The 70076-nt window shown below is 35.8% G+C and overlaps 7 protein-coding genes and 1 non-coding gene across 14 annotated transcripts; 6 read left to right on the top strand and 2 right to left on the bottom strand.

The window, feature by feature from the left end:
- Positions 1-13977: 13977 nt before the first annotated feature.
- Positions 13978-18382, top strand: LOC106405663 (protein NRT1/ PTR FAMILY 4.6). The gene is made up of 5 exons (XM_013846185.3): positions 13978-14173; positions 14333-14438; positions 14541-14758; positions 16346-16774; positions 17157-18382. Exons 1-5 carry the CDS (start codon positions 14171-14173, stop codon positions 18144-18146), a joined length of 1746 nt encoding a protein of 581 aa, XP_013701639.1. The 5' UTR covers positions 13978-14170; the 3' UTR covers positions 18147-18382.
- Positions 18383-18678: 296 nt separating this feature from the next.
- On the top strand, positions 18679-20783 carry LOC106405664 (hypersensitive-induced response protein 2). Of its 5 annotated transcripts, none has more exons than XM_013846186.3 (6): positions 18679-18787; positions 19337-19536; positions 19624-19744; positions 19829-19920; positions 19992-20088; positions 20154-20783. In XM_013846186.3, exons 2-6 carry the CDS (start codon positions 19348-19350, stop codon positions 20513-20515), a joined length of 861 nt encoding a protein of 286 aa, XP_013701640.1. In that variant the 5' UTR covers positions 18679-18787; positions 19337-19347; the 3' UTR covers positions 20516-20783. The 5 variants fall into 5 exon arrangements, with proteins under 5 accessions (XP_013701640.1, XP_022561002.1, XP_022561001.1 ...); XM_022705281.2 differs by having other exon boundaries at positions 18760-18858; XM_022705280.2 differs by having other exon boundaries at positions 18773-18952.
- Positions 20784-22105: 1322 nt separating this feature from the next.
- LOC106405641 (alpha-amylase 3, chloroplastic) lies at positions 22106-26837 on the top strand. The gene is made up of 13 exons (XM_013846160.3): positions 22106-22465; positions 22642-22769; positions 22840-22894; positions 22960-23073; positions 23159-23267; positions 23476-23801; positions 24214-24857; positions 25094-25283; positions 25472-25578; positions 25668-25917; positions 26007-26129; positions 26206-26373; positions 26457-26837. Exons 1-13 carry the CDS (start codon positions 22181-22183, stop codon positions 26613-26615), a joined length of 2658 nt encoding a protein of 885 aa, XP_013701614.2. The 5' UTR covers positions 22106-22180; the 3' UTR covers positions 26616-26837.
- A 10395-nt stretch (positions 26838-37232) lies between these two features.
- LOC106404953 (probable WRKY transcription factor 36) lies at positions 37233-39698 on the top strand. 2 transcript variants are annotated; one of them, XM_013845586.3, is made up of 4 exons: positions 37233-37525; positions 38047-38598; positions 38699-38812; positions 39141-39698. In XM_013845586.3, exons 1-4 carry the CDS (start codon positions 37463-37465, stop codon positions 39561-39563), a joined length of 1152 nt encoding a protein of 383 aa, XP_013701040.2. In that variant the 5' UTR covers positions 37233-37462; the 3' UTR covers positions 39564-39698.
- A 110-nt stretch (positions 39699-39808) lies between these two features.
- On the top strand, positions 39809-41820 carry LOC106406697 (SNF1-related protein kinase regulatory subunit gamma-1-like). Its single transcript, XM_048761285.1, has 5 exons — positions 39809-40304; positions 40385-40737; positions 40814-41080; positions 41144-41316; positions 41389-41820. The coding sequence occupies exons 1-5, from the start codon at positions 40124-40126 to the stop codon at positions 41669-41671; spliced, it is 1257 nt and encodes a 418-aa protein (XP_048617242.1). The 5' UTR covers positions 39809-40123; the 3' UTR covers positions 41672-41820.
- A 3833-nt stretch (positions 41821-45653) lies between these two features.
- On the top strand, positions 45654-47127 carry LOC106402452 (ubiquitin-conjugating enzyme E2 2). 2 transcript variants are annotated; one of them, XM_013843190.3, is made up of 6 exons: positions 45654-45824; positions 46065-46196; positions 46292-46317; positions 46410-46499; positions 46588-46676; positions 46765-47127. In XM_013843190.3, exons 2-6 carry the CDS (start codon positions 46072-46074, stop codon positions 46891-46893), a joined length of 459 nt encoding a protein of 152 aa, XP_013698644.1. In that variant the 5' UTR covers positions 45654-45824; positions 46065-46071; the 3' UTR covers positions 46894-47127. The 2 variants fall into 2 exon arrangements, with proteins under 2 accessions (XP_013698644.1, XP_048617240.1); XM_048761283.1 differs by lacking the exon at positions 45654-45824 and adding an exon at positions 45828-45901.
- Positions 47128-58581: 11454 nt separating this feature from the next.
- LOC106403065 (probable serine/threonine-protein kinase PBL18) lies at positions 58582-62597 on the bottom strand. Its single transcript, XM_013843912.3, has 5 exons — positions 62149-62597; positions 61542-61888; positions 61300-61435; positions 61058-61188; positions 58582-60927 (listed from the first exon to the last, which is right to left on the bottom strand). The coding sequence occupies exons 1-5, from the start codon at positions 62204-62206 to the stop codon at positions 60415-60417; spliced, it is 1185 nt and encodes a 394-aa protein (XP_013699366.2). The 5' UTR covers positions 62207-62597; the 3' UTR covers positions 58582-60414.
- On the bottom strand, positions 58584-58703 carry LOC125589497. The gene has a single exon (XR_007325682.1). It is a non-coding gene; the product is annotated as a U5 spliceosomal RNA (small nuclear RNA).
- Positions 62598-70076: the final 7479 nt, after the last annotated feature.

Below are 70076 nucleotides of genomic sequence, written 5' to 3'. Positions count from 1 at the left end.
TTAGAAATCATTAAACATCAAATGTCTTTGGCTTAATTCAATCAAGCAATCTTTAAGTTCAAGTTCAATAACTATCTAGCAATTTTAACATCAAGTGTCCTTGGCTAATCTCACTAGAGCTTAGTTGAGTTGATTCAAACACTTCATCTAATCATGTCTGATGAGAAGTGTTTAGAAATCAGGTTTAGAGTGATCAAGACTAAACAAGCATTAAAAATACTCAACAAGCAAGTTCATACAAGGATCTACAATAAAACACCCTAAATCTACACTTAATCACCCTAATCTACCTTAACCATGAATCCAAGGAGTGTCTACTCTCTAATCTCCATGAGAAACCTCAAACCCATGATGGATTCAAGGCTCACCATGTTTATGAGAAGGAGAAACAAAATATAATATGAAGAACTTCCTTAGATTATGATATAAAGATTCAAGCTTTTTTTACAAAGGGAGGCAAGTTCTTGAGAGAAAAATGAGATTCTCCTCAGGTTTTTAGGTTTAAAACTATATATAAGAGATGCCAAACTCGAGCTGGTTTAGTGAATTAAACCGGGTCAAACCGGAATAAACCGGTCAATCATTTCTCTTCTTCTCCAGAGCGACGTTCGCACCCCGCTCCACCAAGTCGCTCTGGTGATTGATCTTCGATGTGGAATTTGACGAGCGAGTTCATCAAGTCGCTTCAATCACTCGCTCCAGCCAACGCTTCATTCCAAGCGGCGTTCGAGATACAGCGACCACAACACCTCGCTCCCTTGAACTCGCGTCCGAGCCCGCTGAGTTCCCAAGCTGTGTCCCAAGCTCTCTCCGTCGCTTGCTCTGCCATGGTCGTCGCGTCTGTCTCGGCTACGAACCTCACCGTGACCAAGCTTTCTCAACAGCCATTGATGAACCTCGAGCTCAGGAGCGATCTTCAACCAGTCCCGAGGCTGCGCCGCCGGAATACCTCGTCGGAGTCATCCTCGTCGTCAATTCACTCCTCGCCGAGCTCCATCGTCGTGGACATCTTCAGATCGTGAAGCTTGAGAGCTCCAATGGTGATCTTTGCCCTTTTTGCACATCTGGCCCTTAGACGTTTGGATATTTAACTTTTTGACCCCAAAACTATCAAATGTGCAGAAAAGTCCACCCGAGTCAACCCCAAAGCTTTTGATTGTGCGATCTAACCCAAGGGAATATTCTGAAACTGCAACCTTGGTCCCTGAACTTTGGATAACTTCATATTTGACCCCAGACTTCTATAGTGTGCAGCTTAGCCCTTGAATTTCGCCCCAAACTTCCAAATAAGCATTCCAACCCCTATGATATGCAAATGAGTATGCAAATACAACACAAAGACCTAAATGCAACCTAAAATGATCATAATAAGCTAAAATATGAATCTAAAACTTATAAAAATCATGAGATATCAACTCCCCCACACTAGTTCTTTACTTGTCCTCAAGTAAACTTTCAAGAACATGGGAAGTGATGTTTCAATACACAAATGGAAATTCATGACCTTAAGAAACTCTTCAATGCCATCGTTGTGATATCCTTACAAAATCATACCAAATAGCAAGAGCAATTTGTTTTTATTAGCTCTAACTTCTCTCGGCCTATCAATTCCTTTGATATTTTAACTCATTATCATGAATCCTCAAATCAACCAACTCTCACATTCAATAAGAAATATCATAAGTGAATTCTCGCAAATTGCCAATTGGTCCAAATCATTTGGTTTGGTGAGAAAAAAAAGGCTTAATGTGAAGAATGAGAAGGGTCCAAATACATTTTGCTATGGTGACTTACACTCAAGAATAGGAGTTTGATCATTATGCAAAATTTATCTAAGAAAAGGAGCAATTAATGCATACATAAATCGGTTCTCATCATTGTACCCTTTTCCTAGACAATTTTTAAGTTCTACCCTTTATTTTCTTCATCTCAAATCCCAAATGTACACTCATTTTTATCTCTTACCCAATGAACACTCTTTTCTCTTTTTTTTTTTTTTTTCTTTTTGGGGTTTTTATTGACACAATCTGAGCTATATATATATATATATATATTTATTTATTTATTTTATTTATTTATTTTTTTTTTTTTTTTCAAATACATTTTTTTTTTTTTTTTTTTGATTCATTTTCTTTACATAATATTTCCCAATTCAATCCTCAAGATCAAAATAATTAAAGCACATCATTCCAACCACCATCCTAGATTCTAGCCCAAAAGAGGTCCCTATGCTAGCAAGAGATGAGGACAAATCAATGTCGCTCCTAATACTCTCAAGATTTTGCACATGACAAGCTTTCACAAAAAGACCTCACTCAACAATTAATGATGGTTTGAAAGAAGGGAAGGGTTTAGGGTATGGAATACCACTTGAGTTGTCAAAAAGATTGGTAAAATGGTTTATACAAGCTCAAGTGTGTGTAAAGCCATGATTTAGTACTCAAGAGACCATAAGCAAGAAGCATTAAGTTCATTTTAGTCAATTAAGATCGGAGTTGGTTTCAAAGAGTAAGATTCAATGAGTCTTAAGAGGAGTTTTCAAGGCTCGAAGTCTACAAGAAATTCAGAAGAAGCTCAAGCTACTTATTATGATTCAAAAGGGTATCAACAATGAGTTCATTGCATGAGTCCTGCATAGGGATTTTACCTATGCATTCTATATGATCTAGACTCAAACCTAAAGATGCAAATGTATTTTTTTTTTATGGATTTTCTATGCAAATGGATATGCAATGCTTATGACAAGTAAACAAAACAGAAAACATGTGAGATAAGTAGACTCTCCCCCCCACACTTACTTCACACAATCTCTTGTGTGAGAGCAAGGTGAAAGAAGAGGTCTAGAAGAAACAAACAAGAAGACTATATATTTACAATGGTTGTAGAGACACTTAGCTTGGAGTTGCTAGATGGAGTTGAATAATTTTATCACTTGTAGCTTTGCAGGATGGCCATCTTTCTCTTTGATTAAGAGGAGAATCACCTAAAAATTTTAAACACATTTATTAAACACACAAAAGAAAAACCACACAAGTAAAACAATAATATATATAGGGATAGACATGGGACTTCCTCCCAAGTGAGCTTGTTTTAAGTCTCTAGCTTGACTTTGTGTGCTTGCTAATCATAAGTATCAAAAGGCTGAGCCAATGCACCTTTGGTCTTTCTCCTACAAGAACAAGAAACCAAGTGTGCAAAGAAACACACTACTGTCCATAGAAAATAGACAGATTTTTCCTCAAAGAGCTTCACTAAAGATATGATATGAGTTATGAAATGCTTCTTGAGGTTCAGATGATCATGAGAATCAAAAGCAATAGGTGGAAACACAAAATCAACTACAGGTTCAAACGAGGTTTTAACAAAGTAGTCAACTCTATCTCCATCAATCAAATAATTCACAACGTTCAAATTCTCATGATAGTTTTCAGCATGGGGGTTTTCTATCTCAAGCAAGAGCTTATCCACATCAAGTTCATCCCCTAAATCAGCAAGTTCAAGAAGAGGTCTAGAATTCTCAAGCAGCAAAAAGTTGGACTCAAGATCAAATGAAGCACAAATATAGTTCTTGACAAAGCAAACTTCAATGTGATCTTTAGCAAGCTTTTTTACTCTCAATTCATCTAGTTTCCTAGTTTCACATATCAGATCAAGACATTCATTTATGAGCACAAGAGAATCAAGATCATGGGCGTTATCCTCACCACAAGGCAAGCAAATTTCCTCAAGTTTAAGTTCTAAAGTGGAAATGCTTATACCTTCCAGCTGGGGTGGTGGAACCCAATACATTACCTCATCAAGGGCACAAGCAGCATCAAACTCATACTGGTTAACATCTCTTCCTTCAAACTCTGCTCTATCTCTAATAAGGTTTATCCGGACCATTTGTGCTAGGTGTCTTATTGGCTTGCCCCAATACTCTTTCGTTCTTTGAAGCCGGTGTAACTCCACTCTTTGATCTGGTGTGAGTATGCGTATATCAAAGGGTGGTGGCTTCACATATGGCTGATCTTCAATGCGATCTTCAAATGTCTCTTCCTCTTCTCGTGGCTTCTCAGAGTAGTTTGAAGCCATCTCTACAAATAACAAAAACTAGAAGAAGAGGTTAGTAGCTATACAAAAGCAAAACAAAGCATAAGAAAATAAAGCTTAATCTCAAGAAAGTTTGAAATCCTAATGACAAATCTACTTAGTTCCCCGGCAACGGCGCCAAATTGATTACGCGTTTAAGCACACACCAATTAACCTAATGTGCCAACAATACCACAATCGAATGGTATGTCATTGTAGCATTTTAGGATCGAATCCACAGAGAACTAGAGACTTATAACACCAAGAATACACAAACCTTCCTAATCTAAGCAAACAAGAAGATAGATGATTTGTAACAAACTAATATCCTAGAAATATAAACAAGGTGATCTCAAATCCAGTCAAGAAATAAGTGCAAGAATTCAATCAAATACTAAGGATGGATCCATGGTAAGGATAATTGATATAAGGTGATCAAGGTTCAATCTAAAGGTGGCAACTTTCAATCAAAGTAATCTCTTAAGTCTAAACACAATTCTAGACAAGTCCTATGTCTAGGTAAATGTCCATTTGCTTAGAAATCATTAAACATCAAATGTCTTTGGCTTAATTCAATCAAGCAATCTTTAAGTTCAAGTTCAATAACTATCTAGCAATTTTAACATCAAGTGTCCTTGGCTAATCTCACTAGAGCTTAGTTGAGTTGATTCAAACACTTCATCTAATCATGTCTGATGAGAAGTGTTTAGAAATCAGGTTTAGAGTGATCAAGACTAAACAAGCATTAAAAATACTCAACAAGCAAGTTCATACAAGGATCTACAATAAAACACCCTAAATCTACACTTAATCACCCTAATCTACCTTAACCATGAATCCAAGGAGTGTCTACTCTCTAATCTCCATGAGAAACCTCAAACCCATGATGGATTCAAGGCTCACCATGTTTATGAGAAGGAGAAACAAAATATAATATGAAGAACTTCCTTAGATTATGATATAAAGATTCAAGCTTTTTTTACAAAGGGAGGCAAGTTCTTGAGAGAAAAATGAGATTCTCCTCAGGTTTTTAGGTTTAAAACTATATATAAGAGATGCCAAACTCGAGCTGGTTTAGTGAATTAAACCGGTCAATCATTTCTCTTCTTCTCCAGAGTGACGTTCGCACCCCGCTCCACCAAGTCGCTCTGGTGATTGATCTTCGATGTGGAATTTGCCGAGCGAGTTCATCAAGTCGCTTCAATCACTCGCTCCAGCCAACGCTTCATTCCAAGCGGCGTTCGAGATACAGCGACCACAACACCTCGCTCCCTTGAACTCGCGTCCGAGCCCGCTGAGTTCCCAAGCTGTGTCCCAATCTCTCTCCGTCGCTTGCTCTGCCATGGTCGTCGCGTCTGTCTCGGCTACGAACCTCACCGTGACCAAGCTTTCTCAACAGCCATTGATGAACCTCGAGCTCAGGAGCGATCTTCAACCAGTCCCGAGGCTGCGCCGCCGGAATACCTCGTCGGAGTCATCCTCGTCGTCAATTCACTCCTCGCCGAGCTCCATCGTCGTGGACATCTTCAGATCGTGAAGCTTGAGAGCTCCAATGGTGATCTTTGCCCTTTTTGCACATCTGGCCCTTAGACGTTTGGATATTTAACTTTTTGACCCCAAAACTATCAAATGTGCAGAAAAGTCCACCCGAGTCAACCCCAAAGCTTTTGATTGTGCGATCTAACCCAAGGGAATATTCTGAAACTGCAACCTTGGTCCCTGAACTTTGGATAACTTCATATTTGACCCCAGACTTCTATAGTGTGCAGCTTAGCCCTTGAATTTCGCCCCAAACTTCCAAATAAGCATTCCAACCCCTATGATATGCAAATGAGTATGCAAATACAACACAAAGACCTAAATGCAACCTAAAATGATCATAATAAGCTAAAATATGAATCTAAAACTTATAAAAATCATGAGATATCAATCGCATCACGAATCTCCGCTGCAGTGGGGGGGGGGGGGGGGGGGGGAGGGAGACGTAAGCTTTGCATTGGTCTCTGTGGAGATACACAGATTGATGACTCTGCTAACAACATCCACCGCAGAAGGTCCATATGAGGTAAATATAGTGCTAAAATATTCAGCTATTACACCACCTATCTGCTCATCTTCAAAATCAGGGGTCTCCGATCTATCTTCAGTGATTGAGATTATGTTTCTGGTTCTACGGCTTTTTATTGCAGCGTGGAAGAAGCTTGTGTTTTTGTCGCCTAGAGAGAGCCATAGTTGTCTATTGTGTTGTTTCCAGAATTCTTCTTCAGCCTTGTAGGCATGGAGAAGGTCTCGGTTTAGGAGAGATATTGCGGCATCATCACTTTGTTGCGCTGCCATTGCCTGATCCAGAGCTGTTTTCAGCTCAACAATCTTCTAATGGCTGTTAACGTATGAAGATTTGCTCCAAGCCGCTATCGCGTGTCTGCATCTACTGATTATTTCTGTTACAGCAAGATGGGATCCTGCGGACCAAGTCAGATCCACCAGATGCTTGATATATGTATTGTCTCGTAAGCGTCTGTCGTATTTGAACAGTCTTGACGGTTTCTTCTTCTTGGAGTCAAAAGTGGAGAGGAAGGACCTGTGCATTCATAAACCACGGCAAGACCGCGTTATATTCCCACAAACACAAGATAAGTGAGAATAGACGAAGACTTGACCGTCACGGTTTCTTCTTCTTGGAGTCAAAAATGGAAAGGAGGGGCATGTGGTTAAATGTAGTATTCACCCTTCTAAATTTATATGCATATATGAAAAGCACCAAGATATAGTACATAACTTATAAACACACGGTTAAGACCAAGATAATTTGCTATACCTTAGAGAAAGTACATTGAAGGACACAATATGACTTTGTTTAACACTCAGACACACAATAGCAAGTTGGCACACATTCTCTATACAGCTGTCCTTTTTTGTACAGAAATATCCATGTTTTTGGTCTAAAGAGAAGTATATTCCCTTTAAGAAAGAAACGATAAGGTTAATGAGCTGTAACTAGAATAACTAAGTTTGCTTTGAGTTGCAATTAATGTTAAAAGTGTGTAACAAAAAAGTAGGTATATGGGAGCACGTGAATTGTTTTTGGTTGTAGGATCTAACAGAAAATATCTAACATTTTGGACCATACAATTAGAAAAGTTCTTTTTTGATCCAAGAGTTGTTTTTTTCATTTTTTTTAGTTTCTTCTACGGACTGAACCAGTGTCTCTTTCCTCAACTTCCATTATCACTATCCTCCTTTTAATCACCACCTCCATCATCATCTTCATATCCGCCATCGCCACCTCCTCCACCTCATTTACCACCTTCGTTTTAATTGCCACCTCCGTTTGAATCACTACTTCCACTATCTCCTCCATCTCTCTTACCACTTTCATATCCACCACCGAGAGCTTCATCCGCAACTCTTCCGGTTATATCAACAACATCAACACAACCACTGACCATGAGATCCCCGTCCACAACTCTTCCGACCACATCAACAACATCCACACACACAACCATGAGATCTCTGTCCACAATTCTTCTGACCAGATCAACAACATCCACACACATTGACCAAGTGAGCTACCATCACCTCCATTAATCACCACCTCTAGTATCTCCTCTCTCTCTATTACCACTTTCTTATCCACCAGCGAGAGTCTCATCCGCAACTCTTCCGGTCACATCAACACAACCACTGGCGACGAGATCTTCATCCATAACTCTTCCGACCACATCAACAATATCCACACACACATTGACCAAGAGAGCCACTGATCCTCATCCACAACTCTTCCGACCACATCAATAATATCCACGCACACATTGACCAAGAGAGCCACCGTCACCTTCCTAACTACCATGTCTTCACCGCCTCCACCACTGCCTCCTCCACAACCACCACCGCCTCCACTATGGTATCGACTGCCATCTCACCACGGTATCCACCACCGCTTCCATGGGACTAAGCGCCGCTGTTCATAGGTACCACCGCCTTGTTTATAGCCACCATCGCTTCCATGGGCGGTAGAGAAGACTAATAGATGTATGCTCGAGAATAGAGATGGAGAAGATGTTGGCAGGGAGAAGGCGGTTATGGAGAATTTTGGATCGTGAATATTACGGTTCGTTTCCAGAATTCGATTTCTAGATCGAGAAAATGTCGAGAGATAAAGGGGTTAGGATTACTTTTCTTAATTTGGGAATCTGAAGAGATAAGATTATTTGTTTTAAAAAATAAAAATAAATGGAGTTTATTCTTTCTTTTATGAAGGCTAACGAAAGAAAATAAGAAAGAAACTATCCCATTGTTTTATTTAGGGGTTACCTTAGTCAATTTGCTATGAGAAAGTGTGACATATATATAACGTGTCTTTTAGAGAAATTGGAAACTGAACTTGTGTCTCCCAGTTTAATTATTTCTATACCTTATGAAAAATCATGGTTTTTTAATTCAACCTAAGTGGAAATATTTCAGAACTTGTATGTACTAGTGTATAATCACTTCTACGTAAGTTTTTATCAGTTTCGCTGTATATATTTTCATTTAGTTACCTGGTTTGATATAATTAATAGTTTAAAGGGAAGACGAGGATGACTAAATGTAGCAATGAATTAATCTTGAAATCGAACTATGAGTAATAAAAACAATCATGATGAAAGGTTTCCTTTCAAATCCAACGTTAGATATTACTTTGTATACAAAATGTGATTTTATGATGCCTTACAGCATTTCCAATTGTTAGCTTCTTTTTTATTTTTAAAAGTTTATTTTTTTCAAAAAAACAAATTAAGCAGCATTCACTCCAATGGTTTGCTTCATTCTTTATTCTAAAAAAATATTCTAAGTATATTTCATCTTCATTTTATCATTAATTATTAATATATATATATATGTGTGTGTGTGTATATCTATTTTTGAAACATATATATTTTGATATTTACTAATTTTATATAATTATTTTGTTTTAACAATAATCCAACACAATTATTCCATATAAATTAAAAATTATCATATAATAAATTTATTACATAATATGAATAAACAAACACAAAATATCATAGTTTACAAAAAAACACAATATATATATATATATATATATATATATATATATATATATTATTTTTCTTTTCTATAAGTTATTAACAAAAGTGTTTAAAAGTAAGAGATGAGATTATTTATCTTTGATTGTTTTTTATAGAGTTGAAAGTTTTTTAAAAATGAATATTCATATGGTCTTTGATATAAACATCTGATTAGATGAAAATAATAGTCAAAATTTTAAAATTGATTGATAATATTAACATATATAATTTAATTTGGTAAAAGATAAAAATAAGTAAAAGGACTAATTTACAATATAAAAAGTTTATCTTAAAAAAATGAAGATATGCACAGTAGATTTTCAAATTTGAAGCAATTTACAATATAAAAAGTTCATCTTAAAAAAATGAAGATATCTACAGTAGATCTTCAAATTTGAAAAAGTACTGTTTACTGCTTTATTTTGAAGCAAAAAATAAAATAGGATTTGAACAAAATTTATTTCAAAACGAAACAAAAAGTAAAAATGAAGTGGATTGGAAATAGTCCTAGACAATGAGTGCTTATTTATTTGGGGCATCTCCAATGGGACATAAAAAATTCCTCTATATTTCACAATAAAATATAATAACTCTATTATAGAGTTGAATTTGCTCTAATGGTTCACTCTATAATAGAGTGAAATATAGAATAATGTTGATTTTCACTCTATATTTGGAGTAAAAAACAACATTACTCTATATTTTACTCTATTATAGATTAACTCTATTATAAAATGAACCATTTGAGTAAATTCAACTGTATAATAGAGTCAGGGGCGGATCTACTAAGCCCAGGATGGGTGCAGCTGCCCCCAAAAAAATTACAATTAAATTTAGTTTCACTACAATAATCATAAATCTTGCACCATTATTGGCTAAAGCCCTCTCTTTGCACCCACGTTAACTAAGGTTCAAACCCCCCACGTACATTTTTATACTGTATTTTATATTTTTTCCTTCTTTTGCTTTTCTGATTTAACTTTTTTCATGTGTTATATCTTCTTTTACCTCATCGTTCTCTTCCTTAGTTTCTTCCAATATGTTTTGGTCATTTATTCTTGTTATTTTAAATTTTGTTTTAATAATAGTTTCAGTTTTTTTTGTTAACGGTTCATTCTTTTTCTTCTTTCAGTTATATTAAAAAGTTATTTTGGTTTTATTATTTAGATTTTTTTATTTTTCTAGATATTAAAGATATAAAACTCATTTATCTAAAATATTGTATAAAAACTAACTAATAAATGTTTTTTTGCTTCCATTCAAAATATTTTCTAGATCCGCCACTAAATAGAATTATTCTATTTTAGAATAAAATATAGAATACATTTTTGTGTACAGAGATGATTTTAGAGCGCCCAATAATTCAGGTGTAATTAGAAGATAATTTTTAACTAAATCAGACGTTTGCACAGTCACCATTTTATAACTTTCTTAGTATATATCATTGGACGCTGAACTGTGCAGACGTCTGCAGAGTTGGCCCCAACTTTAAAACTGATAATATAAGAAAACAAAAACATTTAAAAAAGATCTTCCCAGCTTCAAGTCACGTCCATGAAATGGAAGTCAACGGTCAAATATATCACAGCTCATATACAGCAAGAGAAAGGAAAGTATAAAAAGAAGATATAATCATCTCACGGGCAGTTTTAAGGACTTTGGTTATGCATTATTTCGTGTATTTAATCGTCAATTTGTTGTATGCTTTATGAAAAGAGTCCTAAAAATTGAAAATGAAATAAATAATGTATTGAAAAGAGAGGGTCGGTCGTTGCCACAATTAAGCGGAAGTGGAGAATGGTTGGTATTTGTTGCGTCCTCCAAACCTCAAAAAGCTTATATTTCAAGATCTTTTTGTTTATATTCAGCCTAATACTTTTAAGAGTTTATTTGCCAAAAAAAAAAAAGATAATTAGATTTGCAGTGAGAAGTTAAAGAGAGATAGGAAGAGAAATGAGGAGAGAGAAGGTGTTTTTGGTTAGATATTGTATTTGTGTTTTTTGTATGGTTATAAAAGCAAATTTTCCTACTTTTAAGAAATGGTTATTAGGTATTTCGTATTCATAAGATTGTAATAATAGATAAACTATATTATTACAACCGATATACTTATAATTTCATGAATAATTTTTCGATGATGTATGGGACTTCGTAGTCTGGGACTTCGTAGTCAAACAATAAAAAACGGATGCCAATACATTTCAAGTTCGTCAATCTGATATGCAAACTAAATCATATTATTCTTATAAACTTTTACTTACGACTTTTTTACATACTTAAAGAATGTTAGGTTTATTCGTAAACTATACATGTCTTTAGAGATTTGTCCACGTATTTTCATAGACCCAGAATAGTTCTAAATTAAATAAAAAAACTTTTTGATAATAATTATTTTCGTAACATTAAAATTCATGATAATGATTTTCCATTATGAATAGAAGATAATTTTAAACCAGTGTATCAATCAATCTATGGATCAATCACAGTGTTATACCCCAAAACTCAAACTATATGAAATCGTTAAAAATGATCGAGTGTATAAATGTTTTTAGAAAAAATTGTGTTCTATGCGCTACGAAATATTATGAGAACAATGTAATTTATGCATCATATTTTAAGGCTATATCTATTGTGTATGTTGCTTGATTATGTATAAATGTTCAATTAACAACAGCACTAAATTACTTATATAATAAAAATGCATTATTAAAGATAAAATTTAAAATTAGTCTTAAATATAAAGAGAAATGAACTAATGCATCCATTACCACTTAGTTTTATATTAGATATACATTTAATTTAATATGATATTAATATGATATTAAAACTCAGTCCACGTAATTTAATTTGATCTTATTCAGTGTAAAAGTGGTTTATCGATCCATATTCGTTATTTCAAAATTAATGTTTAAAGAATCATCATCTCTATAAGAAGCATATTCAAAACAAAATTCACATTAAATATTAGATGAAAGTTTAAATAATATATAAGGAATATGTACCAATCATTTATTTTATATTGAAAAACAATCTAACTTAGTATAAACCCGTTTACCACAAAATTCAGAAACGCGAAAAAAATAAATCAAGAAGCAAAATAAATATTTGCATGGATAAGAAAACACGACACTTGTGACTTGTCTATGCACAACTAGTTTCTTTAGTTGCATGAGATCACTTTATTGTAAAGCCTCCCAAACAGTATTAGATTCTTCAATATAAAAGGCCTCATGGTGATTAGAGCCTTGAGATGTGAATTTGAATCATATACTTCAACATATATACGCACACACATATACGTATTCATATAATGCACAGGAATAATCAAGATATTCAAATCTGAAAATAGTAGAATAGCACTGCCAAAGAAAAATATTAGCTAATTTCGAGCATATTATTCAATTTATGCCATGTTAATGGTTATTTACGCTTGTTTTTTACACGTAGTTGATTTCTTTAGTCTTATTTATATACGAATTCTGTCGACTTTGATGTAAACCCTGATACGGCGAATACGAATCACACTATATTTTTAAAAAAATCCTTTCCACACCATCTATGTTTAATTAATTTAATTTTTAATATTTAGAAATTAATATCTATTGGTTTAATATTTCTTCAGCTCCCAATTAGCAGATCGAAATCGAACTGGTCACTGCCGTCAAACCTGGTTCAGAACCAATCTTTTCTCCGTCCTATCATATTTCGCTTCTACAGCAAGTCATGTGTCTATGGTGTTATATTGGAGTTTTACACTGAGTATCAAATAATTTTGAGAAAGATAACCATGACGTATTGTAAAAGCTAACATCTTAAAAAAAAATATTGGAGTTTCGAAAGCAAGATCTTTTGGCAAAACCATCAAAGAGAACAGTGTACATTATCTTTCAAATTCAGAAAGTTTCTTACATAAACTGATAAGAGAAAAGTATTAAAAAGTTATAACTACATAAATCGTGTGGTAAGAATCCCCGAATATATAGATATAGATATTTGTTATGAGTCAAATATAAACGTGATTTATTATTAGCCGAAAACAACACATAGTTTACTTATGGTTGTTTAAAACGAATAAAAATGTCAAAATTAGGATAATTAGCATCATCAGTTAATTGGCTATTATTGTAAATCCCAAAACTGCTATGAATGGAAAGAGTATGAATCACTAGGTCTAGATGAAGTGAATGTTCTATTTCATTTTCTTTTAGTCAACAAAGTTAATTTCACTAGAATTATTTTAATTCCATTTAGTGGACGGTTTGATTCCTTCCAATTTCCATCACCTTTACCTTTCCTTCAACTTTTCTTTTGGATTTTCTTGCATCCTTCTCCATTAAAAACAAACCAAACTCAAATATATTGGATATTGTTTATTAATTATGTCCACACAAACATGAAAACGTTTTTTTTTACGTGAAACTATAATGTTATTCTCTGAACTATCAAAAAAGTATTGTTCGTTAACATTATTTACATGTTACCGAATAATATGATGTGAGTAATCGATATCCATTTAAAAATATGTTATCACTAATTTGTGGGGAATAAAAGACAAAATCAATTTTAGATATGTGACATTGGTATTGGAAAGTGGAAACCCCGTTTAAATCAACTTGCATATTAAGTAAAGCAGGCAAACAAACATGATTGATTAGTCTTTATTCCACCACTATATTACTAGCTTTATAAATTTTTGGAATTAATATTATCTTTAGTGCCATAAAAACAAAGAAGTAAAGCATTTTTCTAGAAAACAAAAAAAAAGAGGAGAAAAAATGTCATTTCTTATTTCCTAACGAGAGAGCATAAAAAATGGCAACATGAAGTCATTTTCTAATAATAAAGAGGGCCCAAATTCTCCTTTCTTATCACCCAATTGGACCCTCTCTGAATGCCTCCTCTCCTCGATCTATTTAAATTCCATTAATACCCTCCTCACATTCACTTATATTTCCTCATAATTAAAACCTCTATTTTTACTTCTTCTCCTCAAAGTTTGAGAGAGAGAAAGAAAGAAAGAGAGAATAATGGTGGGTTCTTGAAGCTTCTCACATTTTTCTTCTTCTTCAGTCTTAATCGTTTCAAGAATTCAACTTATCATTTGTTGTGTGTGTTGGTGCTTCCTTTTGCAAATTATTTTTCTTTTCTAAAAGTTTTTTGTTTTCTCTTTGTTTCTTGCAATATAACAGGAAGTTGAAGAAGAGGTCTCAAGATGGGAAGGCTACGCAGATTGGAGAAACAAAGCCGCCGTGAAAGGCCGTCACGGAGGCATGCTCGCCGCTTCTTTTACCTTAGGTCAGTGTCGAAATTCCAAATCTACCCCTCCTTTTCTCCTCCCTTTACTCTGATGGATCATGTGAACTGATAGGTTGGTCTTCCTTTATTTCTTGTAATCAGTGGTGGAGATATTAGAGAATCTAGCGTATCTGGCGAATGCAAGTAACCTTGTGTTGTACCTAAGAGAGTACATGCACTTGTCTCCATCGAAATCGGCGAATGATGTTACCAACTTCATGGGCACAGCTTTTCTCTTAGCTCTTCTTGGTGGTTTCCTCTCCGACGCGTTCTTCTCCACTTACGTCATCTTCCTCATCTCTGCCTCTATTGAGTTCCTGGTAACACCTACTTCACTTACTCTTTTGATCAGTGGTGTTAACCTAATTCTTTAACATTTGCTAACCCTTATACAGTTTGAAGAATTTTCACTTAAGAAAGAACATCAAAATGGCTTGAAACCCCCATCTAAACTTCAAAAATTTATCAAATTTATCCGTTAATGATTGAAAATTTACTTTATGCTTTTTCCTTCGGCTTAAGTTTGAAGTTATTAGGGTTGACTTTTTAAAAACGAATAGCCTCCTAAACAATAAATCCATTCACATTACACAAAACCATTGTGATTGATAGATCCACATGCATATCTATCTAGTATATATTTATCACAAAAGTGAAGAAAATTATGCATATGAAAATGAATAGTTATAAGCTTTTTTGTAAGCAAAAAAATCCAACGAACCATGCGTGCATTGGTATGCTAATAAAAAGGACAAAGTAAGAAGCGTGACTTTGATACGCTACCGTATCAATACGCAACGCCCTACTCCCAACACAACACATGTGACATACGTGATACCATCAATAAAAAATCGTATGTTGGAGAGGGGACCTACCGTATTTTTATTAGTAGCTATTCATTTTTTTTAACAGTCACTGTCTTAGGGACAGAAAAGGAAATTTAAACAAACTCTTTCCCGAGTTTCAGTAACTAAACGTCCTTGCCTTTCTGTGTGTGTGTTATCTTGTTGTCTTCACATTTGATAGGGTAATGAAACTATTATGTCCACTTATATAACATCTGCCACTCGTGCCCTCGTCACTTTGCCACATAGTCTTACAAAAGACAAAACAAACTTGTAGTTCCAACTCACAGTTGGGCTCTTAATGCTTGGCTCTTCTTACATAATGTGTGGGTAGCGTTTGGACGTTCTGAACGTGACGCAAACTCAAACGCTAACGCTATTCTATCTCTCACCCATTATGGCTAGGTTTTAATGGATCACGTTCAGCTGAGCTAAGTTAGCTCTACACTGAGATATACTCTATGATAATATGTTACTCATAATTGTAAAATTTACTACAGTTATTTTACCAAAAAATAAAAAATTTACTACAGTTTACAACTTACCAAAACAAAACTTACAAATATATTTAGTTAACTTACAATTTCAAGATAGAGTACTACGCACTGTCTATATCCTAATTTAAACTACTTTTTATAGATTTGAGTCGTTTACTTATAAGATAAAGCATATATTCAATGGAATCAAATAGTCACCTATAACATATATCAGTATATCATGGGATAATGTATGGCAATTCATATACAACAGTCCAAAACATAAAACAACCCGGGTGTTACGTCAGCGTAACCGAGGTGCGTTCTTCTCGAGAAAAATTGCATTGGCCAATGAGAAGACCACACGAAAATTAGGTTATGTCCATACTTCATTTAATAAAGACGTTTCATCGTTCGTAACGCTTTCAATTATTTGTATACGTCGCTGCTCTGCCTCCCATGAACCACAAGGGTTAAACTCGTTCGCGTGCTCTTCACGTGTCCCTGGTCCCATATTCTTTTGTAACTCCGAGAAAATAAAACGTCTCTAATCAGTGGATTATAATATAGTTTTGGACTCGTGCAGGGATTAATCATACTCACTATCCAAGCTCGAACACCATCCTTAATGCCACCAACATGCGATGGTCCCACGTGTGAAGCGGTGAGTGGTTCTAAGGCGGTGACGCTGTTTGTAGGATTGTACCTTGTGGCTTTAGGAGTGGGTGGGATTAAAGGGTCATTACCGTCGCATGGAGCAGAACAGTTCGATGAGAGTACACCTAAAGGCCGGAAACAAAGGTCAACGTACTTCAACTACTTCGTGTTCTGTCTTGCTTGTGGAGCACTCGTGGCCGTGACGTTCGTGGTTTGGTTAGAAGACAACAAAGGATGGGAATGGGGATTTGGTGTTTCTACTATCGCTATCTTCGTCTCGATTCTCATCTTTCTCTCCGGTTCAAAGTTTTATAGGAACAAGATCCCATGTGGAAGTCCTCTCACCACAATCTTGAAGGTATGCTTTTTTAATCTATTTTGAGATTACGAGTAAACGTTTGTTCTAAGTAATGTATATGGTTGAGGAAATACCATAAAATAGCACTACAATATTTGATTTTTTTCCCCAAATTAGTATAAAAAGGAAAATGATCAACATACAGCATTAATTTTTAAAATTATTTTATATTTGGATTTGAATTTTGTGATTAGAGCCAGGATTAAATGTTGAAAGGATGGAGTTAGGAAAAAGGTTTAGGATTTGAAGTTATTTGATTATTTTATTTTATATTTTAATTAGTGCTATTTTGGTTACTTTCTCCCTTGTGTGCTAATTTTGTCATAATAATAATTTTTTGTGCTATGTAAGTCATTTGTTCTATATGGTTTGTTTGATTCAGGTTCTTCTTGCTGCTTCTGTTAAGAGTTGTTCTAATGGGAGTCCAAGCAACGCGGTTGTGAATTTAGCTATTAGCCCTTCTAATCATTTAAAAGAAGTTACTGAATCAGGAGAACTTGAAAAGCCACGTCATCAAGAACCAGTGCCTCCTCCTCAGACACAACTAACCAACAGTTTGAGATTCTTGAACAGAGCTGCTGAGGAGAAACCAGACCACAAGTTGTTAGAATGCACGATCCAACAAGTAGAGGATGTGAAGATTGTGCTCAAAATGCTCCCTATATTTGCTTGCACTATCATGCTCAACTGCTGCTTAGCTCAGCTCTCCACATTCTCCGTCCAACAAGCTGCTTCCATGAACACAAAGATAGGTAGCCTAAAGATCCCTCCAGCTTCATTACCGGTCTTCCCCGTCGTGTTCATCATGATCTTAGCACCTATCTACGACCATCTGATCATCCCATTCGCTAGAAAAACAACCAAGACCGAAACGGGAGTCACTCATCTACAAAGAATCGGAGTAGGTTTAGTTCTTTCGATACTGGCAATGGCCGTTGCAGCTCTCGTTGAGATCAAACGTAAGGGAGTGGCTAAAGACGCGGGGTTACTTGACTCGAAAGAAACCTTACCAATCACTTTCTTATGGATCGCGCTTCAGTATCTTTTCTTAGGGTCAGCTGATCTGTTCACACTAGCTGGACTTTTAGAGTATTTCTTCACAGAAGCACCAGCGTCTATGAGATCTCTAGCGACATCACTCTCGTGGGCTTCTTTGGCGATGGGTTATTACCTAAGCTCGGTGATCGTTTCGATAGTGAACAGCATAACAGGGAGTTCAGGAAACACGCCTTGGCTGAGAGGAGAGAGGATAAACCGTTACAAACTAGACTACTTCTACTGGCTAATGTGTGTATTAAGTGCAGCTAACTTCTTGCACTATCTCTTCTGGGCAATGAGGTACAAGTACAGATCAACAGGTTCAAGAAGCTAAATATGATCCACTTTTGAGGGTTTTTGAATGGAGGAAAAGAGCAGAAAAAATGTATTTTTTTTTTTTACTTCATCGGCTGATATATATAAGAGATGAATGGGGGGGGGATAAAACTAGTGGTGTTGTGGTCAGGTAAATAGTGGAGGTGTTGGAGTTTTTTTTTACTCGTTGGACTAAGGAATGTACAGCGAGTGATTATGATATTTAATTAACTTGGTTTAGTTTTTACTTTTGAATTGTTTCTTCCGATGTACGGTACTGAGGGAAGCTTACTTAGCATTTTGATATACACATTCACAAGGGTTAGGTTTATTAAACTTCATCCTTTGCCTTGATCTCATAAAGTCTAAAGATATTTGTGAGAAACAAATGCTATGCGGCTGTCTTTTGTGTATGTGAAATTGATGAGAAAGTTATGGATGAACCAATGAGGCCCAAACATTGTTGAACACTTTACATGGGCCTAGTAAAGAATATGGAAATCAAGTCCAGTCTGTAATTAACTTATTCTTTGTTGACCAAAAATTAACTAAGTTTAGTAAAAAAAAAAAAAATTTAAAATGATGTTACTTTATCATATTAGTGGGTGCAAATCAAAACAGAACAGCGGAATCAGACTCTCACTTACGAAAACAAACACGGTTTGGCCTGAACCCTTCCTTTGTCCCTTCCTTTTAATCTCTGTGATTCGCGTCTCTTGTCACACTTCTGTGTAATTTCATTGATTCTGTAGATCTCTGCTCATCCTCGCCGTAGCTAATTTTCTTTTGTGGACCCCCTTTTGACAGAATCTTGTCGAAATTAGGGTTTGGTTCTCTGTTTCTTCCTGTGCTTTGTAGATGACGAATGGGTTTTATGGGAATTTCGATTTTTTTTTAATGCGGCTAATAGGGTTTCGGATATTTTGTTCAATTTACTAGGATTCAATTAGACGAAACATTCTGCTGAACAGTGCCGAAATATTTAAATAAAAATCTGAGTCTAAATGGGTTTTAAAAATTGATTTGATTTTCGTTAAAATAATCTTATCCTTGGATTATAGGAAGACAACTTTGAATTTTCTTTTGACTTTTGTGTACAGAATCTTTGCCTTGGTCCTTACTTCTTGTTCTCTTCTTTGCCAGATATTTATACAGACTTGGTGATTATATCTTCTTATGCTTCTCATGTTCTGCTTGATTGGGTTACAGGAAAATAACAAATGGGTCAAGTTTTAGGATGTGTCCAAGTCGACCAGTCGACCGTTGCAATCAAAGAGACGTTTGGAAAATTCGACGACGTTCTCGAGCCAGGCTGTCACTGTTTGCCATGGTGCTTGGGGAGCCAAGTCGCTGGTCACCTTTCCCTGCGTGTTCAACAGCTCGATGTTCGCTGCGAGACCAAAACTAAAGTCTCTCTTGCTTTTCACTCTTTTTTTTTTTTTTTGTGTTTTGAGACTTTTGAGGGTTTGTTTTAATGTTTTTTTTTGTGTGTTTAGGATAATGTGTTCGTCACCGTTGTTGCTTCGATTCAGTACCGGGCCTTAGCTGAGAGTGCTCAGGATGCTTTTTACAAGCTTAGCAACACCAGGAACCAGATTCAAGCTTATGTCTTTGATGGTTTGTTTTCTTCAATATCTTTCCCCATTTGTTTTATTTCATGGTTTTGTTGTGTTCACCTTTGGTTTGTTTTTTTTGGAGTAGTGATCCGAGCAAGTGTGCCTAAGCTGGATCTAGACTCCACCTTTGAGCAGAAGAACGACATTGCCAAAACCGTTGAGAGTGAGCTTGAAAAGGTAAAGTCAAACAACTCTCAAGCCATCTCCTTGTGCAAAAAGACTTAATCTGCTGATGTGTTATGTAACAGGCTATGTCGCATTACGGGTATGAGATAGTCCAGACGCTTATCGTGGATATCGAGCCTGATGTGCACGTCAAGAGAGCTATGAATGAGATCAATGCTGGTACGTTCAAGTTTTCGACTTTTGTTTGCTGAAAAAGCTTTTAACATGTTTCTGGTGACACATAGCTTCGAGAATGAGAGAGGCAGCTAGTGAGAAAGCAGAGGCAGAGAAGATACTTCAGATCAAGAGAGCTGAAGGAGAAGCTGAGTCGAAGTACCTTTCAGGTCTTGGTATTGCCCGCCAGAGACAAGCCATTGTGGATGGTCTGAGAAACAGCGTGCTGGCCTTCTCCGAGTCTGTTCCAGGGACGTCTTCCAAAGACGTCATGGACATGGTTCTGGTCACTCAGTACTTCGACACTTTGAAGGAGATTGGTGCGTCTTCGAAGTCAAACTCGGTGTTCATACCGCACGGTCCAGGTGCTGTTAAGGACATTGCTTCACAGATCAGGGATGGTCTTCTTCAGGGAAACGCTGCTGCTGAGTAAGAGATCATAAAAGTACAAAGCTTTATCAGGGTTTAGTTGTGTTTCTATTGTTGAAAGTCCTTGTGGATTCCTTTTAAAATACATATCGTTGGTTTGTTTATGGCTTGTGGACGGGATCGTATGTTTGGTTTTAGTTATGTTTTGGGCTTGAGAGTATTTGAAGCAATTTGGGGTTCTAAAAACTAAATATCTTATTTACAAAAATTTATATATGCGAGTGAAGCTGGTTATCTTTTCTTCTGAAAGATAACACTGATTCTTATTTCTATTTTTGGTCAAGACTTTGGTTTCATTTGCATATTTTCTCCTCTTATTTTACTACTACAAAGTTGGGAGTGACTAATTAGGACTTTAGTTCAAGATCGTTGGTAGAAAGTCCCACGTTCTAAAACGCAGCCACCGAGACCGTTTACTCGCCGGATTTGCGTTTACTCGCCGGATTTGCGTTCGGTGGACGGAGACAGTGGCGATTATGGTCTACTCAGGTAAAAAATCGGCAACGTTAAAAAAGTTTCGAATTATCTTGATTTTTGCCTAAAATCGAATGTCTGATGGTTGATTTATCAACTTTTTGTTAAATCCAATTGAAAATGATCTACAAACGGTTGAAAACAAGGCAAAACAAATCACGATAGTCATAGATAAAAGTTACAGAGATTGTAAATTAGGTGAAGAAGATGACAAGATAATTACACTTTTGCCCTATTAACAATAAATAAATAAAATAAATCATATATAAAAGGATGCAGTGGTCTTAAACATGGGATTTCTTTAGTTTTTTTTGTCAACCACATAACTTCTTTAATAAATGCTTAAATGAGAACTATTCCAACTAATTTAAATAGGCTATTATATATTTACACAATTATAATATATAATTTATTTAAAAAACTCTAAAAACTAATCTCCGATTACTCTAAGTTTCGTCCGATTTTCTATTAACTAGCTAGGTGAGGCCGGCGCAATTTCAAACATGGGTAGAAACATGAGCTTATTTATTATCCTAACAACAGAGAAAGTGGCATTTATAAAACCAATTATTTAACTTGTTAAATAAAGAAATGTACCTACTTTTTAGATATCTAGGATGCCACCAGTGGAGATCTGTGCTTCACGATTCCGGGAACAAGAATCTCAAAACGTTCCAAACTCATCGCTCAGCCGTCAGATCATTAAACAGAAAACAACTTATTTAACATTATTTTTCTTTAAAACGTGTCTACTATTATTCTATTACACCTACGCTATAATTGATAATTTTAAGATATTATAATTTCATCACACTGAATAGCTTTATAATTAATATGTATCGTTGTTAATAACAAAAATTCTTAAAAATTTAAAACTATTTTTTTTACATATAGAACCATTAATTAGTTTTAAGTTAAACTTGGAATAAGAGAAGGATTTTAGTTCCAAAAAAAGTTGGCCGACGAGGGGGAAAGGGGTGGGACCCATAAGTGGAGCCGACGTGGATAGTAAGTGAGTAGACGACGCTTTACTCGAATCTCAAAAAATAAAAAAAAAGGTATATTCCCTTTTCACCAAAAAACCAAAAGTTTAGTTTTTAATCAAAAAACAAGAATAATAATTTCAAACGACTCTTAACCTCTTCTTCTCTCCTCCACTCCCCCTTCCAAAAATATCTTCCAACACGAAACGGCAATGTCCACTGTTCCCATTGAGCCTCTTCTCCACCTTTCTCCTCTTCGCCGCAGCTCTACCATCCATCGCGGACCTACTACATCCTCGCTGAATCTCCGTTGCCATTTCACTTCCAAGAAGCTACACTCGATCGGAAGAAGCATCGCCTCCGGAAACAGCTTAGGTTTCCGAAGAAGGTCCGTCGCGATTCGAGCCAGCTCCTCCGATACTGCTGTCGTCGAAACAACCTCTCAATCGGATGATGTCATCTTCAAGGGGATTTTCCCCGTTCAGCGAATCGATAAGGTTTTCTCGATTTCATTTGCTTAATTTTGATTGAAACCTGGGAACAACTTGGCTCACATTTGCTATTCCGAAGGATTGATTATATCTTTCACGCTGTTTGTTAAGTTGATTCTGATCGATTCGTGGAGATTTTAAGCTGAGGTTAACTATTCTTATTTCGATTTTGGGAACTATAGGCGGAAGGAAAGATTTATGTGCGATTAAAGAAAGTGAAGGAGAATGATTGGGAGCTGAGTGTTGGATGTAGTCTTCCTGGGAAATGGATCCTTCATTGGGGTGTTTCTTATGTTGGTGACACTGGCAGGTCCTTCCCTTTTCTTGATCTCTTTCCTCATTATGTTTCCTGATGTTCTCTACCTTTGAAATCTTCACAGTGAATGGGATCAACCTCCGGAAGATATGAGACCACCTGGCTCACTTGCCATCAAAGTATGTTTTTTCTTTTTCCTTTTTCATTATCGTTACTTTGAATAATTGTAACATTTTCTTTGCAGGACTATGCTATCGAGACACCTTTGGAGAAGTTATCCGAAGGAGATTCATTTCATCAAGTCACTATTAATCTAAATCTGGAAAGCTCTGTAGCAGCTCTCAACTTTGTTTTGAAGGTTCTGTTTGCTTAACACTTTGCCACGAAGGTGAACTATTCGTTTGCCTTCATATGTATATTAATCTGTGACTGTTGTTTTCCAGGATGAGGAAACTGGGGCATGGTATCAGCATAAAGGGAGAGATTTTAAGGTTCCTCTTCTGGACGATGTTCCTGATGATGGGAACTTGATCGGAGCAAAGAAAGGCTTCGGTAAGTGGCTGGGGCGTTTTTTATATCTTTCAGTGTAGACTACTTCTTATGCCTAGATAGTTACATCTGTTGTTCTGACTACTGGTTTTGCATTTTCTACTTTGGCATCTTCTCATCCTTGTGTGTGTATCCTCATTCTCTTTTGACGAATTATAATTCAAGCTTAAGAAATCCAGTGATTGAGAGTTGCTTTCTCTTGAATACCTAGGTGCTCTTGGGAAGCTCTCAAACATTATTGTCAAACAAGGGAAGAGCTCGTCTGGTTCTACAAAAGAAAGAAAAGGTCTTGAAGAGTTTTATGAGGAGATGCCAATTAGTAAACATGTTTCCGGTGATAACTCAGTCAGTGTCACTGCAAGGAAATGCCCTGAAACATCGAAGAACATTGTATCGATTGAAACAGATTTACCGGGTGATGTTACTGTACACTGGGGAGTTTGCAAAAATGGCAGTAAAAAATGGGAAATTCCAGCTGAACCTTACCCAGAAGAAACATTTTTGTTCAAGAACAAGGCATTACGCACTCGTTTACAGGTAAGTGTTGAAGTATTTTCCTTGACAAGATTTAAATGTTCATAACCACTTGTGTTGTGTCTCTAATTCAAGTCTATTTTATTCAAATTAGTTCTTCGTTCGCACCTGGCCATGTTGACAATAGTCCAAGCACTTGGCAGGTTGCACAGGCCTTGTTTTAAAATTAGCATTAGGGGTTAACAACATTTTGCATTCGGTTCTTCATTTTTTCTGGTAGATATTTCCTTTGGATTGCATACGATTACGGTTGTACCATATATGCCATTACTCATGTCCTTGCTACTACCTTTGTGTGCATGTGGAGATCATTTTCATGTTGTCAACAAGAAAAAAAACTAAAATCCTCTGTTTACGTTTCGTATTATAATGTTTACATTTTCTAAGTTTTTTTATGCATATGAACCTTCTGCAGCGAAAAGACAGTGGGGATGGATCGTTTGGATTATTCTCTCTGGATGAAAAGCTCGAAGGATTATGTTTTGTGCTCAAGTTAAATGAAAATACTTGGCTAAATAATAGGGGCGAAGACTTCTACGTTCCTTTCCTTACTTCAACTAGCTTGCCCGTTGAAACTGAAGCTGCTCAAGTGAGTGGAAAGACACCAAAAACAAATCAAGAAGTGTCCGAAAGTGGATTCACTGATGAAATCATCACTGAGATAAGGAACTTGGCAATTGACATTTCCTCTCACAAGAATCAGAAGACGAACGTAAAAGAAGTGCATATAAACATTCTACAAGAAATCGAGAAACTTGCTGCGGAGGCATATAGCATATTCAGAAGCACAACTCCAACTTTTACCCCGGAAAGTGTTTTAGAAGCAGAAGCTGACGAGCCCAAAATTAAAATCTCCTCTGGAACTGGCTCAGGTTTTGAGATATTGTGCCAGGGATTCAACTGGGAATCCCATAAATCAGGGAGGTGGTACAAGGAACTTCAAGAAAAAGCTGATGAGCTAGCTTCACTTGGATTCACCGTTCTGTGGTTACCTCCACCGACAGAATCTGTGTCACCTGAAGGGTACATGCCTAAAGATCTGTACAACTTGAATTCCAGGTGAGCTCTGCAATTTTACAAAATAATTATCGTTGCTTAGTTGCTTAAAAATTTGTCATGAATATGGGGTTGTTCAATGTTCAAGTAGGATTAAATGACTTCTGGTTGAATACTGTTTTTGTTGACTTATATGTTATTTTTCTTAGAAGGTGATGTCGTAGTGCGTCTCAGATAAGAAAATTGTGGTTGAATGCTGTATCTGAAATAATTATTTCCCCGTTGTTGCAAACGTTCAGATATGGAACTATTGATGAGCTAAAAGAAACGGTGAAGAGATTTCACAAGGTTGGGATCAAAGTTTTGGGAGATGCTGTTTTGAATCATCGCTGTGCACACTTCAAGAATTCAAATGGTGTATGGAATCTATTTGGAGGGCGTCTGAACTGGGATGATAGGGCAGTAGTTGCAGACGACCCTCATTTTCAGGTAACTTTTTGTTTTCTTTAGAGCACAAATAACAAAAAAAAAAATTACCTTAAGAGTTATGGACTTAAAAGAGAGGTTAATTCTTTGATAGAAAATATAGTCTTTGTTGATACATGCTGCCGTGTTAATGTTTTTGAGGGAGGTAAACGTGCTTATTGATCTGTATTACTCTTGATGATACAATTCAGGGTAGAGGAAACAAGAGCAGTGGAGATAATTTCCATGCTGCTCCAAACATAGATCATTCACAGGACTTTGTTAGGAAGGATATCAAGGAATGGCTATGCTGGATGAGGTTAGTTCCCTTGTTTTATTTTTCCTAAAATACTCACTGCTGATTGGTTTTGGTGTCTGATGTCATTGGCTGTTTGAGTTCACCTGCAGAGAAGAAGTTGGGTATGATGGATGGAGGCTTGATTTCGTTAGAGGCTTCTGGGGAGGTTATGTCAAAGACTACATGGATGCTAGCAAACCCTACTTTGCGGTTGGTGAATACTGGGATTCCCTAAGCTACACGTATGGAGAAATGGACTACAATCAAGACGCACATCGTCAAAGGATTGTTGACTGGATCAATGCAACCAGTGGAGCTGCTGGTGCCTTTGATGTCACAACCAAAGGAATACTTCATGCGGTACTAACAGTATTCAACACCTTGTAGCGTTTGATATATAAAATTTGAGTTGGGTTTCTGAGATATGATTAAGCTTTTTATGCGTGTAGGCTCTTCAAAAATGTGAATATTGGAGACTCTCAGACCCAAAAGGGAAGCCTCCTGGTGTAGTTGGATGGTGGCCATCTCGTGCGGTGACATTCATAGAGAATCATGATACTGGCTCTACTCAGGTTTTACTTTCTTACCATTTTTGTCACCCTTTAAATAAACCTGTCTTTAACGAAATTTCTTCCTCCTTTCTAAAAGGGTCACTGGAGATTCCCAGGAGGGAAGGAGATGCAAGGATATGCTTACATCTTGACTCATCCAGGAACCCCAGCGGTTTTCTTCGACCACATCTACTCAGACTACCGTTCCGAGATCGCTTCTCTTCTGTCTCTCAGGAACAGACAGAAACTCCACTGTCGGAGTGAGGTAAAACTCACAATCTCTTGAACGTTGTTTTACTAAATTCGTCAGGTCTTAAACTAGACTACTTTGTTCAATACACTGTAAAGGTGAACATAGTAAAGAGTGAGAGAGATGTCTATGCGGCTATAATAGATGAGAAAGTTGCAATGAAGATCGGACCAGGGCATTACGAACCACCAAGCGGATCTCAAAACTGGTCTGTAGCCGTCGAAGGCAGAGACTATAAGGTGTGGGAAACCTCTTAAGGAGGTATGGTATTATTCTAGTACGTATGTAGTAAATAAAAATGCTCCCTGGAGAAAATGTGTTATATATGTATCTGTTTGAGGAAAGAACCAGAAATAAGATCTGTCCCAATTTTTACAATACTGAGAACATATTCATATTGTTGTATCAACATTGTGGCTGTTTGTAAAGTGTACCTGTTAAGGTGGTTAGGTGAATATTGGTTTATATATTTTGATTGATTTAGAAATCCATATAGTATTTATAAATCCAATTAAAATATGTAAATCCGGAGGTTTTTTTTCGGATTTGAGTTTTTGTATTTTTAACTAAAAAATTCAAACAAATCTATTCAAATCCATTATTAAATCAAATATATTAGTAAATCCGTACGATTGAATAACATTTGATTTGATATAAAATTTATGAATCATTAAACCAATAACACATGATTTTAATACAGATTTGAAAATCATAGAACCAATAACACTAGATTTAGTTCGGATTTTCAAATCCATTAAAATACAACAACCAATAACCCCTACTAAAGCTGTCAAAGCTATATTTTGTCACTGTATAATGTATATTTTAACAAAGATCCTAAAATATTATCTGAAAATTCAGATCCAAAATACTAATGTTTAAAAAAAATGCCAGTAAATTCAGTAATGCTTAACAAAGTTAACTAGGAACATATGAAACATTCAATTATCCTTTTCTAAATTTTTAGATATCTTAACTAAACTTAAAATTTCTATTATTTTTATAATTTATGATTTCGGCGGTAGTTTGTACTAACAAAACATAAAATGTCATAGTTCTGAGAATTGTACAATTTTTAAAATTAAACGTAAATTTCCATTGTTCTACATATATATTATGATTTTTGACAAACTTTGTATTGGAAAATAATGTTCTATCTCATTCATCGTTAGCCATTTTTACATATATATGCATACAATTACAATGTTCCTTAAAAAGATATTCTCTCAATATGTTAAATATAAGGATATGGAATATATTCTAATACCCCCTCCTCCCCTCCTTCAAGTTGAAGCATACACATTTGCTATGCCCAACTTGATCAAAAATGCATCAAACTCTTTCTTCCCCAACGCCTTTGTAAGTATATCTGCTAGTTGATCCTTTGTTGATATATGCTTTGGTTTGATAAAATCACGAATAATGTCGTCACGAACAAAATGGCAATCGAGCTCAACATGTTTGGTCCTTTCATGAAATACGGGATTTGAGCTTATGTAAATAGCAGGTTTGCTATCACAACACAGTGACATCGCCCCATCATGAGCAAACCCAAGCTCAAGAAGTATCATCCTCATCCACCGTAATTCTGCAGTAGCTTCAGCCATCGCACAATATTCAGCCTCTACGGAGGATCGCGAGACTGTATCTTGTTTCTTACTCTTCCATACAATCGGAGATGACCCCAACTGAAGTATCCAAGCGCTAAGTGACCTTCGTGTCAATGGACACGCACCCCAATCCGAGTCACACCAACCAGTGACATGAGTTGATGATTCAGCACGTAACAGTATTCCTTGCCCAAGAGTACCTTTCAGGTAACGCACAAACTTCAATGCTGCAAACCAATGCTCCTGGCGTGGCTTATTCATATAATGAGACAGAGTATGAATAGCATATGCTAATTCAGGTCGGGTTGCAGCTAGATAGATAAGCCGACCAATAAGACACCTGTATTGTTTCGGATCCGCAAGCAAAGGTCCATCCGCAACACTGAGTTTGTGATTCTGATCAATAGGCGAGCCAGCCGGTTTACATCCTATCAACCCTGTTTCCTCAACAATATCTGTGGCATATTTACGTTGACACAGATAAATTCCAGCCGGACTCCTAGCAACTTCCAAGCCTAAAAAAATATTTGACTGGTCTGAGATCTTTTATGTGGAAACAAAGAGACATATAATCTTTAAAAGATTGAATCGCTGTAGGTGAATTCCCGGATATGATCAGATCATCAAAGTATACGAGGATCCTTAGTGAAACACCGTCTTTGATGTAAACAAACAAGGAGTAATCAGATCGTGTTTGTGTAAATCCATATGCTTGTAACGCATCTGTAAGCTTCGCAAACCAGCATCTAGGTGCTTGTTTCAATCCATACAAGGATTTTTGAAGACGACACACTCGTGTTTCACCATCAGGACAGAACCCTGAAGGAAGTTTCATATAGACTTCTTCATGTAAATCTCCATGCAAAAACGCATTGTGTATGTCCATTTGATGTACTTCATGATTCATTTTGGCTGCAAGATCTAAGAACAATCGCACCGTTTTCTTCTTGGCAACTGGCGCGAAAGTTTCTTCATAATCCAATCCCTCCTCTTGATGATTCCCCAAAACAACTAACCGAGCTTTATAACGTTCAATGGTTCCATCCGATCGATATTTGATTGTAAACACCCACTTATAACCAAGATATTTCTTATTGGGAGGAAGATATTCTAGACGCCAAGTCTGGAGATCTTCAAGAGAATCATATTCTTTGTGTACTGTGTTTCCCCAATTAGGATTCTGCATAGCCTCCTTAAATGACTTTGGTAGAACAGACGTAGCAAGAGCCATCAAGAATTGTTGATGTGTAGGAGAGAACCTGTCACATGAAACATAGTTTGCAATGGGATAGATCGTACCTGAGGATTGCTCTGGAGAGGGTGTTTGCGAGACGAGAGAGAGTGAAGAAGAAGGAGCCGAGATAGCATCAACAACATAATCACGCAGCTTAACATTTGTGTTCTTTGTCCGGTGACCACGACCAAGCAATTCTGTCACAGGTTCTGCTGCCATAGTTTCAGGGGACACAGATTGCGACACTGATGGAGCAGCAGACGATTCTTGTCTTTCTACGCCAGACGATGAAGATTCACGAGCCACAGGAAGAGATGGCTCAGCGTCGGAGTCTGAATCAAATTCTCCCATCGTCGGATCTCCAGTTGATACTTCTGAAGTTACATCCTTCTGTTGAATAGAAGGTGATATTGAGACAGCGAAGGGAAATACTGTCTCTTGAAAGACTACGTCACAGGACGTAAAAACAATTTCTCGCTCCTGATCAAATAGTCTCCTCCCTTTCTTGCCATAGGGGTAACCTAAAAACACACACTGACGACTCCTAGAAGTGAATTTATCACCCTTATGATCAATGTTATGAGCATATGCAAGACACCCCATAACTCGGAGGATGACCGTAGAGAATTTCAAGAGGAGTCTTGTTCTGGAGAACAACTGATGGAGTCCTATTGATAAGATAGGCCGCAGTAAGGACACATTCTCCCCAGTATTCTATGGGTAGGCTTACCTGAAACCGGAGAGTACGAGCTATATTCAGGATATGCCTATGTTTACGCTCTACTCGACCATTTTGTTGTGGCGTATGAACACACGACGTCTCATGTATGATACCCTGCTCTCTGAAAAACGCTGATAAGCACAAGAACTCAGTGCCATTGTCACTTCTAATCACCTTAACTTTCCGAGAAAACTGACGATCGATCATGGCAAGAAAGATACGTATCTGCTGTGAGACCAAGGTTTTGTCGGGTAATAAGTAGAGCCACACAGCTCGAGAGCAGTCATCTACAATCGTTAGAAAGTATCGTGAACCGCAGAAAGCAGTTGTACGATATGGCCCCCATAAATCGACATGTATTAAATCAAAAACTTTTTTTGCTTTATTAGAACTTGAAGGAAAACATTGTCGAGTTTGTTTGGCTCGAAAGCACACATCACAACTTGTAAATAAATGCTCACTATTGCTACTACTAGTATTATTATCGCCTGAAATAATTCCCGTAACATGAGATGATGGATGACCCATCCTATTATGCCACAAAACCAATTCTGTCTGCAAGCTAGTCTTCAATGAAGTCATCGTCTCAATCCCACGAAACCGGTACAACCCCTCTCTCTCTCGTTCACCCGCTCCAATCAGCATCCTCGTAGTTCGATCTTGCAAAATTACCAACTTATCAGTGACCTGTCCGATTAAGAAACTGTCTGTAACAAGTTGTCTGAAGGAGATCAAATTAGTATGAAAGCCATCAACATAAAAAACATTTTGCAGACGCAACCGCGGAGTCAGTTGGATTGTTCCATGTTTTGTTGCACAAGCATTAGAGCCCGCATGCAACATAGCTGGAAGTGGTGATATATCACGGATATCAGTGAGCAGCTCGATGGAACCTGTCATATGGTGTGTTGCCCCTGTATCAAGAATCCATAATTTTTCATCAATCTTACCCCCAGAAGATGCAGATGTTTTGCCCGCATTGATCATATGTTGCACAATGTTCCACTGCTCATCTGAAAGTCCAGTCAACCCCACACGATCGCTTTCTGTAATCAGGCCAGCCGAGCTCATTCCAGCTGAATTCACACTTGGTATTTGAGTGACATTTTCTCTTGGGTTAGAGCCACCACCACGTCCACCAGAGAGGTTCTGAGTTCCTCTGCCTCCGACCCTTGGTCGCGGTTTATCAGGCCACCATTCTGGATACCCGATGATTTTGAAACATGAGCTCGCAGGTCTTTCTTCCCGCAAGCTGTGCACGTTCTGTTGAAGTCACGGTTACCACGAGGTGGCTCCATTTGAGTAGTTCCTAGTCTTGTAATGTCTTTAGTCCAGACACTTGCAGGAGATCTGGAACCAGTTGACGATGGAGCTTGAGTCGCGAAGCTCATCACTGGAGGCTTAGTAATTGCATTCAAACGAATCGTCTCATTCTGCACGATTGTCTGATACACACTGTCAAGATCTGGAAGAGGTGTTATTGCACACAACTGAGATCGGATCACGCCATGAACTGAATCATCCAAGCCCGAAAGAAAATCATGTATCCATAGAGTTTCTTTCTCTTCGTCTTGAGCTGCATTGAGGTTGCACTCACACTTCCCACATTCACATCGTTTGGACTCCATACATTCTGAAATTCCATCCCATATCTTTGTCAAACGCCCAAAATAGTTATCAACGCTTGAATCGTTTTGCTTGCAAGTAGCTAAGGAATTTCGTAGTTGTTGAAGTCGAACACCACTTTTAATAGAAAATCTCTTCTTGATAATGTCCCATAAGTCCTTCGCAATCTCCCGAGTTGAGATTGTCGACCTAATCTTTGGCTCAATTGTTTGTTTGATCCAGCCAACAAGGAGGTGATTGTTGGCCACCCAATCTTCTAGATATGAAAAGCCTGCTTCTGGTTTTGGTATACTTCCATCAAGGAAACCAAATTTCTTCCGAGAACTAAGAGCCATACGGAAATTGATAGCCCATTCATCATAATTCAAACTGTTGAGTTGAGGTTGTGATATGATAGCACCGGGGTTATCGTTCGACGATCAGTCATATGGCGATATTGTTTTATATTTTGGATTCGCAGCGACAATCGACATGATGATAGTTGATTTCGGTTGAGAAAAATGACCGAAAGGCCTGTTTTATATGAAAGAAAAAAAAAGCTCTGTTTTCAGAGATGAAAAATAGAGATAACAAAGAACGTTAACTCGTAGAAAAGTCAACGTCGTAAGAAAATTAGGTCTTTCAGATCTGAGGTTCTGATACCATGACAAACTTTGTATTGGAAAATAATGTTCTATCTCATTCATCGTTGGCCCTTTTTACATATATATATACATACAATGTTTCTTAAAAGGATATTCTCTCAATATGTTAAATATAAGGATATGGAATATATCCTAATAATTTTTGTCTGAATTGTTCTAGTGTTAGATTTATTGGTCAGTTCCCATTTCCACCAAACTTAGCCGGCCGGATCCGAGTTTGAAAACTGACTTGTGAAATAATACTATACCAAATTTCTCGTTTGTTTTGCTATGTTTTTATATAAAAGTAAGTTGACATAAAATAATTTAAATTGACTTCACCATTATGATAAATGATTATGCGATAGATTCTGACGCACGACGTGGTAGATCATTGACCATAATGTCATAGTTGTGTAATATAAAAGTTATTAATTATATAGATTTCATTCTAGCTGAGATATAATAATGGAAAACTAGATTTTGATCCTCAAAACGAGGATTTATTTTTTTTTTTTTTCAATTGACAAATATTTAGTAAATGTCACATTTCATATATTTGTGTTTTATAAACTTAAACTTTTTATCTTTCTTTATTGTATTTCATTTTAAATGACTATTTATGTTTAAAAAATTAAACTTTATTTTTTTAATGAATTAAGTTGGTATAACTCTGATAAATTAATTTTATTATGTGGTTAATATTTTTAATAAAAATAATTATATATTTTTAATAAAGATTTATACTTTTCAATGAAAAAGTCAATTTTTTTTATGAATGCTTAAATTATATTAAGAAAAGAAAAAAAATTAAGAATGGTTGAAAAAAAAATTATTTGAATTTGGACTCAATGGCCCAAAAGAAAAAAAAATGTGAGAATTAGATCTGATTTCTTAATCGGCTCAAATGACCCAAGAAAGATCTGATGTGGACAGTGGGATGGATCCGAAAAAATGGTCCAATATAGATGTGTTATTAATATTACTTGATTGCCCTTAATGAAACATGCAATGTTAGTAAGGAAATGACAGACTAAAATAAAAAGGACAATAGGATTCTGCTTTAATAGTATAGATACCCTAGGATAGCACTAAAAAAATTTATGTCACAAATATATACTTTAAAGATCAAAATGAACAAAATGTTTCACTAAATAAGTAAATATACATTTATACTAATAAGATTAATTAATCTAAACTTTAGGGTTTAGAGTTAAAGGGTGAGAATTGAGATTGAGATTTAAAATTTTATAAAATAAAAAATTTAAAAAAAAAAAGTTTCAAAACAGAAAACTTTAAAAAAAAAAAATTTTAAATTTCAAAAAAAAAATTTAAAAAAAAAATTAAAAAAAAGTTCGAATTTGAAAACATATAATCTAAAACTATAAAAAAAAATATTTTTTTTATTTTTTTATATTTTTTATTTTTTATATATCTAGGGTATAAAGGTTATTTTACCTATTAAATGAAATATTTTGGTCATTTTTATCCTAGAGTATTTCCCTTAATTTTAAGTTTCTTGAAATTTCGCTTATTAATTCATGAAGAACATGAGATTAGTCAACTACGTTATTCACTTATTTGTATACAGTTTCAGTTAGTGGTCATGTAAATTCAAGAATTCAGAATTACAGATTCGCCTTCATGGATTTGTGTAACGAATCTATCATTGGTCGCCTTTACGGAATTAAACAACTGTATATCGACTATGTGTCTTCTTCTCATTGGAAATTGCATCCCTGCCCGGACAGTGCTGTCAGCACTGAACATGCGCGAAACGGCTGTGTATAATGCCCCCTTTGCGGTCTTACATAGGACCGGTTAGAGCAGGATCAGTTTTATGTTTTGACTGACATATCATTAGACCTTACAACAAAAAGAGAAGTTTTATATTTAATTGCATATAGAACTAAATTATAAAAGAAATCATTGAATAACAAGAAAAAAAAAACACTAAGAAATATGAAATTGACATTTTTTCTTTTTAAAATTATATATAGTTTTTTTTTTGACATGTATATACGTTCAAGTTATATACATCTAAAAATTAAATCATCTAGAACAGAAAATTAGCTTTATATATTTTTATACTTTATGATTATATAAAGTTAATTTTCTGTTCTAGATAATTGAATTTTTAGTTGTATATAACTAAATCCACGAACGTCCTAATTTAGAATCTCTTAACCAGAATTGGTCCACGAAATTTAGGTTTAGAAAAAAAAAATAGGTTTAGAAACAAATAAATGTTATCTTGAGCCCATAATCTTTCTTTTCTTTAAATAAAATAAAATTTAGCCTTCCAAGAGACATTGAACTCAAGCAAGAGAGAAGAGAGAAGAGAGAAAAGAGAGGGAAAGTAGATCTCGGTGTTGGGTTCGGCGTACGGCCGGCGCGTGAGCGTGCGTGCCGTCGCCGGAGCCCATTGTCCTTCAGCATAAATTATCTGGCCTTTGTCTCCTCCCTGTCGCCTCCGGCGTCCGCCTTGTCTAAGCTCTGGCCAACCACCACCCGTGGCGTCTCTTTTTTTGGAGTGAAAACGCGGTTGCTTGGAGGTTATGGCGTGGTGAAGACGCTTGTAGTGTGGGTTTTGATTCTGGGAAATGGAGACTTCCACAGCTCTGTCGCCGCCGGCTTTTGTTTCCGGGAGGTGGTAGTTTCTTCAGCTTCACCGTCGTCAGCTCTAGTCTCCGGGGGGTGAAGGCTACAACAGCTTTGCGTCGTCGGCTTTAGGTATTTCGTTGCGGTTCTTAGAGTTTGGGTTTCGATTATGGATCGAGTTGGTCTTATTTGTCTCTCTAGTGTTGGAGCTTTGACCTTGTCGGATGAGATCTCGAAGAGCGATGAAGCTCTCCGACGGGTAGACAGAGTTGGAAGAACAGAGATGGTTTCGGAGGAGGCTCTGCGGGTTCTGAGCTCCGACGAAATGAAGTTGCGGTGATGTGATTCCGGCGGGGACGGTCAAGTCGAGGCGGGTGCGACGCGTGTCGTTCTGATAGCATAGATGCTCCCACGTGTCCAGCAGCCAGCTTCCTTGACGCGTGACTCGGCCGACGTCGCGCGGGCTTTTAATGCTTGGGCTGACGGCCCGGTTAATGGGTCAGTTTGTTGCCTTTTGGCTTTTGGGCCTCTGGCCTTTTGATTATGTTGTTGGGCCTTGGGCTGTGTACTCTGAGCTTGGCCCGTTTTATCAATTAAAAAAAAAAAACTATTGACGGAAAAAAAAAAGAGACACTGAGCTCAAGCTTTTGATTTTTCCCTTAGAGCATGAACATCAATGATCTCTCATGCAGATTCTCAACAATAAAGAATTGAAAAAAAATGCAAAACAGTAAGGAAAGAGAGAGGGATGTCTTTTTAAGAAGAGATTTTTTCTATGTGGGAAGAAACTTATTTTTTGCTGTCAATTTATGAATAGTCAGATTTTTTTTTATGGTTTTAAAATTATATGAGAGACTTTTTATAGTACCTTACCACTAAATGATGCTCTTAGACTGTTATCAACAGAAAGAACTAGCAACTTTTCCGTTAGAAGTGGCCCTTTATTTCTCTAAACTTCATCAGGTCGGAGCTTGTAGTTGATATCTAGCACCGGCACTGAACTCATAAACTTGAGCCCATAATCTTTCTTTTCTTTAAATAAAATAAAGTTTAGCATTCCAAAAAACACTGAGCTCAAGCTTTTGCTTTTTCTTTAGAGCATGAGCATCAATGATCTCTCATGCAGATTCTCAACAATAAAGAATTGAAAAAAGTGCAAAACAGTAAGGAAAGAGAGAGAGACGTCTCTTTAAGAAGAATTTTTTTTACATGGGAAAATACTTATTTTTTGCTATCAATTTATGAGTAGTCAGAATTTTTTTTATGGTTTTAAAATTATACGAGAGACTTTTTATAGTACCTTACCACTAAATGATGCTCTTAGACTGTTATCAACAGAAAGAACTAGCAACTTTTCCGTTAGAAGTGGCCCTTTACTTCTCTAAACTTCATCAGGCCAGAGCTTGTAGTTGATATCTAGCACCGGCACTGAACTCATAAACTTGAGCCCATAATCTTTCTTTTCTTTAAATAAAATAAAGTTTAGCCTTCCAAGAAACACTGAACTCAAGCTTTTGCTTTTTCCCTTAGAGCATGAGCATCAATGATCTCTCAAGGAGATTCTCAACAATAAAGAATTGAAAAAAGTGTAAAACAGTAAGGAAAGAGAGAGGGACGTCTCTTTAAGAAGAGATTTTTTTTACATGAGAAAAGACTTATTTTTTGCTGTCAATTTATGAGTAGTCAGAATTTTTTTTATGGTTTTAAAATTATACGAGAGACTTTTTATAGTACCTTACCACTAAATGATGCTCTTAGACTGCTATCGACAGAAAGAATTAGCAACTTTTCCGTTAGAAATGGCCTTTTATTTCTCTGAACTTCATCAGGTTGGAGCTTGTAGTTGATATCTAGCACCGGTACTGTCCCTATCTGGATAACTTCATCAGGTTGGAGCTTGTAGTTGATATCTAGCACCGGTACTGTCCCTATCTGGATAATATACACACCTGCATGTACAAAATATCAAAGAAAATAAAGAACTAAGTATTGTTTCATTTGATCTTTTAGGTCATCTATTACCTATGCCACAATATTCATCTGTAGAATTCTGCAACCATAACTTCAATGTAAACTAAAGACACAAATTTCTTTCGTTTAGACGGTATAAAACACACAAATTATGTATAGATCTATAATCCGATATATCCGTACGTACATGTCAAAAGTAAAGACTCGTCCTAGTTACCAATAAATTAACATAATGTCTACAGCGTTGCTATAATAACCATGATGCAGAAGTAGAAAAATATTATAAAGTGTTTTACCAAAAATTATTATAAAGTATTATGATTCATGATTTGGACTGCAATACAATTTGAATTATTATTATTATTATTATTATTATTATTATTATTATTATTATTATTATTATTATATTATGACAATAGACATTATTTATTATATAATGAGTCGTCGGTTCGGGATTATTCAAGAATCGAGACGAAGTTGAGAATGATTCCAATCAGAGCTGGTAACATGGTGATGATCACCAATAGAAAACAATATTTTAAAGTTTGTGTTTCCTCTTACGAAAATGCAGAGTCAATGTAGGCTCCTGGCTCTTTATAAGAAGCTACAACTCTGCAAATAATTAAAGAGAATATATTACTCTCTTTTTTTCTTGCAACCAAGAACAACCGAAAGAGCGGATCCAACTGTTCTCAAGATCTGAATCATAATATATAGTATGATCAAAGAGAAGATCAGTTCATGTGTTCATCCTTCCGATGGTATAGTAGAATCTGATAAGGTAAAAGGAACAAACTATATCTTGATTTAAGATTCTGTAATCAGTTCGGGTATGGCTGTTTTAAATCTTCTTCTGGTGTTTTATCGGTGAAAATTTTGAATTTTAGATATACGCATTCATATAGTGTACATATAAATATATGTAGTTCATACGTTTGTTGATTGTTCGAAATCAATACACACTTACTGCATGTAATAAAAGTCAACCTGCTTGTTCTATAAAGAGTTGAGGATATTCAGATTTATTCAGGTAAATGAAATTCAAATATTCAAAAATATTCGGATTGGATAGTTTTAATAACGCAACGGGCACATAATACAGGTCAATAATGTCGATACAATATATATTCTTCTAGTATTCGATCTCTGTTCATCTCTACAGACTGCTCACTTTTGAGTGTTGAGTTACGAAGAAATCAATGTTTAGAAAATACTTGGATAAAAAAAAAAATCACATGTAAACACAAGTAGTATGAAGGTGAAGCCATTAATGTAAGCAATTTCTACTCTGGATATTTACAGGAAGTGGAGCTTGACGCAACAAAAGCCAAGTTGGAGAAAGTTAGAGAAGAAAATGAGAAGTTAAAGCTTTTACTCTCCACGGTTCTGACTGATTATAAATCTCTTCAAATGCATGTCTCCAACGTTATCCGACCACAACATGAAGCTTCAATGGAGCTAGACATTAATAGTCACGACGATTTTTGTGTAGATGTATCTCTTAGGCTTGGAAGATCAGACCTGAATGTCTCCAAAAATGTAGATGAAATAGATAAGATTAGTCTGGACAAGATTTCTGATGAGATCAGTGAGGGGTCCGATAAGAAAAGATCTGCACTCGGTTTAGGATTTCAGATTCAAAGTTGTGAAGATCCAGATACTGATCCAACCATGAAGTTAGACTATCTTTCCAAGGATTTTAAAAATACAAAAGCGGATAATAAATGCATATCTTCGAGAAAAGATATCAAAACAGCTAGAAACGAAGATCATCAAGAGGCTTTGGAAGTACGTGAACATCCGGGTTTAAAGAAAACAAGGGTTTGTGTGAAAGCTCCATGTGAAGACCCATCAGTACGTACCAAGCCACCGAACGATATGTTATATATAATAGGTCTATTTCTTTCTTTATCTTAGACGTGACATTTCTCATAGTGCTATTGATGTTAAATAGATAAACGATGGTTGCCAATGGAGGAAGTACGGACAAAAGACTGCAAAAGCGAATCCTCTTCCACGAGCCTATTATCGCTGCTCCATGTCCTCAAATTGTCCCGTTAGAAAACAGGTACAAAACATTCTACAATATTTTACAATCCTAAATTAAAACTGGCTATAGCTATGGTAATGGCAATATTGATTTCATCTTATAAAAGTTGTGGTAAGTGGTAACTGATACTTTTTAATTAAAAATAATCAATGGTAAATGTGATTTATGTAGACCAGTTCATGGTGGTCCAGTGGTTGAAGAGAGACTAGAGGGTCCTCCCACTGCGATCTTAATCATGGTTGGCCACAGTGACAAGCATTTGGCTCTTCTATATAGATCCCAAAAATTAACATGGATATTACTCCAGATGAAAAAGTGTGACATATGTGAGAATGTAACTTTGTAGGTGCAGAGATGCGGAGAAGATGATACCTCCGCTTATATGACGACGTACGAAGGAACTCACGACCATCCGCTTCCCATGGAAGCAACCCACATGGCTGCCGGAACTTCCGCTGCCGCCTCCTTATTACAATCTGGCTCCTCCTCCTCCGCAAGCCTAAGCTATTATTTCCCTTTTCACCACGTCTCTTTCTCCACCACTAACGCTCACCCCACGGTAACACTTGACCTCACACGACCAAACTATGATCCCAATCAATTACCAGCCCACTCTTCACTCAGCTTCTCCTCCTCCTCCTCTGATCGTCCATCCCCGTCAAACAGTCATACCTTGAGCTTCAGTGGCTTGAGATCACAAGCTCCATTGACTAAATATTCACAAATGGCCCCTTTATCACATCAAACCAAACTTTCTGGACAGCAATAACTATATACATTTTTTTTTGTCATATTCTTTTAGAAATTATGGACTTCCAACTCAGTAAAGTGATAAACATCAGCAACCCATGTGTTAGATATTGTGACAGCTTCTTATTTAGTGTCAATATGAAATATTCGTCAATCTCTTTATTAGTCACATCATTCTTATATGAATTATGAGATCAGGATCAAAGTTCTAACAAGGAATATAGATGACTCTATTCTGGGTCTAGGCCCATATCATGCAATATGTAATCTCTCTCTTAAAAATCAAGCCCATCCGAGTCAAAAGGCTCCGATGGCTTCGCTGTTCATTATCTGACATACGACCGCTTCACGGAACGAAACGTGTCAATAAATGAAGGCGCGCATAACCGCAAGAAGAAGTTCCATCTCCGACACGTTGCGTATCCAAACCACGAACACACACCCACTGTTTCTGTTTCTTTCTCTTATTTTTTTTTTTTGTAGAAAAAAACAATTGGCGTTTTCACGTTTTCGAATCTGGAAATCACTGTAGTAGATTGCTGTTGAGTTATCGATTTGGTGTTTCTTCACCAAGGTGATATGGCGGAAAGTGAGAAGAGTCATGTGGATAAGGAGATAAGATCGTCTGTTTCGAGCTGCGAAGCCTATTTCGAGAAAGTTCAGTCGAGGAAGAATCTTCCCAAATCTCTTCAAGATACCCTAAACTCCGCCTTCGCCGGTATCCCCGTCTCCTCCTTCCCTCAAGTTCCCGGCGGCAGAGGTACAAATCAAAACTTTACGACTCACTCATCATAGTACTCTCCGCTTAGATCGTCTTTTGTATGTGTGTGGATATCACAGTGATTGAGATTCCAGCGGAGACATCTGTATCAGAAGCAGTAAAGATTCTATCAGACAGCAAGATCCTCTCAGCTCCTGTGATTAACAAAGACCACGAGACCTCCCTAGACTGGAAGGAGAGGTACTCAGGAATCATCGACTACTCCTCAATCATCCTATGGGTGCTGGAGAGCGCAGAGCTCGCCGCAATCGCCTTATCTGCCACGTCAGCGGCGGCTGCGGTCGGAGCTGCGGTCGCTGGCGGCGTTGCAGCTGACCGCGGGATCGGGAAAGATGCTCCGACCGCTGCTGATAGCTTGGGGAAAGACTTCTATCAAGTCATTCTCCAAGAAGAACCGTTCAGATCAACCACTGTAATTTTTTTTCATTACATGACAATGACATTGATTTGGTTATGATATATGTTTGTTTGTGTTGTTTCTTTTTCAGGTTGGGACTATACTTAAGTCTTTTAGATACGCTCCTTTTCTTCCGGTGTCTACCGAGAGTTCAATGCTGAGTGTTTTGCTGCTACTCTCTAAATACCGGTTAAGAAATGTACCGGTGATTAAACCGGGAGAGCCGGATATCAAGAACTACATTACTCAGTCTGCGGTTGTTCATGGTCTTGAAGGCTGCAAAGGAAGAGATTGGTTTGATCACATCTCCGCTCTTCCTATCTCTGATCTCGGCCTCCCTTTCATGTCTCCCAGCGAGGTAAGACATCAAAACTCTTCAAGTTCGGCAACACGAGTGAAAGAGGGCTTGTTTTGGTTTTAGGTGATTAGCATTGATAGCGAAGAGCTTATTCTTGAAGCGTTCAAGAGGATGAGAGACAACAACATTGGTGGCCTTCCCGTTGTTGAAGGGGCGAACAAGAAGGTTATTGGGAACATAAGCATGAGAGACATTAGATACTTGCTTCTACAACCTGAAGTCTTCTCCAACTTCAGGTTTGTTCTTCTCATTACAACTTCACTTTTGGGGTCAAACTAAACTGTGTTTTTTTTGTCTATGTCAAAAAGGCAACTTACGGTGAAGACTTTCGCGGCGAAGATTGCAACGGCGGGGGATAAATATGGTTCAGCGAGTCTTGCGATAACATGCAGGCCTGATTCGACTTTGGGGAGTGTTATAAACAGTTTGGCTTCAAGGTCGGTGCATAGGGTGTATGTAGCGGATGGAGATGAGGATGAGCTGTATGGGGTTATTACGCTGCGGGATGTGATCTCTTGTTTCGTGTCTGAACCTCCCAACTACTTTGAGAACTGTCTTGGCTTCTCGGTTAAAGAAGTGCTTAACCGATGATGACCATCTCTTGTTTCTCAGTTTCTTGGTTTAGATTCTGAAGTTGTTTGTTTTTATAATCTAATTTGTAAGCCACTTTTAAAGTTTTAAAGTTTCTGTCTTAAATGTTACAAAGCTTAAATTGTGAATTATGCATTAAGTTTGGAACTTTTTAGATTCGATGAAAGTGGATTAGGATTAGGATTAGGATGGGACATGAGTGTACCTAATTGGTTTGGTGTTAAAAGTGTCATTAAACTAAAAACAAAGAGAGCAACTGGCGATAAAAGAAATTGGAAACTTTTGACCCAAAAAAAACGAATTGGAATTTTCTGAGATATATATATATATATAGGAAAATTTTCTCCAGTAATCATTTTTAAGTTTTTGACACAAAAATGGTTTTCAACAAAGAAAATAACTAAAATAACATTTTTTATTTTAAAAATTTTAATTTTAATTTTTTATTTTTTTAAATTTGAAACCATATCCCAAAATTTCACCCATTAACTCTAAACCCTAAGTTTAGATTAGTTAATCATAGGTTAAAAATTTTTATCTTATAATAAAACTTACTAGATTCTATATGTTTTATTTTAATTTTTATATTGGTAGTTTTCTTTTTAACCATAATTGTGTTTTTTTGTAATCAAAATCAATTTTATAAAATAATATCAATTTAAAAGAAAATCTTATAAAGAGACCAACTAATTATATACAACAATTAGGTACCTGCTGTCAAACTATACTGTACATCCAGCATGAAAAATATGATTACTTAGCTTTAGTTGTTGTATATATTAGTCGAGCATACATCTGTCATTTATTTATTTTTGCATGCTCAATTAAACTGTTTATTTTACCAAAAAAAAACATGGACTATTTTTTTTGTTTTTACAAAACGTCGACTATTATGTGTATGAGAAATGAGTCATCGAAATGTTGGAATTTGTTGTATCAACCGGTTTTTTTATTAAATGTCCTTAATAGATTTGAAATTGATAGAAACTTTGGTTTAGCCAAACCACTTAATTACACGTAAAAGATAAGAGTAAAAGAGATAGAGGAGACACGTGGGGGGAAAATATAGATGTAGTTATATTTTATAGTTATACTATTGGGGTTTGCCTACGTTGCTAACATTGATATGGTTTATCTATAATTTTATAATCTAGAACATTTTTCAACAACATTTTAAAAAACAAAATATGTATAGATCATATGGAAGTATATTAATTTGATTGTAGTTTGTGCATAGTTATTATAAAAAAAAATTTAAGTTTAAATATATGCATGACAATTTGAAAGTGTAATAGCTGAACTGTTTATTATTTAACTGAAAATTATTAATTCTAATGGGTTAAAAAACATGTTTAGCGAGTATGCTCATGTTCCGCTCTAGAGAATCATCAATTCATCATCCTCTGATTCATCACCTTCTCTCTTAACATGTACACACAAAAAGTGGAAACAAATTCATAGTGAGGGGAACTTGTTGTTTTGGTACCTCAGTTTGCTGAGAAAACGAAGTATTTTGAACTGAGATGATCTCATTATCTTTCTCGCATCTTGAATACTCGTTTAGATATCTCTGCATAGTTATATTTCTCGCATCTTGAATACTCGTTTAGATATCTCTGCATCGTCCAAATATATATATATGGTTTGTTAGTTGTTGACAGCCAAAACTTCATGATCGTATTTAGAATTTTTATCGAAAAATATGCAGTTTCCTCCCTATTGATTGGAAAACAGTGAAGGAAAGATATACTAAAAATTTTAGAGAAAAAATGTAGTTGGATTAATTATAAAACTGGTGTTAAATTAAGTCAGAAGTAACCAAATTAAAGAAAAAGCTATCTTTTGTTTTGCCATTGCGTCTTCTAGATAGAATGAGGAGAGACAAAATGTAAACGAAATTTGGGACATAAATTTAAAAAACCCCGAGTTTAAAATAAAAATAGTCTTCAGCAATTTCATTCTTCGGTATAATAGGATTATCAGGATTCGTACCTTTCAAAAAGGCTTTTTGCTTAAGTTGATATTTGCAAGCCTTAGCACAATATATTTGTTTTCATCAGGACCAAGTACATAAAATATGTATATATTACCAATATTCCATTCTAAAATGCACACGAAGACATGTTTACAATGAGAGAAAACCACATTATGCATATTTCAATTTGATCATTTTTAAGACTTTCAATATGAGACATACTCACGACTTTCTCTATGACAGTGTTTAGCAAAGATCTCAAGACCTTCTCTACAATATTCTTTAGCAAAAGAAACTTGTAACAATTGTTTCCACATACTACACAAACGGTCTTTGGAAGGTGTTCTCTAACCGAATCAGTCATCACATTATTAGTGTCGTTCACGACTCTAACGTTTGGACCATCTTGATACTTTCCCATGCATTTGCAAGTCAATCAGATCTTTTCATGCTTGTCATTGCCTTCTGAGAGTCATCCAACAACACAAATCATCCTACTTCTGCAATTTCCTCACATACAAACTTTTACCCTCTTTAATGCTAATCCAATTTCTGGAACTGCTTCTACAGCAAAAAAAAAAAGAAAAGCTTATACAGCGTTCACTGTGCATCCATGATTAACAAAGTAGAAGCTGATTGCAGCAGAGCAAGCTTCAAGTTGATTGTTCATTTATAAAGAGAAAACGGAATCTATCGCTTCAAGGCCTTAATAAGAATAATCTTACTGGTTTCCTGAAGGCATCATGCAAGATCTCCAACGCAACTCATATGATCAACTGAGCTCCCAGTACACTATAACACCATCAAAGATCCCTCATTACCTACAAAAAAAAAAGAACTTTAAGCAAATAAGCCGTCCGGAGAAAGAAAGAAAGAAACAGCTTTTATGACCACACACAGATCAAAAGCATCAGACTTAGACTTGGCAATGTTTTCATCGTTCTGCGTACTTCTCAAGAATCACACTGCCTAGTTTTTCTTTATTTGCTAAAATTTGGAACACTTTCTAGTTTATTGCTTGAAGATGGATATTTATACTCTATAGAGGTGTGCCTAGCAACATATACGATCTTGTTGAGGTGTGTTGTTATAACCTCGGCAACAAGCTTCAGGAACTAACTGAGCATAACACCAAAGCTTTTAACTGAGCATAACACCATAACACCATAACATGAAGATATTTTTATTACATTAATGAGAGACTTTAGTAAAATATCTAACACTGAAAATGCTATAATAACTGCTGAAAAAGGAGGAAACTTAATTATTGTATCTAGAATTATTATTATTAAGATGTCAGGTGTCATTTTTTCCCCAAAGAGAGACTTAAGCTAACTTTATAGTCTTAGATTTTAGAAGCAGTTTTATTTTAAGTTGGACATAACTTCCATCAATTGGTCATCTTATTGTATTGATTTTTGTCATTTTTCTTATTGAGAACTATTTTTGTGACAAAACTTAAAAAATATTATCATAAGAAATTTCTCTATATATATTTCCTCCACCTGTATTTTTTTAAGTTCTTTAGGACTAAACACAAAAATTAATAAATATTTAAATATTTATCTTAAAAAAACAATCAATAATTTAAGTAAACACAACTTAGTTAATGCTAAAACATACTCATTTTGTTTCAAAATGTTACATATTTTAGATTTTGCACACATTTTAATAAAACACATTAAATATGCATAACTTTTTGTGATTATATTTTCTCCATAATTTTAAGCTAATAAAAATCTAATAAGTGCAATTAAATTTTTTTTTTTTTTTAATTTATAATTGCTTAATAAAACATGCATTAAAAATGCAAAAATATAGAATTTTTTGAAACAATTTTTTTTAGAATATGTAATAAAACGGAGGGAGTATTAAGAATACCATTTATAAAATATTAATTTTATATAAAAATGAAGACAATTTTTTGATATGCATAAAATCTGTCAATATAATATATTTACCGAGTAATTGTTTTTAAAAAAATTGGCTGATAAAAAAAAAACAGAAAGAGTATAAATGAAAGGAGCGTTTCTTTAATGCATGATTAGGTTGACACCTTTGAAGGTGCCGCGGCGACCCAATCAATTATAAGACCATTAAAGTCATAATCTTTCAGACAATCTCTGTCTCTCTCTCTCTTCTGGTAGTCTTCGATTACGAAAGTTCATCTCTTTTCAGGTTCGTCCACTTTTAATCCTATTTTGCCTGCTCGACTGATTGTGATACGGATCATTTAGGGTTCTTACAGTTTGTGGGTGGGTTCTGTCTTAATTTGGTTATCTTCTTAATTAGGGTTCGTGATTACGGTTCTAGGGTTTCTTTTGAGAGAGTTCTTGATGTGAGAGATGTTGCAATTAAGACATACTAGATATGTTTGATTGCAAGTTCTAATGTTGTTGTCTTTTCATTTTTTTTAAGAGATACGATGTCGACACCAGCGAGGAAGAGGCTGATGAGGGATTTCAGGAGGTTGCAGCAAGATCCTCCTGCTGGTATCAGTGGTGCTCCTCAGGACAACAACATCTTGCTCTGGAACGCTGTTATCTTCGGGTAATTAAAAAAACATTTGCTTTTTATGGTTAAAATCTCTGTCTTTTCTGGATTCTGAACGTTTGTTTTTTCTCTGCTTTTAATGGAAACTGCAGTCCAGATGATACGCCTTGGGATGGAGGTATAAAGTCTACACCTTTAGTGAGATTAGAGAACCTATAGATATAGTTCTTGTTTAAGTTACCCATAAAAACTTTTAATCTTTTGTTTCAGGTACTTTTAAGTTGACTCTTCAATTTACAGAGGATTATCCCAACAAACCACCTACTGTTCGTTTTGTTTCTCGCATGTTTCACCCAAACAGTAAGTTTAAAAAGGAAACAGTTTAATCTTTGTCTCTGTTACTCTTTGGTCTTATCGTTTTTTTCTCTTCTCCTCCTGTCTTGTCCAGTCTATGCAGATGGGAGTATCTGTCTTGATATCTTACAGAACCAGTGGAGTCCCATTTATGATGTCGCAGCGATTCTCACATCTATCCAGGTATCTTTTTGATTGTCTAGTTCTGTTATTCAGACATTTCTTTATTGTTTGATCATAAACCATTGTTGTGGTTTTTACAATTGTGCAGTCACTCCTCTGTGATCCCAACCCAAACTCGCCTGCAAACTCAGAAGCTGCTCGCTTGTTCAGCGAGAACAAGCGTGAGTACAACAGACGTGTTAAGGACATTGTCGAACAGAGTTGGACCGCTGACTAATAAGTCACCCCCGAGTTTGTAACATTTGAAGAAGTGAAGGAGAGGCCTATCAAATTGGTTAAAAAAAGTGTTGTTTCATGCCTCCGGTTCAGTTAATGTATCATGTAATGTAATTGTCGGATGAACCTAAATGTATTTGAATGATAAGACATCTTGCTTGCTTTTAAGTTGTGTGCGTAATGTAACTATTTAAGAATCTTGTCCATGTTCATCAATAGCACCACCGTTGTCCTTTGGTCTGGCTGCCATGTATCTATTTAATACCTGCTTGTTTATACTGAATTTATGATTAATGAGCTCAAAAGATAATGGTGCATGTTATGTTCTAAAATGCATAATGTATATAATGAGCCAAATCTCCAACGAAAAAAGTGTGTTAATTGTGAAATGAAATGACTCATTCATGATATGTATATATATCATAGCTTTTCTACTACATGAAGATGCACATAACTCACCTGAATCGTTGCGAAACCGCTTGATAAATCATATAACCTTTGGGCGCCAATATGCCACCTAGAGTCCCCCCAAACACTTCAGTGTTCATTACGTTGATGTATCGGTAGATATTAGACAACCAAGTCTCAACAATGAAGCGTTAAAGGGAACTCAAGAGGACATTTGACAATATACTCACTATGTCTTTTGCTAATGCTTCTCTTACTCAATGACATTACTCACAACCCAAAATGGATATTTATATATACTTCTCCATGGTATGTTTTCACTTCTTTACAATGGGATATCTTAGGGATGGACCTTAGATGATATATATTCTCCATTACGTAATAAAACATGCGGGGAAATTTGAAGATGAACCAAGTCGGAATTTGTGTAATAAGGAGCTTTAAGAATATAAGTGTCTCCATCAGTTTGCTATAGAACCTTTCGTGCGGTAGATCTTATTCTACTTCTTTATCCTTCATGTAACTGCAATGTTTTTTTTTCTTAAAAAAATGTAAAAACTCCAAGTCCTGTTTGTTTATACTTGTGTAAATGCCAATTCTCAAGTTTATCTTCTTATGTGTTGATAATATATATCCAAAAACTGGATCAAAACACTAATGTAACGATCTATCATCGAGTTTTTTTCTTCATATTTAATTAGTTTTAATGACAATAGATTATGTTATGATGGAAAATCAACATAATGTTTCAAAAAAAATATTTCGTTAGAATTGATCTTCTTATTTGTTTGGTAATAAATCCGTAAATTAAAAGCAAAGTACTAATGTGTGCTGTTGTATGGACGTGACTATATTTATTGGCATCTGTGCCTAATGCGTATATATAAATGTGGTCTTTCTTTTCATGCAAAAAGCTGAAAGGAAAAGGGATTTATGCAGTTTTCTTGAATAATTTGATTTCCTTTCCTATAAACCTGAAATCACGTCTAAGTTCACAACGGGTCAAACTTATACATAGAAACGCCAACACATCCAAGACTTTCAAACCCTAATATATACTCTTGTAAACTTACATATTCCACGAAATATACATACAATACATTGATAATGTAATATAGAAACAAACCTCGTTTTTGTCGGATGTTTCCTAGAGTTCCTTTGAGCACTTCATTGGATATACCATTTTCTATCAAAATTAAATGTATTCCACTGAAGTGTTTGGGGGAACTCCTGGACTCATTCGGTACTTGAGTACACTGGACTTAAGTTTGAATTGAGGAAATACTATTTAATCGCTCTTATCTATATATGTATATATTTTCTAAAACCCTTTTTTTGTTGTAATGTGAATATTACTGATAAGAAACTCTACAAACGTATGGAGAGTTTAAATAGCTATACAATATATAACCATAAAATCAAAGTAAATCGAAAAGATTATTCTTGTTTTGGCCGGGTTTCGGAGGATCATCTCCAGTGTTGTGAGTCTTTTGACCTCTTTTCCTATTTTGGTTTGTTGTTTATTAAAATGGCAATAATAATATTAGAAAACTGGAGTATTTTAAGAGAATTTTGTTCATATCTTAATAATTATGATATATTTAGTAAAAGGGAAATTCTATGCAATCATGTCTTTCTCCTTAAAAAAATAAAAAATAGGGTTGTGTTATATTCTTGAAAAATCATTGCATCGTTTTGCCCTTGTTTGAAGACGTATAATCCGCTTTGAATTATCCACCAGTCAATTCCGTTCTCTGCGTTTCTAACATCGCTTACGTTTATGTTTTCGTTGTTGAAGTTATCGAGCGCTTAATTTTGTTTTTGTTCTTTTTGGCAAATAATTTGTGTGTTCTTTTCAATTAACAATCCTTTCTCCTTTAGTACTCTAAGAAAATATCTTAGACCTAATTGTATTTAGTTTCCTAATAACGTACATCATAATAACAATATATGATCACAGTAATTTCATAATTGCTCCAACAAGCGATTTCTGACGGCTATATTCGTCGGTTTAGGGGAATTCCGACGAAATTTCGACGAAATTAGTCGTCGGAAATGATTCGTCGAAAAAAAAAAGTTCGTCGGAGATTCGTCGCAAATTCCGACGAAACTCCGAGCGACACTGACGCTGATATTCCGACGCCTGATATTCTGACGCAAATCCGACAACACATTTCGTAGGGAAAATATTCATCAGAAATTTATCGGAAATATGTCCGACCACATTTATCATCGGAAAAGTATTTCCGACGACACACATCTCTCGGAAATTTCCGACGAAACATTGTCGTCGGAAATTTCCGACGAAACATAGTCATCGGAATTTCCGACGAAGGCGTCGATCGGAAATATCCGACAAATTTTCGACGATATATTTTCCGTCGGTTTTTTTTTATTTATTATTTTTTGATAAATTGTATTTTATAAAATTTTATTTTGCTTTAAAATAAAAATCTAAAAAAACGAATTTATATAAAATTTTATAGAAAAAAGTTTTGCATAATTTAAAACAACATTTAAAAGTTTTAAAAAAAAGAAAAAGAAACTAAGAAAATTCAGCAGGAAACAAACGCTTCATCTTCTCCAATATCTCTTCGTTTGTCTTCTTCTGACCTGCTAATTCAGCAAGAATTGTGGCGTTCTGCGTCTCCAGTGCCACAATCCGTTCATCCTTGTTATGCAGCTGCTGTATAATCATAGGATCAGGAAGAACAAACGGAGCTTATGAAGAGGAAAGACAAGAAGAAGCACGCCGAGCCAAACCATCTAATGATCTAGGATGCTCTGGTCCAGTGACAAGAATGAAGAGAAACAAAAACTCTCGTCGCATGCACAAATTCGGCGGTAAGTTGTACGGTGTTAGAATCATTGGCCATAGAGAATATTGTCTTCCATGCTTTCCAAATGGGCTGAATCCATCAGTACATAATCCAAGATAAACATTTCTTCTCTCTTGGGCAAATTCTGGATATGTTGATTGGAAATATTTCCAAGCTTTTGCATCTGAAGGATGTCTAATCTGACCATCTGTGGAGTGCTCTGCATGCTATCTCATTGGTTGAGCTGTGCGTTCGGACTGATACAACCTCTTTAATCTTTCCGTCAAAGGAAAATACCACATCTTTTTGAATGGCACCGGGACTCTTCCCCTCGTATCCTGATAACGAGGTTTCCCACAAAATTTGCATTTATCTCTGTTCTCATCCTCTCTCCAGTATATCATGCAGTTGTCGATACAAACGTCTATCACCTGATACGGTAAACAAAGACCTGCTACAAGTTTCTGAACCTCGTAGTATGAACCCGGTGCAAGATTATCCTCTGGTAGAACACCTTTAACAAAATTAGCAATCGCATCCACGCATTCTTCAGCCAAATTATAATATGTCTTAATACCCATCAATCTAGTTGCAGATGATAAGGGTGAATGACCATCTCTACAACCTTTATACATAGGCTGTTTTCCTGCATCCAATATGTCAAAAAATCTCCTCGATTCTGCATTGGGTTCTTCCCCTCTATAATGATCATTTACTATCTGCTCAGTACCTACACCATAATCTACATCCGGTTCTTCTAACCTATCAACAGGCTGAGGTTCGCTAGTACTACCATATTCATAACCATTTTCCTCATGAAGATACCAAACCTTATAATTCCGTGTAAACCCTCTTATATATAAATGAGTCCAAACATCACATTCCTTTATAATCCGATTATTATTGCACGAAGAGCAGGGACATCTTAACATACCGGTATTTGCTTCCGATTGTTGTTGAACAAGCCTCATGAATTCTCCAATGCCTTCTGCGTATTCTTCCGTAAGCAAGTTAGTGTTTGGATCCAAATGAGTTTTATCCATCCACGAACGATAATAATTTCCAGAAGACATGATTTTTTTTTTGGAATTGTAGTAAAGAGAATGAGGAGAGAATGAATTGTGAATGAGGGAAATGAGGGAGAGCACGTATATGTAAAGCATGTTACCGACAGAACCGACGGAATTCCGATGGAAAAGCATCAAACCGTCGGAAACTGTCAACGGTAATAATATTTCTTCGGAATTTCGTCGGAAATAAAACGGTTAAAAATTTTCCGTCAGAATTTTGTCGGTATTTTCCGACGAAATTCCGACGACAATATAAAATACAAAACTTTAAAAACACTCGTGTAACGGTTATATACTTTCGTCGGAATTTCGTAGGAATTGTCCGACGAAAGTCTGACGAAAGTAAAAAAAATAGAAAACATATATAAATGTCGCGTAACGGATATATTCTTTCCTCGGAAAGTGGTGGAAATTTCGTCGAAAGTTACCGATAAAGTAATGTTCATCGGTATTTCGTCAGAAATTACCGACGAAATATCGACGAATGCGAAGATAAACAGTTCGTCGGTATTATGTCAGAAATGCGTCATAAATTTCCGACGAATTTTGTCGCCGTCGGAATTTCCGTCAGAATGTTCCGTGTTTTCTTGTAGTGAATTATGATTGTTACAGTCACTAATATTGTTTGTTTGATCTTTGTCGCATTGGAGTTTTGCTTGAACCGTTGTGTTTTCCTCCAGATTCAGTGTCGCCATTCGTCATATTATTAACGAGTTTCAAATGTGTGATGTTTGCAGTGGTGGAACAAACTATTGTCATTTTGATCTCATTAGCTATCTGGTGGTATGCGGTGTTGAAGTGGTGGTCACTTCTCAGTCCTGATGTGGTTGGGTAAAGTATTGTAATTTTGTTCTTTTAGTCGTTATTTTGGATGTTAGATTTGGTGTTTTCAGTTGGTAAGTTTTGGTTTTTTTTTTGAACTTGGTATCAATCCGGATATCGGTTCGGTTTGGGTTCAATTTTTTCGGTTTTTCGGTATTTCGGTTAGTAAAATATAACTACCATTCTAAATCCATATTTATTTCGGTTCGGTTCAGTTTATATACCGTTGGTTTTTGGTTTATTCGGTTTTATACCAAAAAACATAATTCTTTATTTTGGGATCATATTATATGAATTTTAAAGTCTTGTTGTCAACACATTCATTTATTAAAAAATATTATAAGTTTAAATAAAAGAACAAAAATAAAAAATGTTTCTATCATCTAATAAAATAATCAAATCTATAATTAAAATCAAAGCTCAAAATTTTGATAATAAAAATAAAAAATAAAAAATAAAACAGAAGCACGAAGCACACAAAATAAGTTAATATATTCTTTCATATTTAGCGTTCATCAAAGTCATGTTTCTTCTATTAAACACGAAACTCTATTCGTTTATAGATAAAAAAAAATTGTGAAGAATTTTCACTAATTGTTATCATCGAATTTATAATCTTTGTTTCAATTTAGTCAATGCTAAATTAAAGCAAAAAAGATCAAAAGAAGACTAAGAAAATAAGAAGCATGTTTGCGATGAATTGTTATTTAATTATAGTTCAAGTGTTTTACAAATCAGGACTATTTTATTACTGTAAAAAATATGGTAATAGTTATTAGCAAAAAAATTAACTTATGATTTTCATACGTTGTTATAAAATATATACATATTTACATGTTTCTATTTTTTTATCGGTTTTATTTGGTTTATTCGGTTTTATTGGTTATATACCGAACCATATCCAAATCCTACGGTTTTTTTAAAATCATATCCATTCTGTTTGTATGGTATATACCAAATCCAAACCATATTATCTATTTCGGTTTAGTTCGGTTCGGTACGGTTCGGTTTTGCCATATTGAACAGCCTTACTTGGTAAGTTTTGGTTTTATAGGCTTTTGTGGGTTTAATTTTGTTATTTTTTAGTTATAGTTTTTGATTTAGCTTTTGTCTAAGGGTTTCAGTTTTTGTAAAAAAATTTGGACAAAAATTTATATATTTTTTTAATGTATAATATTCAATTAATTTTGACTGTTTATCTGAATTTCACCAAAGCTACATCTTCTAACACAAAGCTGGTAAAGCAAACAAAGAGAGAAAGACATGACAAGTATTAAAAGCATATATGTTATTGTTGTTGTATATGAAAGTTTTTGTTAACTTTTTAAAGACTCTAAACAAAACTGTTTTACTATCGTTAATGTGTCATAAAAAAACATATCCTCGCAGTTTTGTTTCTTTCTTTTGACATTTATGTCTATCAGGAGAGTGATTCATAAGAGTCAGTCACTCATTGTTGCAACAACTAAATGTTATTAAATCACAACATCTATGTTTCAGGCTTCTATAAACCGTGCATCTTTGTAGATTAAAAAAAACATATCCTCACTAAAATACCAATATCATCTATATGTGGGATTTTCCCTGTAATGTAATAAGCAATTCATTCAAAATCAATAAGGTAATATGTTAAGAAATAAAATATTTCTATACCCAATTTCAAAGATAAATAAGTAATGGTATCCACTTAATATATATATATATATATATATATATATATATATATATATATATATATATTCCTATACCTGAAATAAGTAATGGTATCCACTTAAATATATATATATATATATATATATATATATATATTATATTCCTATACCTGATATATAATGGTTAGATCTCCGCACTATCATCTTATAGAAACATAACAAACAAAATGGTGTTAAACAAACCCTTCCAGGATTGGTATATATAGTAGAATAACATTAGAGATAACTGAAGTTATATATTTTTAAACGGGAAATTCCATGGAGATATGAAGATTTTATGTGTTCTCAATGATAAGTTATGGAATCTTCTTTTCTTTTCCTTTTAAATGACGAAAAGGTCACAGTGTTATATTGAAGTGCAAAGGGACATGCTACTATTTGCCTTTCTTACTTATCCGTATATCCAACAGCCACCATACATATATCCTGAAGCTTTTTTCCTTCTCGTTTCGTGGAATTTAACACATGGACCGTCAAATTGTAGATTCTTATCAAAGCGTGCAATAGTTTTATATTGAAAAATTGCCGCAAACACCAAATTCATAGTACTATTTTTCATGTTTATATTAACTTTTATACTTTCACTTTTAATGAATGGTTATATCTTTGGGGTTAATTAATTTAGACTTAAAGTTTAGAGTTAAGAGATGGGATATAGTTTTTGAAATATTAAATTTATAATTCTAATAAATATATAAATAAATACTTAAAAAAATAAAAAAAATTTAAAAATAGTTTCAAACATAATTTTCAATTTTCAATTTTCAAAAAGAAAATTCAAAAAAAAAAATTTAGAAAATTTCGAATTTGAAAAGTATAATTCGAAAACATAAAAAAAAATTATTTTTATTTTTATTTTTTATTTATTTAAATAATGATTTATTGTATATATATATATATAACAAGGGTATAAAAGTGTTTTGCCACTTAATGAATAATGTATTTTTGAAAATGTTCATTTAAGAGTGGTAAAGATGAAAAGTGGTACCATGAAAGTGGTAAACATAAAATTTTCCCTTTTATATTCTCTCTATTTCTTAAAAATATCATTTTACCATTTTTTCTTGTTTCAAAAAGTGTCATTTTCCATTTATAATACAATTTTTTATATAAATTTTTTTCTTTTATTTTTAACTAACCAATATATAGATGTTTATCTTAGACACTTTTATTAAAATAAGTTTACACTAAATAAAGGTATACTAGTAGTATATTTATCATTTTTAAAAATCTGCATGAAATATGACAAAACTACATTTTCTGCGAAACAGATGGAATATTACGGAAGATGAATTTGGTCCATGTTTTGAACCTAATAAGTTAATTAGAATAACCCTTGTGAAACAAGTTGATGGGGATATCTTCATTTGTAACTCACACACACATGCGTTATGACTGCCTTTCTAGATTTCTCAATTATTGTTTTCTTCTACTTTTGGAGATGCCATATACATTTGAATGATGCACATGATGTGACGATATCGACCTTAGTGATGTGCCGAAAGGAAGGGAAAATGAGCTTTCATATTACATGATGTATTATTATATGACAGAAGTCTTTTAAAATAATTCCAAAGAAGCTAGACAAAATATTTTTTATTATTTCAAAGTTAGAGACAACTTTGACAGAAAGTAAACAACCGATTAATTGGATCAACTCCACCTGAAACTCATACGTGATCTTAAATCAACCAACGTAAGCAGACACTGTTAAATCAACAGTGAAACTATTTATGTTTCATACATGGTGCTCCAAGTATCTTAAGCAATAAATTATGGTACAACTAAATTAGGTTTAAGTGATTATTACAAAAGTACCAGATTAAACGATCCATAAATACAAAGTACATAGTGTATCAGCTATAAACCCTACCATGCATGAGCGCTCCCTTGATTTTGCAAATATAAACTAACATCAGTTACCAAAAAAAAAACTAACATAAATCCTAACCTTTTCATTTCCATTTCCAAAACAAAACTAGCTTCGAGATGCTTCCGTGGGAATTGGTGGAAGAGATACTTTATTGGAAAGCTCTTTTCGAAGACAAGATAACAACTAGTATTTAGCTAGTGCCACTCATTTACAATTCATATTATTTTCAAAATAATTATTTGATTGGTAATCGTCAATGATGTCCATCGATAGAAATTCCCGGTTATTGCCATGGTTATTGCGTCAGTTACCCTCGAGGTTTTCAGGCTAGATCGGTTTTCGTATTTACATCAAAGGACAAAAGAGAATGAGAATGGAGAGACTTTGGAGTGGATCAAGTTCATGAATGTGTCAGTTCTTTACTCGTTTGATTTAATAGACATGTCTCTCCATTCTTGTTGTCTGAGTCTCGTATCTTGTTGTCTCGATGGTCATGGACATGTTTACATCTACATTACAAAGGTGGACAAGTCTAAAAGCTCAACATATAGAGGCCCTGTTCGTTTGTACATCTGAAAGATGCATCCAGATGGTCCATCTGGGTGTCTTATCTAGATGATTCATCTGGATGTTGTTCGTTTCTTCATTTCGTCTATGCATCCAGATAAATCATCTGAATGCAACTATATTCGTTTGCTTTTTATTTTTTAACTTCATCTGCATCCATGTGGACTTGTTAATAAAATGACTAAAATATTTTTTTTTACGTTTCGGCGGAAAAATAGCATTTTTTACGGATTTGGCGAAAATATTTTTTCGGGTTTTGAGGAAAAATGTGTGTTTTGACGAAAAATGCATTTTTGTGGTTTTGTCGAAAAATATGTTTTTGCGGGTTTGGCGGAAAATACTTTTTGTAGCTTTGGCGGGAAAAGTGTTTTTTTTTGCGGTTTTGGCAGAAAATGTGTGTTTTGACGAAAAATGCGTTTTTGCGGGTTAGACGAAAAATGCGTTTTTGCGGTTTTGACGGAAAAATGCATTTTCCGGTTATGGTGGGAAACAGTTTTTTTTTGCGGTTTGGCGGGAAAATGCGTTTTTGCGGTTTTGGCGGGAAAATGCGTTTTTCCGGTATTGACGGAAAAATGCGTTTTTCCGGTTTTGGCGGGAAAATGCGTTTTTGTGGTTCTGGCGGAAAATGCGTTTTTGCGGTTCTGGCGGGAAAATGTGTTTTCTGATTTTGGCGGAAAATGCGTTTTTTGCGGTTTTGGCTGGAAAATGCATTTTTGCGGTTTTGGCGGGAAAATACATTTTTTCGGTTTTGGCGGGAAAATGCGTTTTTGCGTTTTTGGCGAGAAAATGCGTTTTTACGGTTTTGGCGGAAAAGTGCGTTTTTACGTTTTTGGCCGAAAAATGTGGTTTTACTGGTTTGACCAAAAAAATATGTTTTTATGGAAATGATCGTTTTTACGTTTTTTGCGGAAAATGAATTTTTGCGGTTTTGTCGGAAAAATTTGTTTTTCAGTTTTGACGAGAAAATGCATTGTTTGGTTATGATCGAAAAATATATATGCAAAAAAAATAGAATTTTTGGTTTGAAAATAATATTTTGATTTTTATAAATTATTTGTCATTTATCATTTTGGACTGAACTAGATGCATTTGCATCCAGATGCACCATCAAGACTCACCTTCATTTGGATGAGAATTTGATATGAGTTTTTAAAAATTCAGTTAGGTGATCCATTTAGATGTAGCATTATAAAGCACAAAACGAACATCGATTTGCATCTTCACCCGGATGATCCATCCGGGTGAGCAAACGAACAGGGCCAGAATCATCATCATCATTCTCATCGTACCTGTAACCTGTTTTCCTAGCATAATCCAAGTTCCATCGTATCAAAGGGAAGGAAAAGAAATACAAGTTTAATTTGATAATATAATTAGGGGCTTCGAAAAGCTAAATGGACTCAGAAATACAATCTGTTTATTTTACATGAAGATTGAATACATAGATGACTCACCTGAATCGTTGGAATACCGCTTGATAATTCATTAAACCTGTCGGTGTCAAAATACCACCTAGAGTCCCCCCAAACACTTCAGTGTTCATTAGATTGAATTACTAAACATCTACGTAATGAACAATGAAGCGTTTCAGGGAACTCAAGGGGACATTTGACGCTTCATATTATCTGTTTCGGTAATGCTTCTTCTCTTACTCAATGACATTAGTCACAACACAAAATGCATATTTATATATATTTCTACAAGTATGTTCTTCCCCTTTTTGCAATGGAATTTCTTATAGAGGGACCGCAGGCAGACTGACCGTAGATGATAATATTCTCTCCATTATATATAAAAACATGCGTAAAATTTGAAGATGAACCAAGTCGTATATTGGGAAATAAGTGAGGTTAGAGAATATAACATCTCAATCAGTATACAGAAGCACATTCTTCATAGGATCTTTCGTGTGGTAGATCTTATTCTACTCTCTTTTTATGTGTTGGTCTTGGGAATATTTCAATGGAAATACAAAAACCAATGTAAACATCGCAATTTTTATGTTTTGTATCACAAAATAACATGCACCATTAATTTATACGAATACTAAAATAAGGTTGACTATTGTGCAAATGTCATTTCTCAAATTCTGAAGTTGCCATCTACCAAAATGGTTTTTCCAAAATCAGTCTCGATAAGAAAAAGGAAGAAAGACATTTGATTTTTAACAAAAATCTTCAATTTTTATAATCATGACCAATAATTTGATTTTGGACTCTGTTTGATAATACTAAATGTTTTCCATATTATTTCACTGACCTATTAATCAGTATTTAATACGATTTACAGAACAAATGGAAGGTTAAATTACATTAAACCAATCAGTAGTAATTTCATCCAAAGGATTGTACCAGTAACCGTTTTACAATTTAAAAAACTCGTACCAGGCAAAAAGTTCAAGTTTTCAACTATAGGTTGTTGGGCCCACTCGAAAGCAGGACCCTCCAAAAATAGGCGTATGCCACTTAAAGCGTGGAGAGCACACGGTATTCTTTAGTAAAAGGCGAAAGAATAGTTCGCTTTGTGCTCACCACATGGCTGCGTGATTTTCGTTTGGAGAGTGAGACCTGTATTTGTAATGTAACTTCTACTGCAACTTAGTCCCTGTTATCCGATGTGGGATTGTCAAGCGTAGGAACAAAAAGACGCAACTGGATTTAAAACTATTATTGGGCACGGATGGGCCTGCAAATACCTTGGGCTTTTAATAGATTTTTCTTTGTCCCAACTTACAACTCTTCTTTTCAATAGAAATCCAAGTCAAACGTTTTTTTTTTCCTTCTACCTAACAAATTCAGTGACATGTTTTCACTTTTCAGTCAGATAGTCTGCATAAAATATCAACGGATGGCAATAGCCAATAAGTTAAAAAAAAACATCTACAAATTTACAGACAACAAAGACATTTATACAGAAGAAAAAGATCAGAAATAGACTGTAAGGTTGAATTCCAACATAATGTCAAGTTGGTAAAAAAAGTCCGCTCTAATATTAGTCTTCTTATGTCTTGATAATGTATCCTAAAACTGGAGAGTAGTACATATTGGCACAACAGAAGCAAAGCATTCATGTGTACATTTGCATGTATATGAGTGTACATGTACGTTTATTGGCATCTACGCGTGTATAGTGTGATCCTTCTTATCTTGTAAAAAGCTGATGAAAGGTAAAAAGATTATATGAACTTTTCTTGAAATATTTGATTCCTTCACCTAAACCCCTTAACCTGAATTCACGTCTAAGTTCACAATGCCTCCAACTCTATATATATAAACGTCAATCCCTCCAAACTTTTCAAACCATAATACTCTTGTAAACCAAACTTACCTGCCACCAAAATATATATAGAGAAGAAAAGAAACATTATTTGGTCAGATGTTTCCTAGAGTTCCTCTGAGCACTTCATTGGAGATACCGTTTATTTTCTATCAAAATGTATTCCACTGAAGTGTTTGGGGGAACTCCTGGACTCATTTGGTACTTTCAGTTCAATAGACTAGTTTGGTTGGAAATATACTATTTGCTCAATTTTTTTTTGTAAGGTGGCTGTAGAGCACAATAAATCTTCTTATGTATCCTCATAGGGCACTGTTTACGCTTTTCTTTTTTAGTCCTTAACTCCTTATAAGTTATTTTCTAGTACCAATTGAGCGGTAAGGGCTCTAGGCTTACCTATATTAGTTTACACAGATCACATAATGAATACTTATAATCTTACATGTCTAAGTTCCTCACTATCCATAGAATATCAAACAAGTCTTATTTTCAAACCTGGAGAGCAATTTCAATAAGACTACATCTAGTCCCCGTCACTCTTAATTTCTAGAGCACATTTTTGCTTTGATGATGTGAATACTAATGATAAGAAGCTTTAAGAAAGTAGGGACAGAACTTAACTGATATAAAGATTACAAATCATTAATCATATGCGCTTATGAATCTCTTTATGTCCTCTTATAAAACAGAAAATTCATTTGATACTTTGCATTCCCACCCTTAAGCATATATCTGCTATGTATTGTAAACTCATATATTTCATAAATGTTACATCGGTCACACAAATTTTAATATCAACCAGAAAACCTACGTTTTCATTTACATTCCCATATATATATATATATATATATATATGTACCTCTATACATTTCCAACCAGAAAACCTATGATCCTAGAGAAGCTAAAAAACTGTTCAACACACTTTGCAAAAATATATATTACAGAATCAAAAGGGTCGCTAAATCTCCTTCTTTCTCACCTTAAACGTAGAGATCTCACGCGATTCTCCGACACAGATGAAGGAGACATGATTGCGTTTGGAGTAGAGCCCGTCTTTGTCAAAGTCTCAAGCTGTTGTAAAGTAGACAAGACATCAGACATCTCCGGTCTCAGCTTAGCTTCTGTGTTAAGACACCGCAATGCAACGTTGGCTGCTGCACAAGCCCCTTTGTGAGGGTATCGCCCTCCAAGCTTTGTGTCCATTATTCTAAACACTTTTCTCCTGTCCACCAAATAAGGTATTGCCCAATCCACCAGATTCTGTTCCACTCCTACTTTCGATTTATCTACCGTGGGACGTCCCGAGAGTAGTTCGAGCAGCACCACTCCAAAGCTATAGACATCGCTCTTGGCAGTTAAACGGCCCGTTGCTATGTATTCAGGTGCAGCATAGCCTTGTGTTCCCATCACTTGAGTTGTCACATGGGTTCTATCTCCTGTTGGTCCTGCTTTTGCTAATCCGAAATCAGATAGCTTTGCATTGAACTCCTGCATTCACAAATTAATTTCATTAATTGGAGAAACACTTCCTATAAATTTAATCAATTATATCTAGGCAATTGTGAAATATTCTTTGTAAGTGTTTAAAATATTCAGTTTATGTTAGTAGGTGGTGTACCGAATCAAGTAGAATATTAGAGGCCTTGAAGTCACGGTATATGACTTTAGCTTCGTGGAGGAAAGCAAGTCCTCTAGCTGCACTTATTGCAACTTTCATCCTAGTCTTCCACGGAATCGGATCTGCGCCTCCTACACAAACAAGCAAGAAACATCAAGAAAACTAATAAATCATATTTTAGATTTTCATTATAATTAACTTGAATGTAACTAGATCAGCTCCATCTAAATATAGCTACCTACTTCTAAACAGATGATTCTCAAGGCTTCCTTTGGGCATGTACTCGTAAACCAAAAGCCGCTTCTCTCCTTCCAAGCAAAATCCAATGAGCTTCACAAGATTCATGTGATGAAGCCTCCCTAGATAATGAACCTCAGTCTGAAACTCACCAACATTTTTCTTATTATTATTTAATTTGTGCTAGACATTCCATAAATTAAGTAAGAGTGATCTAAAGGAAACATATTAAGGATTATGAACTTACCAACCACTCTTTGTGTCCTTGAAACCCTTCTGATTTAAGTTTCTTGACTGCAACAACCATACCTGACCCTGGTTTCGAAGGCGACAAAGACTGCTCACCAATCCAACCTTTATAGACATAACCAAAACCGCCTTCACCGATAAGATTGTTGGGTTTGAAGTTTCTAGTGGCGGTTTTGAGCTCGTTGAATGTAAAGGCCTTTAGTGTTGGAGAAGGTAAGAGCTCTCCTTCACGTCTTGGTGTATGAACTGACCATGAACTAGTGAAGCTTCTGTTGCTGTAAGAGGGTATTATGAGGCTTGAGAGTCGAGATGGCTGACTCGGTTTAGGAGAAATTTTCGATGACCCTGTTGTCAACGTTTAACACCAACATCAAAAAAATCAGTTACATGAAATTTTAGTTGGGAACTACATGAAAATTCTGATAGAAGCTATAATCGATGAGTAACGGTAAATAAACAGAGTATTCAATTTCTTATAACAAGAACATGGTATTTGTTTCATTTCATTTTAAACTAACCATCTCGATGATTGAATTAAAGAAACCTATGATAAAATACACATCATAGTTTCATTTCATTAATAAGAAGTGGGTTTTGTTTCATACCTCCAAAAGAGCTTTCTCTGTTATCTACTCTTGCAGGAGAATCCAAGCAATTTCCCATTAGAGAGATCGAGGTTTCTTGTCCGATTAAGCAATAAGAGTTAAATCTTTATGGAGCGAAGGAGAACAAGGAAAAAACAGAGAAAATTACAAGAAGCAACAGAGGATATTAAATTAAAAGAAAATATAAAGACAAGGAAAGGATTTGTATGATGAAAAATCTTTGTCTGTCGCTGTCGTCGTTGGTCAAAACCAAAGACGTGTACACCACCCATCACTAGTTTGGTCTGCTGCACTTTCTAATTTCGCCTTTTCCTTCTCACGAGTAATTCACACTATTTCACAATGACCCATGCGCACGAATTCAGGGAACTAATTAGAGTATACAAACAGAAAAGAGTGTGAAAGGATAGGTTTACAACGAAAAGAGTCGTTGAAATTTGAAGTGGGTCGAAGTCTATTAACCATCTTCAAAAAGTCGAATAATTCCTTTTCCTCCAACCCAAAGATTCCAATTCTTTTACCCTAAACTTGCAACGTCATGCTCATGCATCTTTCGAGTACAAACTTCTTTTTTGTCGATGAGTTTTCTTCTTTCTTGCAGCCAGACCTTTCTTTTTTTTTTTCCTTGAAAAATACTAAAATGAAAAATATCGCTTACTTATGATACTGGGCTTTCAAAAGCCAAACCCAATAGTGTCTTACATATAATTTTGTCTGAACAACGTAGTACATAAAAGTCACAAAGTGTTCTGTTTCTGTAATAACGTTTTTGTTTGTTTATTTAGATTTTACCTTTATAGATTGAACCCACATTTTTTCATATTTAGAGATTTTATTAATGCTAAAACACAATTGTTTTATAAAAATAAAAATAAATAATGCTAAAACACAAATGATGAGCACAAATGAAAGAACGCCAGTTTGGCAAATCATATTTATATCACTATTTTATGAACGCAACTTCAACAAACAAATCAATGATATATAATACATGTTTGAGTATACAGAATACTGACCATAATATGCAGTTCAGTGTTTATTAATGGACAATATGTTCTCTTGATCTGGTGTTACCAAAAAGGAAAAAATGTTCTCTTGATCTGAATAAAGACTAGTACTCATGCCTGCATTCCGGATATTTTTTTCTGCAATCATCCGACAAAATTAGATTAAACGGAAATTGGTTTCTGGAATTCCAGTTTTTATGATCTTGCCATTCAAAAGAAAGTAAACCTTGGAAGCACTCTAGTCATGTTATAATACAAACATGTAAAATAATTAACCATTTGATACTCTTTGATTGGAGCCATCAAGCCGGATTTAGAGTTCAAAGGTTAGCTATTAGAGTGTTATTGGTTACAACAAGGAAATTAAATTTATATATACGTGTCATAGTCATATATGTATGCTAATGCCTCCACCAATCTAAGCATTAGTTCGACCTTGCTTTTATCAAAAGAATTTAGGTTCCTATTTATTCTTCGCTCATTAATTAGAAGTTCTAGAGAAGGTCGGTCCCAAAGTCCAACTTGAGTTTTGGATGTGTGTGTCTACAAAAATATACCGTAACCGACCGTTGACAAAATAATTAAAAAAATACTGAAAAGCATATAATATGTGGCAACGTGAAATGGCAACGAAAGATCGTTAGCTAATACTTAAACAAAGTGCAAAACATCGAACCACTATCCTTCTTGTCATTGCCAGTCACATGCATCCCATCTCTCCTTTTACTTTAGTCACTATTTTATTTTCACTAAAATAACATATTAAATTAAGAAATAATACGTATGCTTATTCTTTCGTACTATGTCATCTTGCTCATCATTTTTATTCATACGCTAGGACTTACAGAATATAGACATTCCAACATTTTCACTCTCCTTAATATTGGATTTTAATAGCTGCATTTATGCACATAGTTATCTATTTTTCCATTATGGTCTACGTAAGACCAAATTAGAAACAAATTAGCTTTTCAGAAGGTTCATATACAAATCTAATGCCCAATTTGTAAGTTTTATCATTGAGGATTATAAACTTAGACATTTTATATCTATATAACATATACATAGTTTTCGAAAAATATATAACCGTATAAGAAACGAAATTGTGAGGTTTGGTCAAAGCCCATCAGACATGTTCAATGTTAGGCCGGCTTGCACAAGTTACGCGCGGACAACATATGAGCCTAATCGTTGAAGCTCATTAGGTTAAGTGCTGACAATACAAAGAAAGAGAGATCACGACAGAGATCTCCAAGCTCAAGCTGAGCCTCTAGGAGGCTGGAGCTTCCATGGCGTCTCTTGGAGAGGTAGAGTAAGCTAGTGATAGATATGTAATCCTAGGCTTAGCTCTTAGCCATGTACTTTTCTTTTATTCTCTTGTATACTCTCTAGGGTTTACATACCCAGGAACAGAGAGAGTCTATGATCTTGTAAACCACATCGAAGGTGTTTTCCGATACTTCATAGTGGATGTTGTGGATCCTGGATCCACCCCAGATGTAGCGCGCTACGGCCGTGAACTGGGTGAACAATTCTTGAGTCATGAATAAGGATGAATCGTATGAGTAGTGAAAATGACAGGGGTATTATGAGCTTGTATTCCGTGACAAGTGGGTATCATAACCCCCCCCCCCCCCCACAAGTGGTATTAGATCTTAGGCTCATTGATTCATGGAGTCCATGTCTCGAGGAGGAGAGACATATGAATAAGCTTCCTAGTGATACATAAGAATCGCAAGGTTTTAATGGAAGCTGGTGGTCACATGGTTCTAAACACGTGGATATCTGATTAAGATAAAAATCAGAGGATACACCAAGATCAGGTGAAAGAGGTTTTCGGTTTACAAAAGAAGAAGAAAAACTGTTGGACGTTCTTCGCTGCAGCTGCACAAGTTTATGGAGGAAGGATTCCGAGTCAGTTGAATCGGTTGAGATGATTTCTAGTTATGGAATCAGGTTTTCTCTAGAGTTCTCCAGGGGAGCAACACTACAAGAAAACACGCCGAATTCCAACGGAGGTTCCGACGGACTTCAATGTCGTCGGACGTTTGTGACGGATTTCCGACCAATTTCCGACGAAAACCAAAAATTTGAAGTCATCGGAATTCCGCCGACCATTTCCAACGGAATTCCGATGAAACATGGCTCGTCGGATTTTTCCGACGATTTTTTGACGATATTCCGATAAAACATATAACCGTTGTAGTCGTCGGAAATTCGTCGGAATATACCGACAAACTTCCGACGATATTCCGATTAATAGATATAACCGTTACCGTCGTCGGTATTCTGTCGGAATTTTCCAACGAATTTCCGATGAACCATGTGATTGTTGCCGACAAATATATATGACCGTTTTATAGCCGTTTGAGATTGGAAAATACAGACGGTATTCCGACAGACTGCTTTACATCCGTCGGAATTTCGTCGGAAAGTCGTCGGATGGCCGTAAGCAATTTCCTATAAATCCAACCCCTCCTCATTCAACTTATTCACACTTCATTCTCTTTTCATTCTCTTTAGTCATAACAATTCCGTGAAAATCATGTCTTCAGGAGCTTATTATCGTTCATGGATGGACAAACCTCATTTGGATCCCAACACCAATTTGCTTACGAAAGAATACGTTCAAGGGATTGGAGAATTCATGAGGCTTGTTCAACAGCAACCGGATGCAAAAAGTGGTATGTTAAGATGTCTCTGCTCTACTTGCAATAATAATAAGGTTATAAAAGAATTTGATGTTTGGACTCATTTGTATATGAAAGGGTTTTCACGTAATTATAAAGTTTGGTACCTTCATGGAGAAACTGGTTATGAATATGGTAGTACTAGCGAACCTCAACCTGTTAGTGAACTTCAGCCTGATATTAGGTTAGAAGAATCTAGAACATATATAGATTATGGTGTAGGTACTGAGCAGATGGTACATGATCATTATAGAGGGGAAGAACTAAATCCCGAATCTATGAGATTTTTTGACATGTTGGATGCAGGAAAACAGCCTTTGTATCAAAATTGTAGAGATGGTCATTCAGCCTTATCATCTGCAACTAGATTAATGGGTATTAAGACGGACTATAATTTGGCTGAAGAATGTGTGGATGCGATTACTGATTTTGTCAAAGGTATTCTACCTGAGGATAACCTTGCACCGGGTTCATACTACGAGGTTCAGAAACTTGTTGCCGGTCTTCAACTACCGTACGAAGTGATAGATGTATGTATTGACAACTGCAAGATCTACTGGAGAGCGGATGAGACACGGAATGTATGTAAATTTTGTGGGAAACCTCGTTATCAGGAGACAAGGGGAAGAGTTTCGATCCCGTTCAAAAGAATGTGGTATTTGCCTTTGACGGAAAGATTGAAAAGGTTGTATCAGTGTGAGCGCACAGCAAAAGCAATGAGATGGTATGCAGAGCATTCCACAAATGGTGAGATTAGACATCCTTCAGATGCGAAGGCTTGGAAACATTTCCAGTCAACATATCCAGAATTTGCGGAAGAGAGAAGAAATGTTTATCTTGGATTATCTACTGATGGTTTCAGCCCATTTGGAAAGCATGGAAGACAGTATTCTCTATGACCAGTTATTGTGACACCGTACAACTTACGGCCGAGCTTGTGCATGAGACGAGAGTTTTTGTTTCTCTCAATTCCCGTCCCCGGGCCAGATCATCCTAAAAGATCACTAGATGTGTTTCTTCAACCACTGATATATGAGTTGCAACAACTATATGCGCATGGTTTTGAGACATACGATGTTTCATGCAAAGAAAACTTTCAGATGCAGGCAGTACTTATGTGGACAATAAGTGACTTTCCAGCATATGGTATGTTATCTGGATGGACAACACATGGGAGGCTATCATGTCCATATTGTCAAGATGACACATATGCTTTCCAACTAAAGAACAGAAGGAAAACGTGTTGGTTTGACTGTCACAGACGATTTCTACCACCTGATCATCCATACCGCAGGAGTAAGACTTCGTTTGTGAAGAACAAGCAGGTGTTTGATGGTCCACCTGAGGAAGTTAGTGGGAAAGATTTGTTGAAGCAGTTTAGGTATTTTGATGCAGAAGGGACGCTAGATGTAGGTGGACATGAAAACATTCGAGTCAGTGCGGTTGGAGAGCTACATAACTGGCACAAAAAGAGTATTTTCTAGGATCTGCCATATTGGGAGAGTCATATATTGCGGCATAATTTAGATGTCATGCATATTGAGAAGAACTTCTTCGACAATCTGATGAACACAGTCCTTAACATCCAAGGTAAAACGAAGGATAATTTGAAGTCAAGGTTGGATTTAGTCGATATCTGTGATCGTTCTGAACTTCACGTTGATGAGAACGGTACGGCCCCTTTTCCCATTTATCGGCTGGATGATGCTAGAAAAGAAGAGTTCTTTGATTGGATTACAGATAAAGTAAAATTTCCTGACGAATATGCATCAAATTTGGGGAACTGCGTTGATAGAAGCAAAGGAAAGTTTACTGGCTTGAAGAGTCATGATTGTCATGTAATTATGCAGCGCCTCCTTCCGTTTGATTTTTCATCATTATTGTCACGTAATGTTCATGAAGCAATTGCAGGTATCTTATATTTTTACAATTTAATTTATTTTTATATTTAACAATTATGCTTATATAAACTTAATACTTATTAAAATTATGTCTTTTATCTATGTAGGGATAAGTGTTTTCTTCCGCGACTTATGCAGCAGAGTAGTGACTGAAGATAAGATGGTGGCAGGCTGCTAGCATAAGGAAGAAAGGTTTCAGAGCTGTCCTCAATCTGCAGTCACAAGGTGTGTGTGACTATATGCATTGGACTCTTGGGTTTCTTCATGTTCTGTAAGTTATTGGAACTGGAAGCATAGTGGAGCACAAGGGATTTTCGCACTGGTTTTTCTATGGGATTGTCTGAAGATTCAGTGAGGTTTTTCACGGTGTTCTTGGATTAAATCTACATGGTATATCAGTCAAAGGTGGTGTTCTAATATGTGTGGTTATTTCAGCTCGGTATCTCATGGAATTCTTGGAACTAGGGGACGCCTTAGAACCTTGAATGATATGAATGTTTCGTGGCTGTTTCAGATGGTATTCTTTAGTCAGCGTGAAGGGTGTTGCAGAAGAGTTGAAGGAGATCGACTCATGTGGGTTTTTCTATGTGTGATTATGAGAGTTTACAGTCGGGTAGAGGTTCAGAGAACAAGATACTACAAGATTGCTATTTTCAGAGGGAATGCAGTGTGGTTTTCTAAGCAGATATGTGTTTGGCGTAACACATAGTTTTCTGCTGGCATGGATCTGCGAGAACAAGGAGTTTACTTGTTCAAGGCAGAGTTCGGCTGAACAGGTGGTGGTGTCAAATCGAAATTGATTCAGGATGGAAACATGTATGTTTCGGGTTTTCTGCATGGGATTCAGTAGTAGTTTGTTTTGGCTTCTCAGGGCATATGAGGGGAAGAACAAATGGGTCTACAAGGTATCATGGTTGCAGAGGTAATGATTTGTTTGAGCAGAAATTGAGCAGAGATTCTTTGCGTCGAAAGTCTTCTTAGCAAGTTGAGCTAAGCGGCGGGATCTATTGGCAACAGCAGCGGTTCAGAGTGATGTTCAAGGCAAGGTGTTCATTCAGTTTGTTACAAAGGAAATTCTTAGGATGAGGAGTTTGGTGTCTACAAGTTATTGAGGTTGGATAAGGATTGAGTCAAAAGGCTTCTGGTTTGAGGTTGTGGTGATTCAGGTTCTGCAGGAGCTTCAAGTTAGCATCGACATCAGCTGGAAATTTTGGAGAAGAAGAATCAGTAGATTTGTAGTCACGATCGCAGTAAGTGTGACAAACCAAAGACGACGTTGAACAGGTAGCTTCAGAGAAAGTATATGGCGTTCGTTTGTGGTAGACAACAACAGCGTCATAGACAGAGGAAAAAACGTTCACAGAGGATGATCTCAAAGCACCTGATGGTTTCAAGTTGGTGAAATCATGATGAGAGACTTGTAAGGGATGCAGCAGATGTTTGCAAGAAAGGGAAGACCCGCGTAAGCAGCAGCAAAAATAGTTGCACATGTGGGCGTGTTCGTGATCAGTGTTGGAGATTGATTTGAGTCGTCTGGGATGGAGGATATCTCAAGGGAAAACATACTCACATTAAGTCCAAGCTAGACTTAAGGAGATAAAATCAAAGGTCGTCAATCTCACAGAGACTCGACGGCTGGAAGGAGCTATCCTACTCTGTTAGGAGCTGGCTAGGAAGTGCCGTACATGACATTTTTTTCCTAGGATTATTTAGGGTAGGGAATTTCTCTATGTTTTTCAGGGATCACAAGCAATGCAGGTTATCTTTGCCAAAGATGATCAACAGATCTTACAGCTGCACAGGTTGGTTGTCGTGTGACAACAATATGACGAAACAAATGTTATTTTGTTTGGGGTCAGTTCAAGTTAGGCTCGTGGGTGCATGTGAGGAAAGGTTTCTGGCTGGTAGAAGAAAGTCAGAGGAGTCACCAAGTTAGTGTGACTGAAACATGGTGTACCTCCACGAAGAAGAAACTAGAGCAAGGGAAAAGTGTGTAAAAGCCTACACAAGTATATGTTGGAGCAATGGCTATTTGTGGTAACAACATGTAACAGCTTTAGTGAGGTTGTGTGTGTGATACAGAAAGTTTCTGGCTGTAAGAAGAAAGCCAGAATAATCACCAAGTCAGTGCAGCAGGAATAGGTTATACCTCCACGAAGAAGCAACTAGAGTGAAGGCACAAAGTGTGCAAAGCCTTACAAAAGAGTATGTTGGAGCAAATGGCTATTTGTGGTAACAACATGTAGAAGCTTTAGTGAGGTCGTGTGAGTGACAGGAAGAACCTAAAGGGAAAAGGCGAATCAAGGTTAGACTTAGCTTGAAGATTCTGG

The sequence above is a fragment of the Brassica napus genome, chromosome C6 (assembly GCF_020379485.1).
Source record: "Brassica napus cultivar Da-Ae chromosome C6, Da-Ae, whole genome shotgun sequence".
NCBI lineage: Eukaryota > Viridiplantae > Streptophyta > Magnoliopsida > Brassicales > Brassicaceae > Brassica > Brassica napus.
This window is presented reverse-complemented; position numbering and strand designations above follow the sequence as displayed.

Excerpts from the sequence above, each read along its gene's own strand:
- LOC106406697 (XM_048761285.1), top strand. The coding sequence starts at position 40,124 with ATGGCGGAAAGTGAGAAGAGTCATGTGGATAAGGAGATAAGATCGTCT. Across the intron at positions 40,738-40,813 it reads AACCGTTCAGATCAACCACT|GTTGGGACTATACTTAAGTC; the intron begins GTAATTTTTTTT and ends TTTCTTTTTCAG. Across the intron at positions 41,317-41,388 it reads GAAGTCTTCTCCAACTTCAG|GCAACTTACGGTGAAGACTT; the intron begins GTTTGTTCTTCT and ends TATGTCAAAAAG.
- LOC106405663 (XM_013846185.3), top strand. Across the intron at positions 14,439-14,540 it reads CGCCGCTTCTTTTACCTTAG|TGGTGGAGATATTAGAGAAT; the intron begins GTCAGTGTCGAA and ends TCTTGTAATCAG. Across the intron at positions 14,759-16,345 it reads CTGCCTCTATTGAGTTCCTG|GGATTAATCATACTCACTAT; the intron begins GTAACACCTACT and ends GGACTCGTGCAG.
- LOC106405664 (XM_013846186.3), top strand. The coding sequence starts at position 19,348 with ATGGGTCAAGTTTTAGGATGTGTCCAAGTCGACCAGTCGACCGTTGCA. Across the intron at positions 19,537-19,623 it reads GCTGCGAGACCAAAACTAAA|GATAATGTGTTCGTCACCGT; the intron begins GTCTCTCTTGCT and ends TTGTGTGTTTAG. Across the intron at positions 19,745-19,828 it reads TCAAGCTTATGTCTTTGATG|TGATCCGAGCAAGTGTGCCT; the intron begins GTTTGTTTTCTT and ends TTTTTGGAGTAG.
- LOC106405641 (XM_013846160.3), top strand. The coding sequence starts at position 22,181 with ATGTCCACTGTTCCCATTGAGCCTCTTCTCCACCTTTCTCCTCTTCGC. Across the intron at positions 24,858-25,093 it reads CTGTACAACTTGAATTCCAG|ATATGGAACTATTGATGAGC; the intron begins GTGAGCTCTGCA and ends GCAAACGTTCAG. Across the intron at positions 25,284-25,471 it reads CAGACGACCCTCATTTTCAG|GGTAGAGGAAACAAGAGCAG; the intron begins GTAACTTTTTGT and ends GATACAATTCAG.
- LOC106403065 (XM_013843912.3), bottom strand. The coding sequence starts at position 62,206 with ATGGGAAATTGCTTGGATTCTCCTGCAAGAGTAGATAACAGAGAAAGC. Across the intron at positions 61,436-61,541 it reads AAGGACACAAAGAGTGGTTG|ACTGAGGTTCATTATCTAGG; the intron begins GTAAGTTCATAA and ends GGTGAGTTTCAG. Across the intron at positions 60,928-61,057 it reads CTAATATTCTACTTGATTCG|GAGTTCAATGCAAAGCTATC; the intron begins GTACACCACCTA and ends TTGTGAATGCAG.
- LOC106402452 (XM_013843190.3), top strand. The coding sequence starts at position 46,072 with ATGTCGACACCAGCGAGGAAGAGGCTGATGAGGGATTTCAGGAGGTTG. Across the intron at positions 46,500-46,587 it reads TCGCATGTTTCACCCAAACA|TCTATGCAGATGGGAGTATC; the intron begins GTAAGTTTAAAA and ends TGTCTTGTCCAG. Across the intron at positions 46,677-46,764 it reads CGATTCTCACATCTATCCAG|TCACTCCTCTGTGATCCCAA; the intron begins GTATCTTTTTGA and ends ACAATTGTGCAG.
- LOC106404953 (XM_013845586.3), top strand. The coding sequence starts at position 37,463 with ATGATCAAAGAGAAGATCAGTTCATGTGTTCATCCTTCCGATGGTATA. Across the intron at positions 37,526-38,046 it reads GTATAGTAGAATCTGATAAG|GAAGTGGAGCTTGACGCAAC; the intron begins GTAAAAGGAACA and ends GGATATTTACAG. Across the intron at positions 38,813-39,140 it reads ATTGTCCCGTTAGAAAACAG|GTGCAGAGATGCGGAGAAGA; the intron begins GTACAAAACATT and ends GTAACTTTGTAG.